Below are 72,089 nucleotides of genomic sequence, written 5' to 3' on the forward strand. Positions count from 1 at the left end.
TTTGCCATGCTTATTTTGCTAGTATATATGTTGCTGTTTGAAAACAGAAAGTCTACCGCTGTTGCAAAAATTCCTCAGAAAAGTCAGAGAGCGGTATAATGTTGAATCATTCTGCATATTGAGCTCTGATAAATTTATTACATTGGTAATTTTAGTTCATAATTTTTGGAGTCAGGGAAGTATTAATACTCTTGCATTCTTTACAGACTGTACTGTTTTGGCAGATTGCTGTTATGGTTGCATTGTTTGCATATGTTTGCTTGTTTAATGATTCTATTTGAGGATAGGAGTATTAACAGAGACATTTAGTATGCAATGTTGAATAATAATTTAAGTGATTTGTTACAGTAGAAAATGATAAGGTTTTGCATTGGTTTATACTAACCTATCTCACGAGTTCTTGTTGAGTTTGTTAATGAAGCTTTTGATAAAAAAAGAGAAACCATGATAAGAGAGGAATTAAGAGACACAAAAGCTCAAGCTTGGGGATGCCCAAGGCACCCCAAGATAATATTTCAAGAAGTCTCAAGCATCTAATCTTGGGGATGCCCCGGTAGGCATCCCACCTTTCTTCTTCGACAAACTATCGGTTAGTATCGGTTGAGCCTAAGTTTTTGCTTCTTCACATGAGTTGCGCTATCCTTGCAATGTAATTTTATTTTGTTTTGCATGCTGCTTGAATACAATACCAAGATCTGAAATTATTAAATGAGAGAGCCATACATGAATTGGAATTTGTTAGAATACTCTATGTGTTTCACTTATATCTTTTGAGCTTGATAGTTTTGCTCATAGTGCTTCACTTATATCTTTTTGAGCGTGATAATTTTTGCTCTAGTGCTTCACTTAGATCTTTTAGAGCACGGTGGTGGATTTGTTTTAAATAAACTTGATCTCTCATGCTTCACTTGGATTATTTTGAGAGTCGTTAATAGCATGGTAATTTGCTTAATGTTAATATACTTGGTATTCAAGATATGTGAAACTTTCTTTTGAGTGCGTTGAATACTAAGATAAGTTTGATGCTTGATAATTGTTTTGAGATATGGAGGTGATAATATCAAATTCATGCTAGTTGAGTGGTTGTGAATTTGAGAAATGCGTGTGTTGAAGTTAGCAAATCTCGTAGCATGCACGTATGGTTAAAGTTGTGTAACAAATTTGAAACATGAAGTGTACCTGGCTTGTGCATCCTTATGAGTGGCCGTCGGGGACGAGCGATGGTCTTTTCCTACCAATCTATCCCCCTAGGAGCATGCGCGTAGTACTTGATTTTTGATGACTTCTAAATTTTTGCAATAAGTATATGAGTTCTTTTGACTAATGTTGAGTCCATGGATTATACGCACTTTTACCTTTCCGCCTTTCCTAGCCTCTTCGGTACCGTGCATTGCCCTTTCTCACCTTGAGAGTTGGTGCAAACTTCGCCGGTGCATCCAAACCCCGTGATACGATACGCTCTATCACACATAAACCTCATTATATCTTCCTCAAAACAGCCACCATACCTACCTATTATGGCATTTCCATAGCCATTCCAAGATATATTGCCATGCAACTTTCCACCGTTCCGTTCGTCATCATCATGACATACCTTACTTTTGTCATATTGCCATTGCATGATCATGTAGTTGACATCGTATTTGTGGCAAAGCCCCCATGCATTATTTTTCATACATGTCACTCTTGATTCATTGCACCATCCTGGTACACCGCCGGAGGCATTCATATAGAGTCATATCTTGCTCTAGTTTCGAGTTGTAATCCTTGTGTTGTAATCAATAGAAGTGTGATGATCATCATTATTAGAGCATTGCCCAAAAAAAGGCCAAAAAAAGAAAAGAAAAAGAAAGGCCCAAAAAAATAAAAAAAATAAAACAAAAGGGGCAATGCTACTATCTCTTTTCCACACTTGTGCTTCAAAGTAGCACCTTGTTCTTCATGTAGTGAGTCTCATATATTGTGCTTCAAAGTAGCACCTCGTTCTTCATGTAGTGAGTCTCATATATTATGCTTCAAAGTAGCACCTCGTTCTTCATGTAGTGAGTCTCATAAGTTGTCCTTTTTATACTAGTGGGAATTTTTCATTATAGAACCTGGCTTGTATATTCCTACAATGGGCGTCCTCAAATGCCCTGGGTCTTCATGAGCAAGCAAGTTGGATGCACACCCACTAGTTTTATTTTGATGAGCATTCATAGCTCTAGTGCATCCGTTGCATGGCAATCCCTACTCCTCATGTTAACATCAATTGATGGGCATCTCCATAGCCCGTTGATTAGCCTCGTCAATGTGAGACTTTCTCCTTTTTTGTCTTCTCCACACAATCCCCATCATCATATTCTATTCCACCCATAGTGCTATATCCATGGCTCACGCTCATGTATTGCATGAAAGTTGAAAAAGTTTGAGATTATTTAAGTATGAAACAATTGCTTGGCTTGTCATCGGGGGTATAGAAGTTGGGAACATCTTTGTGTGACGAAAATGAAGCATAGCCTAACTATATGATTTTGTAGGGATGAACTTTCTTTCGCCATGTTATTTTGAGAAGACATGATTGCTTTGATTAGTATGCTTGAAGTATTATTATTTTTGTGTCAATATGAACTTTTGTCTTGAATCTTTCGGATCTGAATATTCATATCACAATTAAGAAGATTTACATTGAAATTATGCCAAAGTATCACTCCACATCAAAAATTCTTTTTTATCATTTACCTACTCAAGGATGAGCAGGAATTAAGCTTGGGGATGCTTGATACGTCTCCAACGTATCTATAATTTTTGATTGCTCCATGCTACTTTATCTACTGTTTTAGCCAATATTGGGCTTTATTATCCACTTTTATATTATTTTTGGGACTAACCTATTAACTGGAGGCCCAGCCCAGATTCGTTGTTTTATGCCTATTTCAGTGTTTCGAGGAAAAGGAATATCAGACGGAGTCAAAACGGAAGGAAATCAACTCGAGAAGTTATTTTTGGAAGGAAACCCACCTGATGGACTTGGACCCTACGTCAGAAGATACGGGAAGTGCTCACGAGGGTGGGGGCGCGCCCTCCCCCTGGGCGCGCCCCCTGCCTCGTGGGGCCCCCATAGCTCCACCGACGTACTCCTTTCACCCATATATACCTACGTACCCTAAAACTTCCAGAACAGAACCTAGTTCGGGAGTTCCGCCGCCGCAAGCCTCTGTAGCCACCAAAAACCAATCGGGACCCTGTTCCGGCACCCTGCCGGAGGGGGGCAACCCTCACCGGTGGCCATCTTCATCATCCCGGCGCTATCCATGACGAGGAGGGAGTAGTTCACCCTCGGGGCTGAGGGTACGTACCAGTAGCTATGTGTTTGATCTCTCTCTCTCGTGTTCTCGACTTCACACGATCTTGATGTATCGCGAGCTTTGCTATTATAGTTGGATCCTATGTTTCTTCTCCCCCTCTTCTCTCTTGTAATGAATTGAGTTTTCCCCTTGAAGTAATTTTATCGGATTGAGTCTTTAAAGATTTGAGAACACTTGATGTATGTCTTGCCATGATTATCTGTGGTGACACTGGGATATCATGTGCCACTTGATGTATGTTTTGGTGACCAACTTGTGGGTTCCGCCCATGAACCTATGCATAGGGGTTGGCACACATTTTCGTCGTGATTCTCCGGTAGAAACTTTGGGGCACTCCTTGAAGTACTTTTATGTTGGTTGGATGAATCTGAGATTGTGTGATGCATATCGTATAATCATGCCCACGGATACTTGAGGTGACAATGGAGTATCTAGGTGACATTAGGGTTTTGGTTGATTTCTGTCTTAAGGTGTTATTCTAGTACGAACTCTTTTATAGATTGATCCGAAAGAATAACTTTGAGGTGGTTTCGTACCCTACCATAATCTCTACGTTTGTTCTCCGCTATTAGTGGCTTCAGAGTGACTCTTTGTTGCATGTTGAGGGCTTGTTATATGATCTATCTATGTCATTATTGTTGAGAGAACTTGCACTAGTGAAAGTATGAACACTAGGCCTTGTTTCCTATCATTGCAATACCCTTTACGCTCACTTTTACCATTAGTTACCTTGCTGTTTTTATTATTTCAGATTACAAAAACCTATATCTACTATCCATATTGCACTTGTATCACCATCTCTTCGCCGAACTAGTGCACCTATACAATTTGCCAATGTATTGGGTGTGTTGGGGACACAAGAGACTTTTTGTTATATGGTTGCAGGGTTGTTTGAGAGAGACCATCTTCATCCTACGCCTCCCACGGATTGATAAACCTTAGGTCATCCACTTGAGGGAAATTTGCTACTGTCCTACAAACATGTGCACTTGCAGGCCCAACAACGTCTACAAGAAGAAGGTTGTGTAGTAGACATCAGGTGACCCCACCCAGTGGACCCCGGGACCCTTCCGGTGGTCCCGGTACAATACCGGTGACCCCCGAAACTTTCCCGATGGCCGAAACCTGACTTCCTATATATAATTCTTCACCTCCGGACCATTCCGGAACTCCTCGTGACGTCCGGGATCTCATCCGGGACTCCGAACAACTTTCGGGTTACTGCATACTAATATCTCTACAACCCTAGCGTCACCGAACTTCAGTGTGTAGACCCTACGGGTTCGGGAGACATGCAGACATGACCGAGACGCCTCTCCGGTCAATAACCAACAGAGGGATCTGGATACCCATGTTGGCTCCCACATGCTCCTCGATGATCTCATCGGATGAACCATGACGTCGAGGATTTACTCAATCCTGTATACAATTCCCTTCGTCAATCGGTACGTTACTTGCCCAAGACTCGATCGTCGGTATCCCAATACCTCGTTTAATCTCGTTACCGGCAAGTCACTTTACTCGTACCGTAATGCATGATCCTGTGACCAGACACTTGGTCACCTTGAGCTCATTATGATGATGCATTACCGAGTGGGCCCAGAGATACCTCTTCGTCATACGGAGTGACAAATCCCAGTCTCGATTCGTGCCAACCCAACAGACACTTTCGAAGATACCCGTAGTGCACCTTTATAGTCACCCAGTTACGTTGTGATGTTTGGCACACCCAAAGCACTCCTACGGTATCCGGGAATTGCACAATCTCATGGTCTAAGGAAATGATACTTGACATTTGGAAAAGCTCTAGCTAAACGAACTACATGATCTTTGAGCTATGCTTAGGTTTGGGTCTTGTTCATCACATCATTCTCCTAATGATGTGATCCCGTTATCAATGACATCCAATGCCCATAGTCAGGAAACCATGACTATCTGTTGATCAACGAGCTACTCAACTAGAGGCTCGCTAGGGACATGTTGTGGTCTATGTATTCACACGTGTATTACGATTTCCGGATAACACAATTATAGCATGAATAGTAGAAAATTATCATGAACAAAGGAATATAATAATAACCATTTTATTATTGCCTCTAGGGAATATTTCCAACACTGGGGTCCTACTTCTATGACAAAAAATCATGACAGAAAATGGGCTTTTCGTCCTCGGCGGGCCAGATACGCAGCTGCATGCTATTCTTTGGGCCGTCCATGACAAAAAAAACCGTGGTAGAAGCGAGGGCGAGGAAAATATCGGGGAGTTCCCGGTTACGGTGGGTGGTCGGGGCCGAGCGATGTGCATTTCTCTCGTACGTACACGCGTGTGTGCGAGGCGTTGGGCTCTAACTGAACCCGAGTGGTTGCACTGCAGGCTCTAACTGAACTCGAGCGATTGCACTGTAGGCTACGCGTTACTGAACCCGAGCGGTCGATCGATCCCTTGTTGTTAACTGAACCCGAGTGATCCCTTCGCTGCTGCTGCTAACTGAAGCTGATCGAACACTGCTGCATCCTTCCCTGGATGAACAGTGAGCGTTGTTGAGGGGGTTTGGATGAACAGTTCCCGGTGGGGGGTTGGATGAACAGGACCCCGTGGTAGTAGAGGTCATTGCCGCTGGATGAACAGTACCCCGATCGATCGAGCTGGTGGATGAACAGGACCCCGTGGAGGGCTGGATGAACAGGACCCCGTGGAGGCCTGTTTGAACAATAGCCGGTGGAGGGCTGGTTGAACAGTAGCCAATGGAGGGCTGGATGAATAGTAGCTGGTGGAGGGGTGGTTGAACAGGACCCCATGGAGGGGGCTGGTTGAACAGTAGCTGGTGGAGGAGCGCGCAGTGGAGGCTGGATGAACAGGAGCCCGTGGATGAACAGTCGTAGGTGGAGGCTAGAGGAGGTCAACGGTGGATGAACAGGAGCCCATGGAGGCTGCAGGAGGTCAATGGTGGAGATGAACAGTATCCCATGGAGTCCTGTTTTGCGGTACGCCACACCCCTCCCGGTGAACAGGACTCCCGTTTCGACCGTAGCGCTCCAACACAAGTCTGTTTCCTCCGTTTTGCGGTACGCCACACCCCTCCTGATCAACAGGACCCTGTTTCCACCGTAGGAGGTCTGTCTCCTCCGTTTTGCGGTACGCCAGACCCCTCCCAATGAACAGGATCCCGTTTCGACCATGGCTGGTCAAACACAAGGTCGTTTCCTCCGTTATGCGGTACTCTAGGCCTTATTTCCATCGGTTGTTCCGTCCAAGCCGGTTGGCTCCCGATGAACAGCACGCGTTCCATTGCCTCCCGATGAACACGACGCATTCCGTTGCCTCCCCATGAACACGACGACGGCGCAGTTTCTTTGTTCTGACCCAGCCATAGCCATGTACACGAGCCCTGGCCATACGTATGCGCGAGTAGGCGTTCGAGACCCCGCCCGTATGTACGTACGTGGCTGTATTTACTTTCTTGCACCCTGGCCACTATACGTACGTGTACATGCTACGTGCGCGCCTCTACTACCACACATGCCCTTCCTTACACGATCACGGTTCATCAATGCAGCCTGCAGATAGACCGATCGACCAGTATGTACATACACGTTCGCGACCAGAATGACAATGCTACGTATGCTTCGACTAGGTGGGTCCCGACTATCAGGCACTTCCTTGCGTGCGAAGATGTAGCTGGTGGGTCCCAGCAGTCAGGGGGGCGAATCATTATTTTCTAATATGGACGCACTTCCTTGCATGCGAAGATCTAGCTGGTGGGTCCCAGCAGTCAGGGGAAACATTTTTTTCACGAAATACGGTGGCCTGTCCGGTGGGTCCCTGCTGTCAGGTGGAGGAATCATTATTTTACGCGTAATAAGGAGGCACCTCCTTGCTGCGGCCGTGGACCCAGCTGTCAGCCTCTCCATGTATAGTACTCTTCCGATGGAAGTCGTTCCTTGACCACGTTAACCACGACGCGCCGAGAGCACCAGGGCGGTGGACGACGGCGAGACCTAGGAAGGGGACGACGCAGAGCCGGGGAAGACGCGGCAGTGGAAGCCCACGCGGAGAGGAGTACGAGGGTTCACTGGTTCGACTACGGTGTGAGGCTACCGTCGCTGCAGGGCCTGGCCAGCGGTGGGAGTAGTAGGGGGTAGTGAGGCCTCCACGGCAGCACAGCCGGCCATGGGAGGCAGGAGCAGGCGGCAAGACCAGTGCTTCTTTGGGCGGCTCGAGCAAGAAGACCAGAGGTTGATGAAGCACTACGTTCGTTGGATGGACATCGTACGGTCACTGGAGCTAGAATCGTTCATATTGACTAAGTTGACAAAGCCCTCCGTCCCCGTCAACTTAGTAGGCCCACAAGTCAGCCTCACACTATGGTGGGTCCCAGCTAGCAGGGGGAATATTCATTTTTTTGTGCATAATAAGGAGGCACTTCCTTGCGTGCGAAGATATAGCTTGCGGGTTTGAGCTGTCAGCGGGGGGAACGTTTTTTTTTGCGAAATACAGAGGCCCTTCCGGTGGGTCCCAGCTGTCAGGTGGAGGAATCATTATTTTGCGTGTAATAAGGAGGCATTTCCCTGTGTGGGCCCCTACTGTCAGCCTCTTCCAATGGCCGTTGTATGTTGACCATGTTGACCTCGCCGCGTCGAGAGCACAAACGCGGTGGACGAGGGTGAGGCCCAGGAAGGGAACGACCCTGAGCCGGTGGAGCCACCGCAGTGGATGCCCACGCTGAGGGGAGTATGAGTGCTGACTGGTCGGCTGCGGGGTGAGGCTGATGTCGCGGGAAAATAACAGGATGTGCGGGTGGGTAGAGGGATGGCCTGGCGGCAGTAGAACTAGCCACTAGAGGAGGGAGTAGGCAGTCCTGCCGGCGCTGGTTTGGGCGGCTGGAGCAGGAAGATCAGAGATTGAAGAAGCACGGCGGCTGTTGGATGGACATCCAACAATCACTGCTCTGTGTTGACTAAGTTGACAAAGCCTTGCATACGCGTCAAAAAAAATTAGGACAGTGTCATCGTCAACCTAGTAGGCCCAGAAGTTAGCCTCCAAATATGTGGAAAATAGCAGACAGCCCATTTACCATTATTTTCAATAATTTATAGCCCATTTGCTAATTCTTAAGGATATTTGAAGCCCATATTCTTTTTATTAGCATTACAGACCATATATTTTGTGAACTGTTAAAAAATTCAACGAAATTTTGCATATTTCGGTGGGGTCCAAACTCTTTTAATCACGAAATTTTGAATCACGTTAAAAATAATTTTTAAAAAACATTCTCCACAGAAAAAATGAATGAAATTTAAAATCTTAACTAGCAAGATGCCTGTGCGTTGCATGGAACATGAAGATGCATTTGTATGAGTAGTTTATCTTGTGGGAGAAAAGACGGTATTTTAATGTAATTGCCAGTTGGCTTTGGTTTTTATAAGAGTAGAGAGTAGAGAAATCCAGAAAAAATGATATTTTAATGTAATTGCCGGTTGGCTTTGGTTTAAAATTTTGCAGCCCATTTCTTACAACTTATAGCCCATTTTCTGGGGAAGCCCATTTCTTACTACTTACATCCCTCCTCGTCTTGAAAGATTTGCAGCCCAGCAGGGCTCGGACAAGCAAGTAGGCCTCGGTTTTGGTATTCTCCAAAAAAAAGAACTGGGCTAGCCATTTTCAGAAAGAAAAAGGATATCAACTGGGCTCGTCATGTGCTTAAATAAAAGCATAAGCGTGGGCTAGACGGGCCACAGCCCCCGCATAGCGCGCAGTTGAGCTCTGTCTCTGAAACTAAAAAACAACTGGGCGAGCTGCTGGGTCCCAGGTGTTATCCGCTCGTTGTGTAATTTTCTCGTTTATTGACTACATTGACAATGGCGTGGTACCTAGTTGTCAAACAATTAGGAGGAATTTTTTTTTGGCTTGTAATAATGAGGCACCTGCTTGCGTAATGCAATGACCCTGGTGGGTCCCTACTGCCAGCCTCTCCATGTACAGTCATCTCCTGATTCCTCTTTGTTGTTGACCATGTTGACAACGCCAGACGGCGGCGGGCACAGCGAGCAAACCAAGGTGGAGAACGACGGTGAGGCCTCGGACAGGAACGAATAGCAGCCGTAGAAGATGTGGCAGTGTACTGGCAGGTGGAGGGGAGTACGAGGGCAACAACATGCAGCTTAAGCTTACAAACGGTACAAAAAGCCCAAGGATTAATTGTTCATCAAATTTTTAGACAAAACCCAGATTGAACATGGCAGTAACATCTAACTCAACCACTCTTTTTCGCTGATGGATCAATCTGATCAATAAAGTCAACATCATGTGCAAAAAAATTTATTTCAGGATGACTACAACTTGTTGTAAATAGAAGGTGAGCACGTTTAGAAGCCCATTTGTCCACTTGAAACTTATTTTTTTGCTGTTCAATGTGTCCGCCCGTGAGATATCTCTTGCTATAAAACTTAAGCCTCATGGAAAATAGTAACCTCACATTCAACAGGAAGAATGTGACAAAGCTTCTATTTGCCTCGTTGGATGCATATCTTTCCATCGTTATTGTCCTCAAACGAATTTCATGAGAACTGAGAAAATCCTGGTGCTTATTTTGCCATCGATTGATTATACGTTTTTCTCCATGTGGTTGCAGTACCTAAGTAGACATGAAGATTTGAAAACAGTTAAGGTCTGGAAAAAGAGTATGTTGAAAGAGCAACAGCTGAACGATTAATTCTAGTACAATATATACGGTCTTTCAATGTGCATGAAATCATCACATTTATATATAAATTCTCCAGAGGCTGAAAGCATCGCAGCAAGCCAATAATTATGTTCAGATCAAAACTAAACATTCCGATATATAACATCTTGACAGAATCCAGCAGCATTAATAGGCTATCCATGGATGAACTCTTCATTGATCATATAACATAATATTAGTACCCAAAGTTTACTCCAAGATGATATAAAACGTATGCGCACAAATGAAAAATGCATCTTATGATTACAAATGTGTAGATGATAATATATGGTACCTGAAGAAGTGTGGAGCCAAACACCAACTTGTTGTGATCATCAAACGGATCACGAATTACACCCAAGGTCTCTAGTTTGGGCGCAGAGACAACAGTTATTTGCAAAGGTCTATAATAATTATGAAGGAGCAACCTTTGAAGTGAAGGGGCGTCTTCGATGATGAGCTGCTGTCCTTCAAAACAAGTTCCATTGCTTTTAAGGTGAGGCGACTTTATTTTGAGACAACTAATAGGGATTTCTATTCCCAAAACAATCAGCAAGCGCTCCAAGGCAGGGCAACTGGAATGGATGATGCTGTGCAGTGAGGCCTCCGACAGATAAACCACCACATGCGAAAGTTTTTTTTAGCAGTGGGAGTCGAAGCATTTGTACCAGATCGTCTGGTAGATGGCACTGGGCGAAGGTTGTGGTGTGGAGAGAGGAGGAAAACCGCGAGATGGACAACGGTGGTGTGGGCACGAATTCTTGGCGTGTTCGTGATATGAAACTTTCGTGGTAATGGTAGAACTCAAACTGCTGGAGTTTTCCGAATTCAGGGGATGTCAGCCAAGCGTCCACCGTGCCGGGTATGGACAGCAGGTAGCATGTCGGGATGCAGAGGCGTTGAACGGGGACCTGCTGGCAAGAGGAGACGATAGCTTTGAGGAGATCAAATTCAGGAAGGATAGATATTTGACGACAATCGAGATTGAGGGGCGCGGTGCGCCATAGAGGGTGCCACCGAGTTGAGAGGACTTGTGTGCGGCAGCAATCCTTGGTGGGGAGAAGCGAGATTATCTCCTCAAGGATGACGTCCAGTAGATCATTGATGTGGTCCACCAGATATTCTACCGATTCCTCAGATCCGGGTAGGGGGGCTCACCGCTTCTCCCCCCACTACCGGGTGCGGGATCTACAACCGGCGTCGCCGCTGGCGGGAGCCTCATCTTCTTGGCACTGGGGCTAGACGACTCCATTTTCCTTGTGGGCATCACGCCGAGCTCATGGGTTTGAGCAGAGTAGCCAGAGATGAGCCTAGTGGCAGTGCGAGTGGGGAAGAAGGAGGGCTGGGGTTTTCTGTAGGAGTGGAAGAAGAGGAGTAGGAGTTTTCTATACTAGTGAGGAAGAAGGTGAGCGGGGGTTTTCTGGACGAGTGAGGAAGATGGGGAGCGGGGGGAATTGGGGGGCTACGGAAGCGGGAGAGTCCAGCGAGCTGTAGTATAAGTGGAAGCGAGGAAGGATGGTTTTTCTGGGATCGCCCCCTCTTCAAGAAATATGGGCTTCTCCTTGCAAAAAACAAAAACAAATGGGCTTTAAGATGGATAGGCTTTTGTATCGGTCTAGTCGACTGCCCGTGTTTCGTACAGGAGGGCCTTAACACTAGAGGCAGCCCGAGACACTCTCCAGCTTATTGCCCATTCGAAAGAAAAAAAGAGACGCCTCCAGCTTATGGCTCCTCATTGGTAACCTTTTTCAACTTGGCATCCACCAAATTAGAGGATGCGGTACTGGATGCAGACACTCACACTGGTCGCGTAGCATGGCAAAGTGAGGTGTCAAATAACAGTCCTACAATATACTTACTAGATTGTGAAGATTCACAGGCTAGTCAACATTTACATTAAACTAAGCTTCAGAAGATACGGTATGCATACTAACATTCAGAAGAACAAAAGTTCAACATGTTTATGCATCTCAATGATTCACCATACTATAACCAATACAGAGCTGTGAGAAGGTGTAGAAATAAAGAAAATCGCTCGATGCTTCTCTGAGCAAAGGGCCTCCCTGCGCACGCATTAATTTCCTTAATTTCCTGGGCATGCTTGTTTCTTCTCAATGTTGCGAGCACTTTGAGCATGTTGGAAACTCCACAGCTAGCTAGCTGACTCATCTTGCAATTGATGCTGACACATTTGCAGCAAACACATGAGGCAATAGAGATGACTCAACATGAGTCCATATTGTGCAGTTCCCCTGAAATCATCTTCATTGTCCTGAATCTGAAAAGATAGGAAAACAATAGCTATACTTAAATGGTGTTGCAAAACAGTAGCACATATCAATAGCTCGGCATGACAAAACATGATCATCTGGACGAAGGGGATATTCACCTGCCTGAGGAAGATTATATATAATTTCATAAGTCCTTGGTTGATTTCCACCTTCGGCTGCACTGCTTGTTTGCTACTCCACACATGACGGGATCGTTCCGCACTGCAATCAGCAAGTCAACGTACGAATAAGCTTATTTCATCTTGCGGTGGTGATTGTACCTAGTTACGAATGTAGGAATACCTGGAGCACCATGAGGTTAGCTGACAACAGGTAGATGCAGCCATATAAGTTTTGTGCGGTGCTACCAAAATTGAGTTTTGTATCCCTTCCCGTTATGAGAATTCTTCTTGAAGTTGGTAGAATGTGACGGCTTGTTATTTGCATCAAACTTGCCTTTCCCCTGAGATTTGTTCTTGTTGTTTTGGGGCTAGTTGGGCTGGAAGTTCTTCTCGTGTACCATGTGGGCCCTAGAAGCTCCCTTAGCAACCCAAGCACGTGTGTATTTTGCTCTCGCCTACTCTTCAAAATGAAGAGTGCTAATGAGATCCGAAACGGAAAACTCATGTCTCTTGTTTTTCAGAGAAGTACCAAAATTGTTCCACGAAGGTGGAAGCTTGGCAATGATGGTCCCAGCAACAAATTTGTCCGGCAACACACACTTGAAGTACTCAAGTTTCTTAGTGAGTGATTGTATCTCATGAGTCTGCTGAACAACAGAGCGCTCATCAGTCATCTTGTAGTCATGGAATTGCTCCATGACGTACAACTCATTGCCAGCACCCGAGGCCCCAAACGTGGCCTCGAGCGCAGCCGACATGTCTTTACCACTGTCAAACGACACATATGAATCCATAATGGAATCATCAAGAACACTCAGCAGGGTGTCTTTGAAGAGGGTATCCATGTTCTCAAAAGCTTCCCGCTGTGTAGGATTAAGATCGCCCTCAGGCTTACCCTTAGTGGCGTCATAGCAGTACATAATCTGAAACCAATATACTACTCTTGTGCGCCACCTTTCATATTGCACCCCCTTAAAAGTAGGCGGCTTCAAAAGCGCAGCAAAACCCCTCGGAGTAAATTGCCTATAATCAGGTTTTTGGATTGGATTGTTGAATATATGAGCAATTTACTATGAGATGCAGTCCGGATCAATAGTAAATAGATCATGATGACAATTCCAAAGCGGGAGCAGAACCGCTGTGGTTGATGTTGTCACTCATGTCGTTGATGAAGAGGTTACCCAGGTCGGGGAAGAAGGCTGTCGTTGAGGAAGTCGTCGCTGGCAGCAGTCACATGAGTGTGCTCCCCAAAAACCTGATCGCCCCTCTCCCGTACAGGATCACGAAAGGCGAGGTTCGGTGGATTGATGTCCCTTCTCACGGTGCACACTGGAAGGAGGGATGGAGAAGAATTACGTGGCGGCGCTAAGATCTGGAATGGTGCGAAACCATATGATACAGCGGCGGCTAGGGTAGAGCCTATCAGGTCGGTCATGCGAGTAAGACCAAGTAGTATAATAGTAGGCCTTTGGCCCAAACCCCACGTCCAAGTCAATAATAGCCCCACTATCCAAAAGAATCAGAAATGGCTGAGTAATTAAGGCGTCTGTTAATTATTAATTAATGACTTAGTAAATTTTCCGACTCACACCATACTTAGAGCATGGTTAATAGTATAGGAAACATCCGGCTATATGAAGTTGACACATCATCTAGAACCAACCTAATACTGAGCCTGCTTACAATAGTTAGTCCCTTTAGTATAATACTATATCATTAATAATGGCCCCACCTTTTGTCTCACAAAGTATGTGTAGTCTGAAATGCCGGGCGTGTAGTGGGCAGTGCCCTCGGTCGGCGCGCCGCTTCAACGGCGGAAGCAGTGAGAGGTCGCGTCGCCCTGACTTGCCATCAATGTGGAGCGGCAGGCTTAGCTGGCGCCAGGCGGGAAGGTTTTGATTTTTGATTTAGTTGATGTGCTGCTACCGTCCAATATTCGCGTGTGGTTGTTTCTAGAATAAAAAAAGGAGGTACTCCTACTTATGTTACTCCCACTAAGGCTAGCCTTGCGCTTGGCTCTTTGCCTCTTCCAGAAGTCGAACAATAATGGTGGTACTACAGTAGTACTTCTTGCAATCTGACACCAAATAAACTGCTGCACGTCCACCACTTGTAAGCAAAAGTTTCTCCTCATGCTGAGAGACACCATGCACACATTGGCAAGGGAGAAGGCGTAGTAAGCAAGCTTCTCATCGTTCTGCGAGTTGACGGGACACATCAAAGTTATTTAGTACATACTCTCTCCAAAAAAGGGTTGACCATGTCATGGCTACCATCCCGAGCTTGCAAGTACATTTAATGTACTGACCTGGCGTGTCATGCCAGCTTTCAGGAAAGACTCGTTGGAACGTGGTGTTGTCCGAGTCTAGATCGTGTCCACATTGGTGTCCCTGTGCTATGGAGTTCCGCTACGCCGTTGTTCCGCTGCCGAGTAGTTGTGATCGAGGCCCCTTTGTGTTCATTAAATAATGTACATATTGTTCAGCCGTACCGTGTGTGCCGCTTGGCCTCGCAACTTGTTATAATATGAACTATGTTCCTCTAGCATCAATAAAGCAGTTGTCTTTTGTACCAAGATGGTGCGTTTTGCCAGAAGACAAGATCTCTGGGCTGGCAATGCAAGATAAACCGGTTGCTCTGAGCCGGGATGCCACATCGCATAAATTTTTTCTATAAAATTATAGCTGAGTCTCAATTAAAGAATGCATCTTCACAATCACATAGTTCAAAACACGCACCAGATGTTTCACAATTTTCCTGCCACATTTGCTATAATTAAAATAAAGTAGGAAAGTAAATTATTTAAAGCTTTTTCCATGATAACGCAGAAACCTGAAAAAGGCAACCACATAGATACAATCAATGAAGCAGACACTCAGAGTGTTCTGCACAAACATGGGTATGATATTTCGGAGAAAGAATCACACACTATCCAAGAAAACCCTACACCGTCATACGACGGCGATTCTCCTGGCAAAGAGGTTGCTGCCAACCAGGACGAGACTGAAAAAAAGATGGAAAAGACCACCAGCAAGACACGACGCTTGACAAGCAAAAACATCACGCTAAGAAAAGCACAGACGACTCAAACGAGGATGTAGCAGAAACTGGACAAAAGGGTACTGATGAATCCAGCTTCGAATGTACAACGCAAAAAGGACAACATCACATGCAGCCAGAAGCAAAAGGAGAACAAGAAAGGAATAACACTGGACAAGGCATATCTTCTAGCAGCAAAACGGGCAAGAAAAAAGAAACTTAGTTGCTATCTTCCGACTTGAAATTATTTACATTAAAATCAAAATCATCCCAGGCACAAAGGAGAAAGGGGGCAAACATAGTGATGCCGTAAACAGAGTCATCGAAGAGCTGTACAACGATGTATGCAAGCCATGGACAAAGAAAGAAAGGTAAGTTCATGTAACTAACATAGAACATGTTCTTACATACAATGATTTTACCTGTATTCTATGTAAACTAAGATATTTTTCTAAATATACTATGTGAGATCAGCTTTTCATTGCAGCAAACAGGTTAGACGTCAATCTAGGTCATGTCGCTGAAAGCTTCAAAATCAGTAACCTAGTGAGCAGCGAAGCCATCGAGCCCATGCTAACGATCATGAGAAATGAACTCAATGGCACAGGGAGAAAGATTCTATCATTAAGCAACACTATAAGTAAATATCATGACAAAGGATCACGTTTAAAATGATGAATATCAGTTTATAAATAGATAAACTTTGCCTATAAGTGAACTGATAAATTCCCTTTGTGTATGTATGACAAAACAAGCAGCACTCAATAAAGGCAGCTGACGAAGATCCAATGTGCTACAAAAATAATGATCAAGCACATATCATAAAAAACTACTACTACTTGCTAGGCTTAGAATAGTTTTCAACGTAGAAGAAGAAGAAAAACTTCAAGATTATGACATAGTAAGCAGATCACCTATTACAAAAACAAAATCCAATTATGTATGATATGTAAAGTTCTCTTTTATGACCTACAAATCATGTCTAAATCTAAGAAGATTTCTGAATGTTTTCTTTTTATTTTGTGTTTTGCAGTTCCCTCTACCATGTTCGATACGCGGGTTTAGAAGGATGAAACTATCAGTCACTACTTCACCATTACAATTAACATGGAAAAACAATGCTTTGAACTCCTTGACTCTTCAACTGCATATCTAGGCACAATAGAATTCTTCAACACTGTAACCAGCAAATTAATGAAAATCTGGAAGCACATATGCATAGAGCTCCAGCTTTCACAAAGAAGTATCAACCATTTCAAAAAGGTCAAACTGCAGGTGCCACTTCAGGGAGGAGACACGTAAAAACTTCCAACATTTCTCTTCTTTCTTTTTTTCAGCAACATTTACTACTACCATTCCTCCAACAATTCTCTTGTTTCTTTTTTTTCAATGCAACATTTACTACTACCATTCCTCTATGATAGAAGGTATTTTCAACGCAGAGGCCGTCGATAATAACAAATCATTCCTCTACATGTAGAATGGACTACGCATTCTATATGTACATGAACGTGAAACACTACTCTCAAGATGGAACAACAGTGGCCTTAGATGAAGTACAAATACCAGAGTTGAGGAAAAAATTCTATATCAACTAATCAGTCAACACAGAGGCAACCGCACTATCATAAATCAAGTGTACAACAGGTTAGTCTTTCTAGAAAAAATTAAGTAAAAAATTTGGAGAAATTTTCAGAAACAAAGCCTCACAATTTTGTCAGCCTACCAGGTACTACTAATTATTTTTCGATTCTAATAGATATGCTGAAATATGAAGTCAATATGGGAGACAAAGAAATGCAACGGACAGAATGTAACGTACTAGAAGAGTTTCCGACAAATCCCCAGCCAAAGGAAAATCTTATGCACGTGAGAACCTGCCAAGAGCAAGAAGTTATTGATACGTAGTGAACACAAGGAGCTTATGCATGTGAGCCGCCACGCCGTCATCAAAGAAACTTGCACAGACCACAAACAAAAGGATCCACAAATAGAACCAGATCGACCACCCCCAGACGACAAGATAGCACACCAAGTTGAAGAGGTAACGGTCACCACTAACGAGCAAAATATCAATAGCAGTATCCCCAGCACAGAACAACTAGATCAAAAAGGCACTGCATTAAAAGAGAATAACAGAAGCAACGACGTACTGACTAGACAAGGACAGCTTTCCGAGCAGAACAAACAGCATGTTCTTCGTCAAAAAGAAATAGGCTTAATAAACGATCAGCAAGGCACCTCGAGCACCGTCTCTTTAGACCTCTTATCCCCCAAAACTACGAAGAAGCATGAAGAAGTTGATGAATTTCTTTTAAGCCTTGACCCGGACCAACTAAAGCAATACAAGGTACTTATAGAGTGGGGACATACATTCGATGAAATCAAAACAGCACGCATTCGGCACGAAGAGCGTGAATTCAACAAAAAAGGCACACCGTACTTGGCAAGCTTGCAGCAAGAATCAGCAGAACCTTCAACGGCTCAATCATCTGAGAACAGCTCAGTAAACAAAATCTCGATCAAGAAGAGGTCGGTGAAGCCATCAACCAGGCTCCATGGAAAAATCAAGATTCCTACATTTGTGCTAGGAGAATTCAATTGTATGGACAAGGCCATGGCACTTTATGATTATCTATTCAGCAAAGAAGAACAGGAAGAATGCGCACGGTAAGTAGTTTCTGCTTTAGAAACAAAAAACAAAGAATGTTGCTCCTTTTTAAACCCACCAGACCAGTGTATAAACCTTTTGTGCTTGCAGTCTAAACGTATAAAAGAGCTCAAAGAGACCCGATTGGATTCCAGGAGAAAACATAATGCAACAGCTAAGAAAAGGAGATGTACAGATGGAGGGCTCCATGACAAATGCATTGTTCGAAGAATGTACGGAGCAACGACAATACAACACAAGTGATAAAGCCATACTCTCCACAGAATTTGCAAACATATGAAGTCCACTTGGACAAAAACACTTGCATCATTTTAGTGATTATATGTTTTAACTAAAAGTACACAAATGTTTTATCGCAGTTTGTGCTCGGTCTTAATCCTGGAGAAGGAGGACTACGAGAATCAATATGGAAGAAGCATTGAAAGAGTTTGAACCCCTTGTAAGAGGGAAAGAACTTTTAAAGAAAAAGCTGGTAAGTTAAGAATTAAGACTTCATAGAAATATACAAACATAATTCATTCTTCCTAAGATTGCACATTTACATGTGATTTAATTCTCCTGACAACAATGATCTTTAACTCTCTCTATCTCCAAACACTGCAAATTATGATACCTCACAACACAGCTCATCACTTCACAGTGTACGTGCTGAACAAGTACACGAGCTCCATCGACATACTTGATTCATTGAATTACATATACACAAACGGTAATGCATGAAAAAACACCTTAAAAATCACACAAAACTGGTACTTCCTTTCAACCTTGTTTTTTTAATTCTTGCATTACCTTTCTTAACGTCAACATCCAACAACAAAACCAAATCGTAATCACATATTAAAAGGATGTATGCACTTATGAAGAAGCATTACAGAGAAGCGAAACTAGAAGCCAACAGTGGACCGAACTGGTCAAGAATAGCAGAAAGACCTAATAGAGTTTGCGTGCCAAAATAGTGTTGTACGCAATGCGGACACTTCATGGTCCAATTTGTAAAATACTGAAATGGCATTGATCTAACAAAGGACGATGGGGATTTCCATGTAAGTTAATATTACAAACAAAGTTTATTTTAGAAGCAGCATTCCTTGGATTCTTCAATTTTTTCCACAAAGAAAAATGAAAAATATCCAATGACCTTAATGCAGCATAGCAAGGTAGATGCCGAGTGGAAACCGTAGTTCCTATTTACAGCCATATTTGGTGAAATCAACCAAGTAAAGTGCGAGCAACTACTTGAAAGAATCAAAGAATTCAAACCAAAAACTTCGAAGTTCTTTTCCACCAGCAAAGGTAACAAAATTATTTTCTGGTTGCCTTTTTGGTAATGACCTACCCATGGTTGACCAATGTCTTTAGTATCACAAAAGCTTACATATTACATATCTAGAATGGAAATATGATTTGATTTTTAGTTACCCATCTAGCATGAAAATAACAGCCATCAATATCGGCTTCCTCTCACAGAAACAGATGCGGTAAAAAGGAATAAAGGACGAAGCACCAACCCATACCCAAAACATGAATACTCCTTCCAACACACAAACGAGGCCTCCGAGCTCTTCCAAATAGTCATGAGCCATAGCTCGCAGGAGGAATTCAAAAAGTGAGTTGTTTTCAATTGCACCTCAAAATAGTTGGACCGAGGACAAAAAGATTATCAAGTCCAGTTTCTCACTGACTCTCACCTCGGAAATTATTTTATTTTTCTATCGCAGCAAAACTGTATTTAAGCGCATACGTAGAGAAAGAGAAAGCACACATCTTACTAGAGCCCGCCTGAAGGAAGTATTTGGTCCAAGACCAGCACAGATGAACAGACCACAACATATTGAAAAGAGAGTGCTCGATGATATAGCAGATATCTGGGAAAGCAGACTAGATGCAAAAGAGAGTGATAAACTAATATTAGGCTCAAACTTTGTAGAGGTAATTTTTTAAAAAGCACAAATTTTTCTATATTGCAATGCATGTTATTTATATTGATACCAAGTTGTTTCTTCTGACAACTTTTTTAACGTAATTATTATTTGCAGCACATACCAGATTTAAACAATCACAAAACTACTCCTAGCAAATTTAGAACTGCGTTGCAAAAAAGAAAGAGTCCACTGGTTCCCATGTATCTCAAAGAACATCAACAGAATAAGCTCTCAACGGCAAACATGATAACATGCCTTTACTCCACAACAAAAACAAAAATACGTGTTTTATCATGTTCCTTTATATTAAATTGTCATCTAAGCACCAATATTTTGTACGCAGATATTCATACCACTCAAGAAGGATCACCGCTACGTCCTATATATGTTGGAAAAATATAAAAAGAAAGTTCATATAGTTGGAATATTTTTTTACTTACGATGCATATATACACCTTTATGCACCAACTCTTAAGAATATATTTTTCTTCTCGGCCAAATTTCACAGGATGAAGTGCAAGACTAGAGGGAAGAGGCACTGTACATTCTTTGACTTGGCGAGAAGAATGAAATCAAACCTAATGAAATGGGTGATGAGATTAGCAAGATCTCAGCAAGAATGAAGACTAAATTTTTTGATTTAACTAGCAAGGCTAATTCCATCCAAATGTAACAAAACAGTTTAACAATAACTCATATTTATATGTAATCTCGTTGCAAATTGGGTGAACATCATCAGAGTACCACTACACTATGAACAACAGTGCCTCTTTTAACAGTGACTCCCACTACTAGGGAAAAACCTTACCAGTAACACTGGTTTTTGAGCTACCAGTAGCGCGGGCGTCAGCGCTACTACTACAGCACTACATCTATTTTGTAACAGTAGCGCTTGTTTAGGCCAGTGCTACTGGTAAGTTCAGATACTAGTAGCGCGACACTGGAAAGCGCTACTGGTAAATGAGCGCTGCTGGTAATATTTTGGTCCGCGCCACTGCTAAAATTTATGGTTTTTTCGCATTTTGGCGCTGTACATATTTAAACAGATATATCTTTTATACAATAACAACTTATCATGAACTAGTCAGTTTAAATAGCATATTCATTACCACTTGTCATCACCACCAAACAATGTTCGTCAATGAGACATCATATAACAAGTTGGTCACTAGTCATAATCACAGTTCCTCCTCCTCATCATCAACTCTAACACATTGTAGCACATAATAACACATTCCATCTACGACCTACTCCTTTCATAGGACCTACTCTACCCTCTCTTAGGTAAAATATCATAAAACAAGATAGGCATTGACTCTCCATTAAGGAAAATTGACTCTCCATAATAAAGAACGGAGATCATCCTGTCTCCAAGTCTTGGCCTACGCACAATGTTGCTTCCAAGTAGCTCTCTACGATGGCCGAAACATTTTTTGAAATCATTTATTATCATGGCTTCCTCGCTTTTAGAAATCTGGTATGGACAGGAGTGATGTGGATACTGCGGCTGACCTGGCCGTGATGGCGTAAGCTCATAACATCAACGCGACCTCTAGGCAACATCAGATGAGGCACACAATCCATCGGGATTTTCTGTTCAAAAACATAGTAATAACTTTGTAGTTAGCAATGTAGTTTAGTTTTTGAAGAATTTATGCAAAAGATGCATGGATGTCGTAATAGTAGAAAATCTTACCATCCTATCTCCATTGATATTACCATAGTTCAACATGTGCACTAGTGGCACGTATTGACCATAATGTGGAGAAGTTTGATAATAACTATTGTAATTCTCAAGATTAGTAAAAAAATGCGATAAGACCATCTTTCTCCTTATAAGTTAATTGTGCTTCATCATTATAGTAGTAGGTTCTGTCTACCATTTTCCGTACATTTTTTGAAGAATGAAAATAAGTTGTCAATGGAAATAAGCTGTCAAATATTTTGAAATAAATAATATAAATTACTTAATAAATATGTTTGAGAAACTCACACATCGGTACAACTGGAAACGTGTCAACAAGGACCCAAATGGTCATATTCTTTTCGTCGATGTCAGGATCACCAAGATCGAAGGTGAGAAGCATACCCTCATGAAAATCATACGCCTTGCAAAGGGCTTCCCAATTCAAGCAACCAAAATTCGATGAGTTCACATAATTGTATAGATTTACAGCAAAATCATAACCATGATGGGTCCTTAGTTGAATTATCTTTGTCTCCATGCTTTCATGATCTTCAAAACCCATCTTCTCCGAGACATAGCGTCTTGCATGGCATGGGATAAGCTAGTCGAATTATAAAAGACGAAAATTACACGTTAAAGAAGCAGAGAAGTCGTGCAAAAAATAACAAAAAACTCTTGTCATCGTTGCGTACCGTTTCAACATCGAAGGTCTCTTGGAGCTTGATGCTGAAGCGCCGACCTTCTACCAAGTGAGGCCTGTCTCATCTTCGCAGTACTCACACATAGCGAATTCCCTTTCGTCGTCAGACATTTCCTAATAGGTAATTAATAATTCATCATCAAATACATATATAGTAGTTTGTAGCAAAGATCATCATATAACAACTAAAACACCTAAAATTTGTAGTTTGTAGTAGTTTGTAGCTAAGATCATCATCGAACCTAGTTTGTAGCAAAGGTCATCATATAATCCATCATCGAATACATATATAGTAGTCTATAGCACAAACCGCGCTCGTCTTTAGCATTCAATAAGCAAATAACTAATAGATAATTAATAATCCATCATTGAATATATATATAGTAGTTTGTAGCAAAGATCATCATATAATATCACTAATACATCTCGAATAATAGCTCCTCTAGGTTCAGTAGGCCGCGGTGAACACCCAAAGAGAAGGAACCATCACAGGATCATAGCTCCGATGAGATCCCCAAAGAATCTACCAGGTATTGGAGAACGTGTCGTCCGCCAACGCAACCATATAGCGCTAGACGTGCGCGTCCTCCTCCGTGACACGGTGTTGTACCACCTGCGCGGGGGACTCAAGCCTCTGCACCGATGCAGGCCCACGTGACCGCCACCAAAGAAGCTCCAAGTCAACAACGGGTTGGCTCCTCACTAAGCTGCGCTCACCAGAAGGTAGCACAACACAGTACCAGCCCGGCAGAGCCCAGTCCCGGACATGGCCCCTCGGCTCAAGCAGGAGTCCTCCGCCGAGTCGACGACGAGGATGCAGGATAGGCATCATCGACGTCGAGAACAAAATGCTTAATTATGAAAACAAAATTAATAAAGACTTAGCAAAATTCGGCATGACCTTTGCTAAAAGCAGGACATATCGAGCGCCTGAAATTTGCCAGAACGTAAACGAATCGACATTTCTGGCAAAACATAGGCCACTCGAAAAAATATGACATGTCCAAAATGTGACATGTTCAAAATATGACATGTCCACTGCAAATTTGCATATAACAGGAAAAATTGCTTTAACTAAAAAAATAACAACAATTGCTTTAACTAGAAAAATACCTAGAATTCTGTTAACTACACCTAAAACAACTAAAACACCTAAAATTCAGTTAACTGCACGTAAAACAACTAAAACACCTAAAATTCTGTTAACTACACCTAAAACACCTAAATTATATTAACTACACCTATTAAAAACCTAGCTAAATTTCTGTCCTAACTTTAAAACCTAGCTAAATTTAAAAACCTAGGGTTCATACGAATTAACTAAGGTTCATACCTAATCTGTCCTAGCTAGGGTTCGATCATAACCTACATTATTCTAAGAACCTACATTTTTTTCAACTATATAGGATTCAAAATAACTACTCTCTAATAACTATAACTAGGGAGAGAGGGAGGAGGAAGGAGGGAGGAGTACCTCTCGGTGGAGGAGGGCCGGCGCGAGGGGAGGGGGCGACCGACGGGGGAGGATGGCCGATGCGGGGGGCGGGCGGCAAGGAGGAGGGACGGTGCGGGGAAGGGCGGCCGACGGGGGAAGAGGGCCCGCGCGGGGAAGGGCGGCCGGAGTAGGACACGGGGGCGGCGGCCGGATTGGGGATTGAGGGATTCGATCTGTGAGTGTCAGCGTGTGAGTGTGAGTGAGTGAGAGGGAAGGGGCGCACGGGCCGGCGCGGGAGAAAGCAGAGGTGGGCTGAGTGGCAGCGGGGGGGGAAGAGGCCCAACATTATAGCTAAATCGGCAACTAGGGGCCAAGAGCGTGGCCCATCAACAACAGCAATGGCCGGGAAATCCCGCGCTACTGCTAACGTACGCTTGCAGCGCTGATGTTGTCCAGCGCTACTGCTAAATAGCAGTAGCGTGGGGTCTCTAACCAACGCTACTGCTAAATGTCTAGCTATAAGCATTTTCCTAGTAGTGTCCCAAGACGAATTCCTATCCATGCCTTTGGAGACAACTCGCCCATGCCTCTGAAAGACAACATGCCTGTGCCTCTTGAGAATTCAAACCTCACATGCCTCAACCGTGGCTAGGTGTTGTGCACATGTGACAGTAAATGTTTCACACCCATGCCTTTCCAGGCGAAGTAGCTTGGCTGTAACGCCCGTGCCTTCTACAGGACTTGCATAAAGAATTACTCCTGAGGTGTCAACTTCTTATAGCATCTCATGAACTTCAGCAACCAACCAAACGCGCTGCCCCGACTAACACACACTCCGACCTATGTGCCCCCCCCCCCCGCCCCTCAAGATGTTTATGAGATATTAACGAGCCGAAGGTGAGCAGGAGAGTCCCTGTGTCGTGTGCCACCACGACGGAGAACGCGTTGCACAACCAACACACATTCCGACCTATGTCCCCCTTCAAGATGTTTATGAAAATTAACGAGCCCAAGACGAGTAGGAGGGTCCCTGCGCCGGAGGCGCCGCGTGCCACCACAACGGAGAACACGTTGCACGACCAACACGCTGCCCGTCGAAGCTGATACAGAAAGCTACACCACTGTGACTCTGCTCTATGCTCCAAGTCAGTAAAGTGATAGAGCCCATGCCTCTCCTACTATACGCCCGTGACTATAGAGAATTCACACATTGGCATTGACAAGATTCACACATGCCTCTGCACTCTTCACGACCGTGCGTTAACATGTTTTCTCATCCAAGCATGTGTATGATAAAGTTTCTGTTTTTGCTTACTCGAAAGGTCAGATTTGATAGTGTTGGAAGCCCCGCCCGTAACTACCTCATAAAACTTCATTTCCCAGAAATATAATGGGAACAAAAAGGAAAACAAAAAGGAAACAGGGAACCGCCGACGCGGTTGGCCGCTATTTTCTGTCTGTTATCACACAGAAAGGAAAAACAATAAATTCAAGTAGTTGAAGGGTTAAACTGCAAAATGCATGAAACCTCAAACCGGAAAGGAAAAACCGAAACCAACGGCATTGGCTGGTTTTCCCTCACGGGAGCGCTCCGGGCGCGATACGTGCGAAGCGCTCCCGAACCGCTCGTTTGGAGCACTCCTTCCTTCGGAGCGCTCGTTAACTAATTGCTCTCCACAATTAGGGGTGTGCTTTTTGCTGCTGCAGGCCAACTAAGAGATGTTTCCGATGCCCTGCATGCGGAGACTATGGCGTTCGTACATGCTATTCATCTTGCTGAAAATTTTGGTATGGGCCGTGTCATTTTTTCCACTGGCTGTCAAACAGTTAAGATAGCCATGGAGACGTCAGAGTGGAATCGCGCGCCGATCGGTGCTCTCTTCAGAGAAGCAAAGTTCCAGCTTAGTATATGTTTCATCGAGCAGGCACTAGCTAATGGAATGCATGGTGTTTCAGATATTAAAAGAAAAAGCAATAACTAGTTTATGAAGGCTTTTTACTGCAATAATCCTACACCTAGGAAAGTTGATACCTGCCTAACAAAGTCTCTCGCGATGGTGGAGTGGCACTGCACTAACCAAGATGATATATGTACTATCTAGGTTGTCAGACCTTGATCTGGCCGAGGTCACCAGCCCCGCATTATGGAGTGATAGCCACACGTAATGGGATCACCATCAGAACCGACAAGGTCTCATCTGTGCACGCCACCTAGGCACAATGCTATCACCCAATGGTGCAATGGCACTGCAGTCCTGGCGAGGATAGCCAGAGCACAGCGAGGGGGAGCACGAGAGACGTGGCAATCTATGCAAACAGAAACAGGGCCAAAGCTAAGGGTGTGCTGCCAGGAGATTGGGTTTCGTCTCGATGCTTGAACAGCTTGTGGTGGTATGCAAATAAGCTACTATTCCAGACAGGGTAAATAAAGAACACAAAAGAAATTGGACAAGCCTTCCAGCCTTGTTCACATATGACATTACACACAAACGTCATAATAGCTAAGATTAAGTCGGGTGTTTAACTTGGTAACAAGTTCAAATACTCGAAAGCTCCACGGAGTTCAATCTACTGATAAATGAAAACAGGTGATAATAGGCAGGGACATCTTCACTCTTCATCTGAATCAGAGGCAAATTCTTCATCCGACTTTAAAAAAGCAGCAATGAAAGAACTAGTCAAAAACACAAAATTTGAATACAAGATGAGTTCACGGCCATGTCGCATACAGGCAGTGCCTCCAAAAGACAACAGAGCTAGAGAACTGCAGACGACTGACATTCAAAAAGGTGGCTGGTGGCGAAATATATAGTACTATGGACCGTGATTGCACAGTAGTTCAATTTTCAAAATCACATCAGCAACACTACTTTCCTCAGCAGTCAACGACTATATGGAGTCATCTAAACAAAAACATGCAACGGCACAACTAAAAGAGCAAAAAAAAACAGATAGCAGACCAGTTTCAAACACCAATAATGGACACCAAACAGATTTAGTGACCTCAGAACAATCAAGTTTCAGGGTGGATACAAACCCAAGCAAACTACTAAGCAGTTCAGAGGCAAGTGCCCTATTCTTCTCACAAGCAGGTCGCCACAAAACAGGCTCGGAACTAAAAGAACAGTTTGGTAACACTACCAACATCCAGGAGCTTTCAGGATTCTTCCTCTAAACATCTAAAAATTCACGTGGGAATGGGACAAAAAACTTGACAGACACACAACTACTAACACATAGAAGGAGATTGGGACTCAAACCTGGAGATTTATTTGATATTCATGTCGATAATTAAGATGTTTGCGGCGCAGATGTTCAGCATTTTCAAGGAACTTCAGAAGATGATAAACACAAAAGAAATAATTAGTCCAGTGGTTCAAAATCAAGTTGCCACAAAATGGTTATTTACCACACAATTATGAAATTACCTCAAAATGGTCTCTTATCCTTTTCTCCTTTTTTTTAGCATTTCTTTAAACTGAGCTTCCTGCAACCGAGGATAAAACACATAGTTAACATTGGCGCAGCACATTGAAGATATTAAAACGCTAGCCAGTACATAAATCACCATACACTGTGACGGGAGTCGGCCCACTGCTTCTCATTACAGGGACCAAAACCAAGTGGGAAACGGATGTTCATGTGGCCGCCTTTGAATGAAGCAGCACGCGGGTGCTTCATACCATCACTTTCATTGTTTATACAGCCATTGCAGGTAGCTCCACGATCTAAAGACAGGTATGGAATTTGTCATTTAAGTGTCAGATGACTAGCCTGGCTCAGATACAACGAGAATAGTTGAATAAGTGCCAAAAATGCATGATTGCAGCACCTACAAATGGCTGTGCATGAACCAGTTGGATTGTGATATTACAGACATAAAGCTATGTATGGTATAAGATGGCACAATGGGCAGGCAAACAGGTCAACAGTAAAGGCTCCACAATAAACCAGAAACACATTTGCAATTATATTATATATATATATATATATATATATATATATAGGGAAAATCCATCCTACCACCCGGTGGTAGTTACCCCACATATCTCATATACTACCATGTGGTACTATATATACAATTTTATTATTTTAAATATGTTCATATAATATATCTAAGATATTTCAAAGCAAGTTACATGAAAAAATTGCATATGAACCCATAGTTTTTGTTATATTTGTGAAATACGTACATATTTATACGTAAAAAAGAGCATACTCAAAACAAGGTATATACTACCTAAAAATTAGTATATATACTACCTAATCATTGTTATATACTACATACTACACGTACATACTCTCGGTTTCGTTAGATACTACATACAACATACAAAACGCAAGTGGTGGTAACTACCACTGCTTGTAGGAAACATTTGTCCTATATTATATATATATATATATATATATATATATATATATATATATATATATATATATATATATATAAGCTAACTTCAAACACTGTACCAAAATGTTTAATTTGAGATACGGGTGTAAATTATCCTTGCCGTCAGCGTTAACACCACAGAAAATGCAGAGAAAACATCCTAGTGTATCGTTGTGATCTATATCTAACAGATAATTTCAAACAGTATTCCAAAAATGCATAATTTGAGATAAGAGTGTAAACTACCCTGGCCGTCAGTGTCAACCCTGGAGAAAGTGTTGATATAATATCCTGAGATATCATTCGAATCACGTGCGACTTCAACGAAGAATAGACTGGTGCTGCCCGCATCATTGGCAGCTTCTTTGGTCTTCACAGTGATATTGAGATGATAGTACCATTCGACACCTTCGCAGATTGATTGCCAATGAACAATTTTTTCGAGTTCATACACACGATCCTAGAATAAGCATTGATTGGATCATTAATGTTGCATGCACAAAGCAGTAACAATAAAATACAACACAAGCCTGGTAGTGGGACAGAGTGAAGGCGAGCAGAGAATGAACCTCATCGTCATTCCGCTTGTCCAGTAAAGCTTCAACCAGTCTCCGAAGTTTGTCACGTTCCCTCTCCACTACTTTAGCCCTTGTGTAGACCTTCGGGGTGCCATCTGGAAAGTAAAGACGTTCACGTACAGCACGGTCCTTCTCTGAAAGCTCCTTATCAGACCTAATTTCAGATCAGAGCATATGATTAATAGATGTTCGTTCTTCAGAGAAGGTAAACGATTTTGTTTTGAGAGAGATCAGAACATTACATGGCATTGCTATTGGGACGAGCATAGGAATCAACAGCACTTGCAACTTCTTCAAGACTCTGCAATGGCTTATCACCCAGAGTAGGATATGTGTAAAAAACTCCTGAACTATCCATTCTGACATAAACTGGTGTAGGCAAACCGGGATCTCTCCAGGCCAAAACATGGTCTGTGTCATAAGTCTCTGAACCCCTGCAGTGGGTAGGCTCGGTCAATGAGTAGAAGAACGATGACACGCTATGCTAGAAGATATAAACACGCTATGGATTTCAACCAGATGGAGAAACAGAAAACGAAAGAGCAAAAGCTTTTTTTCATACTCATCGGAAGATGACTTTTCCTCATCAGGCAAATCCCTGAAACGGAGAAACAAGCTAGATGAGTACATAAGAACTATTTGTGTATATCTCAGGAGATTGAACATGGTGGCACGGCCAAGTTGAACGGCGATTTGCAATCCAGGGAGGCGTAAAGCCAACTGAAATGCATTTCTATATCTGCGTACGTTTAGATTACAAGTAAGAACAGGTGACCAAAGAGAGGTAGGGCATACACAAGTGCAGAGAATCTGCCTCCGACCTGATCCACCGGCTGAGACCTGAAGCGAAACAAGCAAGCCTGATGAGTGGTATAACAATTTTTAAAACCTTAGGAGACGAATAACCAAAGATATATCATGGCGTGATGTGGCCTGAAACCTTGCCGCGAGAAATCAGACAGAAATTTAGTTACAAATCACCGTCCACGGAGAAAACAATTCGATTTCGACTAACCAGAAACAGGAAGTGATGAGGGACTGAGAGCGAGATCTTACAGGGAGAGTGCCATCCTCTGCTTTGTATTAGAAGATCTGATCTTTACCGGCAGGGATGACCTCCTCTCTTGTGGCTGCTGCCTGCCCTCAACAGATCCCGGCGGGAACATGACGGCGGTGGGAGTGTCTCTTCTATTTCGTCGACCCTTCCTCCTCGGTCTTTCCGTCAAAACCGACGTATTTTCTTTAGTGGCGACTAACTTGACCGGCGGGGAGGAAGACGATTCGCCGACCAGCGTGGAGGTAGAAGGCGAGGTGGCCGTGCGACTGAACGGCGGGGACGAGGAAAAAGGTGATCCGCCGACCGGCGTGGAGGAAGAAGGCGAGGTGGCCATAGGACTGACCAGCGGGAAGGAAGACGGAGATTTAGGGCATCTCCTGTCGTTGGCCCGTAGGAGGGGCAAAAATCGCCTCCTAGGGTGCACCCGCGCTAAACCGCACACTGGGAACGTGATGCTCCCAGTCGCAGTCCCTTACGAGTTTTTAAAATATTTAAATTTAGCGCAAACACAATGCAAATATGTTTGAGTTCGTTTAAATTTAAATATATTTTACAGAAAAAGGAAAAACTACCGCGGACTACCTCCACCGTCTTCCTCGCCGCCCGCCTCACCGCCCGCCCACGCGGTTCTACATGCCGAGGAGGCTATAGAACCGCGTGTAGTCACTGCCGCCGCCGCCGCCGCTGTCGTCGTCGTCGTCGTCGCCCCCGCCGACGCCTCCGCCGTCCCTGCTGCATCCCTCCCCCGGTTGGCGCGGCGGGTTGGACGGTCCGGGGGCGTCGTCGTCGTCGCTGTCGAGGACCACGACGCCGTGCTCGTCCTCGCGCCCACACTTGCGGGCGGCGATCTCCTCCAGGGCCCGGCGCTGCCGGACCATCTCGTCGCAGAGGTAGTCGTCCCGCGCCCACCGCAGGGCGTCCTCGTCGGAGAAGCCACGCCGGGCTATCTCCTCGTACTCCGCGGGGAGGCCGGGCTCCGGCTTGGGCTCGACGAGGACGAAGCGGCCGGTGGGGGAGGCGTTGTCGTCGATGCGGATGCCGGAGCTGCGGGTCCGCGCGCTGACAGGCGTGCCCTAGGGCTCCGGCTTGACGGGCCGGAGGTGGAGGTAGGGGGAGCCGCCGAACGAGGAGGAGGACCCCCCGGTCTCCATGCGCCTCTGGGTCCAGGAGCTTCCCCGGCGGCGTGGGAAGGACGGGGGAGCGGGGTACGCGAGGCGCGGCGTGTTGCCGCCCTCGATGTACTCGAGGACGGCCTCCAACGTGTGCCCGGGCACGCCCCACCACTGACGCCGGCCGACGGCGTTGAGCCTGCCGGAGGGCTCGACGCCGTTGGTGGCCTCGAGCTGCTCGGCTTGACGGCGGCGGAAATAAGGCTCCCAGAGCGGGCTATTGGGGACGTACCGTGTTGACGCGGCAGGGACGAGCGGATGTGTGCAATCTCCGCACGCCGCACCGTGCCGGTGGGTACCGGGGGCACCGGCACGCCGCCGGCGCTGATCCTCCACGCCCCGGGCACTCGCATGTCCGGCGGGACCGGGTACTCGGCCTCGAAAAGGAGGCGAGCCTCGTTCTCGTGAAGATGGCGGCGGCCGAAGCCGTTCGCCGCCGCGTCGTCGCCTGGGAAGCGCTCGGCCATGGGTGTGATGAACTGGAGACGGCGAGAGAGGAGAGGGAGGAACGACAACGGCGAGAGAGTGCGAGTCGCCGAGTGCGCTGGGGCGTGTCTTATATAGGCCGAGGCGCCGCCCGTGCGCGAGACGCCGTGAGTACGCGTGACGGGTGAGGGAGGTCGAGGGACGCGCGTCATCCGGTCTTCACTGCGCCGCCCATAAGGCATCAATGGCGCAGGCTGACCGGCGCGGCAGCGCGGCAGCTTTGGCATTGATTCGCCGCAGGAAACAAGGCGATGAGGACAACGAAGGGGCGAGAAGAGAGCCGTGTCCCTGACGCGGCGGGCCCGCGGCTGTTTCGCGCCAAAACAGTTCGCCCCGGCGCCCCCGGGCGCCCCCAGCGCGCCGGGTTCGGCCTGGGTCCGCCGGCGCTGTTTTCGGCCCAAGCCGGCAAAAATCGGGCTCCTGGGGGCGCGACTGGGCCGATTTTTCGGCGCCGACGCAAAAGAAACGCCTGGGAAGGCCTTCCTGAGGCGCGGCTGGAGATGCCCTTAGGGTTCGGGCGATTTGCTTTCTCGTGGGGTGGGTGGGGAAAGGGCAGAAGAGAAACACTGTGTGTGGTGGGTGAGGAGGCAACGCTCGCTCGGCGGAACTAAGACCTGGCCAAATGGGCCGGCCCGGCCTCTGTTAAATGGGCCAGACACGGCACGGCCCGACCAGGCACGTGAAGTACTCAGGCCGTGCCGGACCGGCACGCGTGCTGGCCTCCGAGACCCAAGCACGGACCCTGGTTAAACGGGCTGGCCTATAGACATGTCTGGCACGAGAAGGCACGTTCGCCCGATTTTTCAAAAAAAAAACAAATGCACGACAGGCCTACCGGCGTGGGTGGTGTGAGTTGTCTCTGCTCGTCGCTTGATGAGGACATCAATACCATTGTTACACCCACAGCCCCTACTGTTACATATACTGGACCAATTACTAGAGCTCGCGCACGCCAATTAAATTACCAGGTACTTTCGTTTCTTGGTAATGATTCTAATGTTCATGAGATTATGATGCTGCCTAAATTGGATACATTTGTTTTGCTTACAAATGAAGGGCCTAGCTTGGAGAAGGATGAACATTGGAGCAAGAACACGCATGGAGTTGATGGCATGCGCAAGGGGATCAAGAACAGAGTTACAAGTGATGATTTCAGGACTTTGAAGCCGCCATAAGGAGTGCATGAAGCCTTGGACGAAATATACAAGATGCCACTTCATAATATTCGTCCATAGGCTATTCTAGGTGCTGCGCCACCTTATTAATGGGCCAGGCCCATGTAATTTCAAAATACTTAAGTATAGGCTATTTTTAGAGTCCGTATGTGTGGGGAAACAAGAGTTAGGGTTGGTTTCGGACCCCACCCTCAAGGGCCACGAAATTCCCCTCTCTTCCTCCATATATACAGCCCTTAGGGCGTCGTTTAGACTTGGGTTTTGTTTAGATTAAAAGTTCGCCATAGCTGCAACTTCGCGTACTTCGTTTGTGTCCAACGACCAGACCAAGACGTCACAGAACCCCACCTTGATCAATAAAGCTTTCATCTTATATTCGCAATATCCAGATTGCAATCTCAGTTTCTTGCTTGTTCTTCGTTTGCTCGCAGGAAACAGGCCCTCGTGGTCAGGTTGATCGTGCTCCGGCGTGGTCAATAACCCCTCGGAAGTTGGTTTAGCGATTGCTAAGGCGCGACGTCTCGCACGTTCATAGTCGGATCGTCAAGGTCGACTCCCACAGAAAACGATAGCCACCATCTCATCGAAACATCGGGACACCTTTGCCTCTATCATCGCTTGTGCCGAATGCAGCCGGAGCTAGATCCTCTAACCTAGAGAAGCAAAGTCACAATGTTACAGTGTAATCCTAGTTTAAAATGAAAAAGCAATGTTAGAGACAATTTAGCAGATTACTTACTATTGATATTTACTGTAGATATAAATAATCCATAATTAATTTTATTTCACTATCAAAATGTTTATATGTAATGATTATGAATATACACATTAAATCTGTTATTTGCATATTAATTTAAATCATTTTAGCCTCAATCATATGGATTGCAAGAAGGGAAATTAGGGGATTGTAGCTTCTCTAACTTTCCTTTTTAATGTTAGAGGATCCAGTTCCAATGCAGCCATGCAAGGCTGCATGCATGCATGCACAACACACGCTATCTTTTTTGGGATCAATGTTGCCGTTTTTATTTTTTTGGAGGAAAGCCCTCAGCTCTATTCATCAGCAAACAACATAATAAACCCCTAGAAAGATAAAAATTAGAACACATACCCTGGAGGCCCATCCATCCCCTTCCGTCGGAGCGTCCCGATGGCGCGCCGCTGCCGCCCCTCCGTCGCCAGAGCCGGGCTAACCATTGTTGATCACGCAGCTAGGAAGTCATCAATGCATAGGCCCAGAATGACCATCACCCAAAGGAAGGAGACGCCAGAAAAGTCGATGTCGAAGAACACCAAGACTCGATAGTTTGCCAGATCTACGAGCAAGCACCACTGGAAGCTCGTCGGTGTCGCCCCAAAGGACCTTGTCGAGGTGGGGGAGAACTCCGGTACTGTTATTACACACCGACGTCGTCTCCACCACCTCGCCAGAGCCATCGGGAGACACTACCCTACTATATACCACACCTCATGCATGAATCTGAGGTCTCCCCACTCTCCAGCCACCGGAAAAGCAGACGGGGAGGGGAGAGACCGCCGATCCAGCCGTCGGCGGAACAATGGACATGGTGAACTCCTTTTCCGCCTCTCCACGAGGGTTACTAGATGCGATTCGCGTGCAACTGTTCAATGTTGCCGCTTTATTTAATCATAAAAGTTCGGGAACCTCATCCGAGATTACATCTAGCACACAGTCTGGGGTAACCCCCAACCAGACCTTACAAAGTTCATCACCGACACCGACTCTAGGTAATTTATGCGTGGTAACATTAGCAGAATGATGAACCCACGACACTTTAAACCCAGAACACAAAGCAAGCATCACCTTGATCTCCTGTATCCATGGCCCTCCACTGGACATCTCCTTGTGTGGTTGGTTCAGCATATGCATCACACTTTGAGAATCAAGCTCCACATGGACCCTCACAACGTTGATTTCCTGCGCCACTTGTAGCGCTCGTGTGCTGGCCAAAATCTCCACTATTTCATGATCCACTATGCCAGGAAAATGATGACAAAGCCCATCCATAAACGCTCCCCCGTGGTCCCTAATCACAGCTCTAGCTCTAGCTCCAGCTCCTCCCTTGTCACCGGCGTAGAGGAAGAAGGCGAGGTGGGCATGGGACTGAACGACGAGGAGGAAGAAGATTCTCCAAACAACATGCAGGAAGAAGACGAGGTGGCCATGGGATTGACCGGCAGGGAGGAATACGGTGATTCAGGGTTCGTCGATTTGCTTTCTCAGGTGGTGGGTGGGAACGCAACGCCTGCTCAGCGAAACTAATACAAACCTAGCCAAATGAGCCAGCCCGGCCCGGGTTAAACGGGCCACACAGCGTCGAGGAAGGCAAGAACGCCGCAGGCGAGGCGGGCGGCCGATAGTGCCGCAGAAGGCAGCAGCAGCGCGGACAAGGCCGGCGGCCGGCAGCCGCGGAAGGCAACAACTGCGTGGACGAGGCCGACGGCCGGCAGCCACAGAGGAAGACAAACGGCCGGCAACGATCTTGGAGGAAGACAAGCGGCCAGCCGCTCGATCGATCGGGATGCAATCCGATAGGATCCAACACAGCGATGGATCAGCTAGCTAGCATGGATGTGAAGCGCCTGGAGCTGGAGATGGACATAGGCAAAAGCAAAATCACGGTCCGGCAAGAAAGAGAGCAACGGCGGCCGTGCAGGAGATTGGATCGAGAGCAGTACGAGTTGCGCGTGCGGAAAAAAACCTAAAACTCTAATACCATGTTATGAAAGCAACATAATATTATTACGAGGCCAAAGATAGCATATATATATATATATATACATGAGAATGTCAAGAGACTAGAATGCAAAAGACCAAAAGACATAACTAATATAACTCTAACAAACAGTACTACCATTGTTGAGTATGTATTTTGTACTTCACGTGTATTGAAATTGTGGCCCACCTCCTAGTCTTATATAGTTGAGGTAGAGGCCTTTCCTTATATTATATATGCGTGCACCAGCACCTAATCAATATAACGATTATTGTATTGCAAAACATCTCTCCACATGGTATCGGTTTTTAGGTTTTAATCCTTGTCTTCCGCTCCCGTGGCCGCCGCCGCGCGCTCCTCCCGCGCTGCCGTGACCCCAGCACCGTCGCCGCCGCGCCAATCCTCCCACGCCGCCGCCATCGTGCGACTCCTCCCATGCCGCCGCCGCCACCCCGCCGCCGCCGCACGACTCCTCCGCTCTGCCGCCGCGCGACTCCTCCGCGCCGCCGCCGCTACCCAGTCGCCGCCGCGCGACTACTCCCGCGCCGCCGCCGCTACCCAACCGCCGCCGTCGGACCCGCGATGGCGTCCACCGGCCCGTCCGCCGTCGCCTTTGCCGTCCCGCCGCCGGCGCCCTCTGGTGCAGCCTCGCCGCCGTACAGCGCGGCCGCCGCCTACGACGTGCCCGACGTCACCCACATGCAGCTGGCGCCCTCTGGCACGGCCCCATCACCGTATGGCACGGCCGCCGCCTATGGCGCGCCCGGTGTCACCCATATGCAGCCGGCCCCGCCAATGGCCGGCGGCCATTGATACGTCTGCAATGTATCTACAATTTTTGATTGTTCCATGCTATTATATTACCTCTTTTGGATGTTTATGGGCTTTATTTTACACATTTATATTATTTTTGGGACTAACCTACTAACTGGAGGCCCAGCCCATATTGCTGTTTTTTTGCCTATTTCAGTATTCCGAAGAAAAGGAATATCAAACGGAGTCCAAACGGAATGAAACCTTCGGAAGCGTGATTTTTGGAACGAACGTGATCCGGAGAGCTTGGAGTGCAAGTCAAGAAGTTGCCGAGGAAGCCACGAGATAGGAGGCCGCCCCCCCCTTAGGGCGCGCCCCTGTCTCGTGGGCCCCTTGGGCGGCCACCGACGTACTTCTTCCTCCTATATATACCTACGTACCCCGAAAACATTTAGGAGCACCACGAAACACAATTTCCACCGCCGTAACCTTCTGTATCCGTGAGATCTCATCTTGGAGCCTTCGCCGGCAGTCTGCCGGAGGGGGAATTGACCACGGAGGGCTTCTACATCAACATCCTTGCCCCTCCGATGAGTTGTGAGTAGTTTACCACAAACCTACGGGTCCATAGTTATTAGCTAGATGGCTTCTTCTCTCTTTTTGGATCTCAATACAATGTTCTACCCCTCTCTTGTGGAGATCTATTCGATGTAAACTCTTTTTGCGGTGTGTTTGTCGAGATCCGATGAATTGTGGGTTTATGATCAAGTTTATCTATGAATAATATTTGAATTTTCTCTGAATTCTTTTATGTATGATTGAGTTATCTTTGCAAGTCTCTTCGAATTATCAGTTTGGTTTGGCCTACTAGATTGATCTTTCTTGCCATGGGAGAAGTGCTTAGCTTTGGGTTCAATCTTGCGGTGTCCTTACCCAGTGACAGAAAGGGTTGCAAGGCACGTATTGTATTGTTGCCATCGAGGATAACAAGATGGGTTTTATATCATATTACTTGAGTTTATCCCTCTACACCATGTCATCTTGCTTAATGCATTACTCTGTTCTTATGAACTTAATACTCTAGATGCAGGCAGGAGTCGGTCGATGTGTGGAGTAATAGTAGTAGATGCAGGCAGGAGTCGGTCTACCTGTTATGGACGTGATGCCTATATACATGATCATGCCTAGATAATCTCGTAACTATGCGCTTTTCTATCAATTGCTCGACAGTAATTTGTTCACCCACCGTAATACTTATGCTATCTTGAGAGAAGCCTCTAGTGAAACCTATGGCCCCCGGGTCTATCTTTTATCATATTTGCCCTGAATCTACTTTTATTTGCATCTTTACTTTTTGCATCTATATTATAAAATACCAAAAGTTTATTTATCTTATCATATTATCTTTATTAGATCTCACTTTCGCAAGTGGCCGTGAAAGGATTGACAACCCCTTTATTGCGTTGGTTGCGAGTTCTCAGCTTGTTTGTGTAGGTGCGTGGGACTTTTGAGGAGCCTCCTACTAGATTGATACCTTGGTTCTCAAAAATGAGGGAAATACTTACGCTACACTTGCTGCATCACCCTCTCCTCTTCGAGGAAAACCAACGCAAGCTCAAGACGTAGCAGCCATGCTTCGCCCGACCCGTCGATGGCCTCTCCGGGCTGGTGTTACCCGTTGTCGCCTTACCAGCCGAATGGCGCCGGCTACGGCGCCCTCCTTGCGCCGCCGCCCGTCGGCGGTTATGGTCCACCCGTCCTCCCGGCGCCCTATGGGGGCCTCCCGCTACCGCCCTCCCTCGGTGGTTATGGCCGGCCCGCCCTGGCGCCGCCCTACGCGGGCCTCCCGCCACCACCAGTACCTGTGTCATGGGACCCCACCCTCCTCGCCGCCCAGCACTCCGCGTCTTCGCCGAGTAGCTCTGTCGGTCGAGGCGACTGGTACATGGACTCAGGTGCTACTGCGCACATGACAGCTCGTCCCGATAACCTAACCTCCTCCACTCCTGTTCGCACACCCACTCGTATCATCATCGGCAATGGCTCCTCCTTACCTATCACTCACATCGGTAGCACTAGTTTTCCCTCCACTTCCACACTCATCACTATGTCTAATGTTCTTGTTTCCCCTGAATTAGTCACAAACCTAGTTTCCGTTCGTCGTCTTACTAGTGAGAACCCACTTACTGTTGAATTCGACGGTGTTGGTTTTTCTATGGAAGACGCCCGTACCCGGATGATCCTTCACCGATGTGATAGTCCCGATCAGCTCTACCCAGTGCACGCCGGCGCCTCCACCTCCACACCAGTCGCCCTTGCCGCCGATGTTGACCTCTGGCATGCTCGCTTGGGCCACCCCAACCCCACAGTATTACGTCAAATTCTTAGGAGTTTCTCTTTCTCATGTAACAAGCTCGACGAGCACTCTTGTGAGGCCTGCCGCTTAGGCAAGCACGTTAGTCTTCCCTTTAGTGCGTCTACCTCAGTTTCCACTTTTCCGTTTCAATTGCTTCATAGTGATGTTTGGACGTCTTCCGTTGCGAGTAACACGGGCTATCTATACTACTTGATGATCCTAGATGATTATTCTCACTATGTGTGGACTTTTCCTCTTCGTCGTAAATCCGATGCTTTAGCCACACTCACCGCCTTTTATTCCTATGTCACCATCCAGTTCGGTCGCCCCATACTCGCACTCCAAACTGATAACGGAAAAGAGTTTGACAACGTTGCTCTTCGCACACTTCTCGCCTCTCACGGCACCACCTTTTGTCTGACTTGCCCCTACACTTCTCAGCAGAACAGCCGCACCGAGCGCATTCTCCGCACTCTGAATGACTGCGTTCGCACGTTACTCTTTCACTCTAACGTGCCCGCTCGGTTTTGGCCTGATACCCTCGCTACTGCCACTGTCTTAGTTAACATTCGTCTGTGTCGCCCTCGGTGGAACTACGCCCCACACCACCTTCTCTTCGGCACACCACCGTCCTATGATGGTTTCGACATCTTCGGGTGTCTCTGTTATCCTAGCACCACGTCCACCACGCCACACAAGCTCGCACCATGATCCGTCCCATGCGTCTTCCTTGGCTACCCTCCTAACACAAAAGGTTACCGGTCCTATGATCCTGTCACTCATCGTGTGTACACCTCGAGGCATGTGTACTTTCTCGAGACAGTGTTTCCTTTTTTTCGGGTTCCTCCGGCTTCGGCCCCTTCGGTGCCGGCCCCCGCGCCTCCCTCGTGGAGCGATGCACGATGGCAGCCCCCGGCGACCCCCCGGCACGGCGCCCTCTGCCGCTACCACCTGTCTTCGTGACTCCCTCCCCTGAGGTCGAGTCCGAGCGGGCACCCGGGTCCCCGTCTCCCTCATACGAGGTTGAGCACGGCACCCCGCCCGCCCACCCGGCGACGGGCTCGACGTCACCCTCGCCCGTCGCCTCCTCTGCCGCCGGCTCCGCCGCCGCCACGGCCTCCGCTGTTGCCGTCGTGGCCTCCGCCGCCGCCGTGGCCCCTGCCGCCGCACCGGATGCCCCCGCGGTCGCCTCCACCACCGCCACCACGACACCCGCCGACCCTACTGCTCCGCCACTTGGCGTGACTACCCGTGCCCGAGCAGGAGTGCTTCGGCCCAGCACGCGCTACTCTGCCGACGAGTATGTGTGCGCCGCCTCGACGTCGACGCCATCACCCGTCCCCACCTCCGCTCGCGCTGCCCTTCGGGATCCCCACTGGCTAGCTGCGATGCAGGAGGAGTTCGACGCCTTACAGTGCAACCGCATGTGGCAACTTGTTTCGTGCCCCCACTGTGCCAACATCATCTCTGGCAAGTGGGTGTTTCGCCACAAGACTCGCCCGGACGGTTCTCTCGAGCGCTACAAGGCTCGATGGGTGGTTCGTGGTTTTCGGCAGCGCGCGGGCGTGGACTTCACCGACACCTTTGCCCCGGTTGTGAAACCGGGCACGATCCGCGCAGTCCTTCAGCTGGCCGTCTCGCGCGCCCGGCTTGTGCATCAGTTGGACGTTTCCAACGCCTTCTTGCACGGTCATCTTGCCGAGCAGGTGTTCTGTGAGCAGCCTACTGGTTTCGTCAACGCCGAGCATCCAAACTTCGTATGCTTGCTCTCCCGCTCTCTATACGGGTTGAAGCAGGCGCCTCGGGCTTGGTACCAGCGTATCGCAGCCTTCCTGCAGTCTCTGGGCTTTCAGTCCACTTGCTCTGATGCCTCACTCTTTGTGTATCATTAGGGAGCTGACACTGCATATTTGCTGCTCTACATCGACGACATCATCCTCACGGCGTCCACCCCCGATCTCCTTCAGCGGCTGACTGCTCGTCTTCGTGATGAGTTCTCCCTCAAGGACTTGGGGCCCCTACACTACTTTCTCGGCATCGAGGTGATCCGCCGGGCTAACCGCTTCTTTCTGCATCAGCAGAAGTACGCCCACGAGCTCCTTGAGCGTGCCGGTATGCTTAACTACGAGCCGGCACCCACCCCCGTCGACACGAAGGCGAAGGTCTCTACTCTGGAGGGGTCTCTCGCGTCCGATGGAGCATTTTATCGCTCTATTGTCGGTGCTTTACAGTACTTGACGCTGACTCGCCCCGACCTGCAGTACGCTGTTCAGCAGGTGTGCCTCCATATGCACGCCCCACGTGACTCTCACTGGACTCTGGTGAAGCGTATTCTCCGTTACATACGCGGCACCATGTCCTTGGGACTCACCCTGACGGCCTCCGCCTCCACCGACCTCGTGGCCTACTCGGATGCTGACTGGGCTGGCTGCCCCGACACGCGATGCTCTACGTTAGGCTACTGCGTCTACCTTGGGCCCTCGTTGATCTCTTGGTCATCGAAGCGGCAGCCCACAGTCTCCCGCTCCAGCGCCGAGGCAGAGTATCGCGCCGTGGCCAACGCAGTGGCCGAGTGCTCTTGGATACGTCAGCTGCTCCAGGAGTTGCTTTGTGATGTTCACAAGGCCACTCTTGTCACTGCGATAACGTCAGCGCGGTCTACCTCTCCGCCAACCCGGTGCACCATCGACGGATGAAGCATATTGAGCTCGATATTCACTTCGTGCGCGAGCAGGTTGCCCTTGGTTGTGTTTGGGTTCTCCACGTGCCGACGACGCAACAGTTTGCTGATGTGATAACTAAGGGATTGCCTACTCCCGTCTTCGAGGAGTTTCGGTCCAGTCTCTGTGTCTCCAGCGACGCTTCGACTGCGCGGGGGGGGGGGGGGGGGGGGGGGGGGGGGGGGGGGGGGGGGGGGGGGGGGGGGGGGGGGGGGGGGTGTTGAGTATGTATTTTGTACTGCATGTGTATTGGAATTGTGGCCCACCTCCTAGTCTTGTATAGTTGAGGTAGAGGCTTTCCCTTGTATTATATATGCGTGCACCAGCACCCTAATCAATACAACGATTATTGTATTGCAAAACATCTCTCCACAAGCATAAATAAACAACTCCAAAATTCTGCTCGTTTTGAGAGGTTACATTTCGCAAGCTCACATGTCTTGCAGCCACTCTATAATTATGCTTGTATAATTATCAATTATCAGAGCAAGGCAAGTCCAATGCTGAGTGCTAACATGAAACTCATTCAGTGTGTAACATTCAGTTTTATCTAAAAGTAAACGGAACATTCCATTCCAGTGCCAAGTGCTGCGTTAGAAACTTTAGCTGAATGCATAAGGCTGTAATTATTAGCTATGAATGCGCTCATTCAGAATTTATGTGTACGACAGCTTGAACCTTAGCATACAACTTTGGACTAGCAGTAGTTCAACCAGTTACCGTTAGGATTTTAAGAAAGAGTAATTGCCTGTGCCAAAATTTTGTTGCTGCTAGCTTTGGTTAATGTGCGCTTGCCCATTTCGGTAGGAAACTCAACGAGGATTGTGTGTACAAAATGAATACACAGGATCATCTAATAATTATATTTTGCTTTGAAATTATCTGAGTATTAGCACATAACCTGATTCCCACGTACAACCTTCAGTAACTTGAAATAATGCTAATTTAGAATTAGAAGCGTGTGCATTTCCCGTTTCCGATCAATGTACTGAACTGACATGCCATTCTATAAAATAGAAACTGAATCTACATGGCATTAACTTTAGAAGCACATAATCTGATTATTAGCACATGTGTATGCATGACAGGGCTGTATTACTGTTACGACCGTAGAGGCCCACCGCACAATCTTAGCCTACAAGTTATCTTAGGTTAATTCTTATGCAAGTTATTTTAGGTTAATTCTTATGAAAGTTATCTAGGTTAATTATAAATATAGGCTGTAAGACTTTTTTTGGAATTAAGTAATAAGAAGATTATCTCTATTGCCCGGCTCTCAGAGGAGCCGGAACCCTAGCAGCCCCCTGCCTCTTGCGCTGCCGCCGCCATCTTCCTCTCCCGCGACGGCGCCCAGGCACCGGCGCGGCCGCTCTTTGCCACGCCCAGCCCCCTCTGTCAGGACCCCGATCCTAAGTCACACCGATCTAGCATGTAACACTTCATATCACTTTGCGGCCTCACGCACGGTATTCCCACGGGTGCCACCTTACCTGGCCCGGGACCGTTTGCACCTTTTGGCTCACGTGTATGATAGTGTCGCTAGCATCCATATGACAAAGAACCCAGGCCGACATGACTAGTCGTGAACCCAAAGTATTACTAACTTACAGGAACAGGCATACATGAATCAACCTCGAGCATGTCGGTCAACAACGTATGAATCCGGGCTGTAGCACTGGGCTAACAGGACTCCGGGAATCCGGGCTGTAGCAGGCTAGGCAAGACTCCGGATGTCACCGCGTGACATTTCCCAAAGGGACAGACACAGGAACGAAGTGATTCACATGCCGGCCAGTCAAGTGTTCCGGAGCAGTAGTGCTGGGCTAGCAGGACTCCGGTGAACCGGGCTGTAGCGGACTACTATGGCTCCTGGAAGCACAAGACTACATTTCCCCATAAGAGAGGCTACCAGAGGTAAACAACTAGGTTGTCGGATCCCACACATAGCAATACACGTTACACGTACGCATGACATGCAGGTATGTGCGGTACAACATGGCATCACAACATAACTCAAACTCATATAGATAAAGGCCCAGCAGAGCCACATAGCATTCAATACAAACAGGGGTCTCATGACCCATCATTCAAAGCATACAAGCAACGGAAGCATTACATGTCTGAGTACAGACAACTACAAAAGGAAAATACTAGGAAGCCTGACTATACACGACCCTCCCAAGGGTGCAAGATCGTAGCTGGGATACAAGCTACTCGTCGAAGTCACTAGTGTAACCAACTGCAAAACATAAATAAGCAAACGTGAGTACAAAGGTACTCAGCAAGTCTTACATCAGAACTATCTACATATGCAACATTATCAACAAAAAGGGGGGGGTGGAGTTTTAACAGCAGCAAGCCAGCTTTGACTCAGTGGCTAACCTATACTACGAGTATCAGAAACTTCTTTGAGGTAAGAAGACGCACACGAGTCCACATGTTCACCATGTCAATACTCCACTATGGATCCATTCCCGTCTTCCTACGAGAAGGCCATCCATAGCACTCACGCTTATCTTGCGTATTTTAGAGTATCCACTTCAAGTTCTCTATGTACTACATAAGTCCTCCAAGTTTCCATATCCGAGGAAAACGGCAATTCGAATAGATAATGTTGACCCTGCAGGGGTGTACTTCGTCACACACGCTCTCGCCACTTATAGCCCTGTACACGTCATGTACCTCGGCAACCTTCAAGCGGATGCCGGGCGAGGGTGTCGGCCACGACCTAACTAACCACACAAGTCTCTCGTCCAGGTTTATCGCCTATTCGTGTTCCATCCGCAAGGAGATCCGGCCGTTCTGTCGCTCACGGCCCCAAACGATGTGTGCAGGGTTCCCAAGCCCACCATCTGGGTGCCACTTGGTACACCGTGCCACGGTGCCTAGTCTGTCCCAAGCCCGTCCCGTCGGACACCACTTGGTAGACAAGTAGCACTACCTACAAATGCCAGAAACTAGTTGCAACTCCTGGACAGAGATCAAGTGGATTAATAAGCCGAGAGGGGTCGGATAACCGGAACCCAATGTGTGGTAGTAACTGGACTTGGATAACATACACAGAACTCAGTTCTTAAGGACGGTTCCAATGAGACAACCCACCATGTACTCCTACATGGCCTCTCATCGCTACCTTTACCAAAACGTGTTCACACACTTAGCCTTTACCGGTAGGACATGTTCACCACTCCGATTCATTCCCGATGAATCAGACCTGACACAACTCTAAGCATAGCTGGCATAAAGAAAAACAAGCATGGATGAGCAGGCACATCAAGGCTCAAGCAACTCCTACTCATGCTAGTGGGTTTCAACTATTTATTGTGGCAATGACAGGTCATGCAGAGGAATGGGTTCAGCTACCGCAGCAGAAAGTAGCAGTTTTGAATCGTTGTTGTCCTAATGCAGTAAAAGGAGCAGGAGCGAGAGAGTGGGATTTATCGAGATGCTCAAGGGGGTTTGCTTGCCTGATAGATCCACGAAGAAGCACTGCTCCTCAGACAGGTACTCGGGACACCTTCCAGAGTAGAACCTATCGAGAGGGGACGGTGCCGGCAATCAATAAACAACCATATGCAACAATATGATGCATGAAGATGACATTTCAAAGATGCTATGATTTGCCCTAATGCATCTAGCATCAATTTGGTTGAAGTCCATATGTACCAAGGGTTCATATGCAAACCCCAAGTTAAATATATAACATGCCATTATTATGTTTTCACTTATACAGCAAGTAGAAGTTGGTTTTTCATGCATGAAACTAGCATAAATGGATTCCTTGCATTTTTCTGATGATTTTTCATATATAATTTATTTCATTCTGAGCTACGGTTTAATTTCTATGATTTTTAGAAGTTTTAACTATTTTCTGAAATTTCCTAATTTATTTTAAATCCAGAAAATAGTTTATTGCATCAGCGTGACGTCACAGAGGCGTCAGCAGGGCTGACCAGGTCAAACCTGACGTGTGGGGACCACACGTCAGTGACACTGGGGTTAACCCCGGGTCAAACCCGCACTGACCAGGGTTTGACTTGGCTCTGGGGCCCACTGTCAGTCTCAGGGGGGGGATTAGGCTGCGGGATTAGTCCTAATGACCAGGCCACGTCGGCAGTCGCCGGAGTTCGGCCGGCGACGACCAAACCGTGCGGCGGTGCTTCGCGGGAATGCGCTACAGGCGGCGGGTGGACGCGCGAAGGCCACCAGAAGATAGCCCGCACACGCCCGCATCTAGTTGGCTGCTCGGGAGGCCGCTGGGTCACCGGAAACGACGGCCACGACCATGGAGGCGGCGGCCGGAGTTCGGTGGTGCACAGGCACGGGGCTACGGAGCACGAGAAGCCCAACTGGGGTTGTCTACGGCTTCCTGGCGTAACCAGGAGCACGACCGTGCGCTCGGGTGCGACTACCGCGAACTAAAGCGACGGCGGTGAAGAGGACGCCGGCGGTGAGCTCACGGCATGGTGGGGACCGGAGCTAGCGAGCATAAACGAGAGAGAGAGGAGACGGGTTCGACGCGGAAGCTCACAGAGAGGCTATCGGAGGGGTCGGCGGGCGCGGGGACGGCCGGTGGGCAGCGAATCGACGCCGAGGATATCCGGGCACCGAGGTTGAAGAAGACGTCGGGGACGATGTTGTGGTGCTTCCCTGGTTGCTTGGCTCGGCGTGGATGAAGAAGACGATGGTGCGGAGCTTGAGGTCTCATCGGCGGGTAGTGGGGTGGCCGGTGGCCATGTCTACGGCGAGCGGCGGTGACGGGCTCCGTTCGGAACCGAGCAGAGAAGGGGGGAGGAATCCAGAGCGAGAGGGGAGGGACGCAGGGGTCGAAGGAGGTGCATGGCGATGCGAGGGAAGGTCCAGGCGACGGGAGGACAGCCAGGCAGGGTGGAGGTGGCGCGTGGTGGCCACGCGCGTGCGTCGTGCCTGGCTTCTCCTCTGCCTACTACCAAGAGGTAGAAGATGGGGCTGCCCCTGGTGGGCTGGGCCGCCAGGTGGGCTGGCCAGCTGGGCTGTAACAGTGCCAGGCCTCAGCTAAGCTTTTTTTTTTCTATTTCTGACATTTGTTTTTTTGGTTTAAAATAAATACTAGCACAAAAATAAAAATGTTGAGATTCCTTGTGACCACTAGTTATAATATACCAGAGGCCCTCACCAAATTCCAACATTTTTGGAGCCATTAAAATATTTATATAATTTAAACAGCTCCAAATCAAATATTTATGCATTGATTCAAAAATCCAAAATGAGTAGCAAAAATGTGCATCACCTCTTGTTGTTGTTCCCAACATTATCCAAAGAGCATGAACATTTTTGAATAGCATTTTGGGTTCATTGAGAATCCATTTTAAAGTTGAACCTATTGGGAAAAAACTTTGGTGCTAGGGTTTGCAACATCCCCATTTCAATTTCATTTGAAATTTAAACATGATGCACATAGCAAGCTTAGGATCATACCAGAACTAGGGATGTGACACCCTCCTCCCCCTACTGCCTACGGCCAAGACCAGGCAGAACCCTAGCTCCTAATACCTTGGTATCAGCTACCTGGGTTTCGACCATGTCATCGCCACCACCAATTCCGCCGCTGCCCACCAGCACCCTCACCGCCGCTGCCACCAACTCCATCACCGCCGCCGCCTTATCGCCGAGCGCCACGGCCTCGCTCACCCTCCCGTCGGCACCGATCGCCCCCGCCCCCGGCACAACGCCGAGCCAGGGCCAGCCACCGCCCCCCGTACACAATTCGCCGCCATCTCCTCCCCCATGCCGAACCAGTTTTCCCCGGAGGCCATGGCCGGCGTGCTCAATGACCTGGTGATCGCGGTCCAGGGCATCCGTCTCTATTTGGCTAGCCCGTACGGGCCGCCACCGCCGCTACCGCCAGCCGTACCCTCGGGCCAGCCGGCACTGCCGTGGTACTCCGTCCCTGCAGCGCCCATCGCCGGGGGCTACCCGACGCTACCATCGACGGCCTCTTCCATGCAGCCCTGGCCCCAGTGGCCGATGCCAGCGCTCGCGGCGCCACCCGCGCCGCCAGCAGCCGCCCAGGGCCCGCAGTGGCCGGCCTACTCCGTCCCCGCGGCCATCGCGCTACCATCGCCGGCCGATTCCACGCCGCCCTGGCCCAGTGGCCGACCCCAGCGCTCGCGGCGCCACCCGCGCCACCAGCAGCCGCCCAGGGCCCGTAGTGGCCGGCCTGGGCCGCGCCACCCACCGCCTCGCCGTCCCTCCCGGCAGCCACAGTGCAGGTTCCGCCGCCGCCACCGCCCAGCCCTAGCCTGGGCCGGTCCGCGCCAGGCGGTCTTCCGATCCAGGAGGTCCGGTTCCCATCGTCACCATCTCCGCTTCCAGGCTGGCTCCACGGGACATCGCCTCCGCTGGTTTACACGGAGGCCCGGGAGCCGTCGGGTTCCCATTTGCAGCCCGGGGCATCGGGCGCCATGGGGGCCTACGCCGGCCTTCCCACCATGGACCAAGCACCGTCATCAGCTCTTCGGACCGCCGAGGAAGTGGGCCATGGCGCGCCAAACCAGCAGCCGCCCCGGTTCACCAAGCTCGACTTCGCCACTTATGATGGCTCGGACGACCCGCTTAACTGGCTCAACCAGTGTGACCAGTTCTTCCGCGGGCAGCGCACACCCGCGTCGGAGCGCACTTGGCTGGCGTCCTACCATCTCCGCGGGGCCACCCAGACATGGTACTACGCCCTCGAGCAGGACGAGGGTGGCATGCCCCCGTGGGAGCGCTTCCGCGAGCTGTGCCTTCTTTGCTTCGGACCGCCATTACACGGGAGCTGATTGGCCGAGTTGGGCCGCCTACCTTTCATCTCCACGGTGTAGGATTTCGCCGACCGCTTCTAGGCCCTGGCGTGTCACGCGCCAGGTGTGAAGGCCCTGCAGTGGGCTGAGCTCTTCGTCGGCGGCCTTCCGGATCACATTCGCGTCGACGTGGAGCTTCACGGACCCCAGGATCTCCAGTCGGCCATGTACTATACGCCCGTGCGTTTGAGCGCCACGCGGTGGCCATCCAGCAGGAATCACCGTCCCGGACCGCTGGGTCGCTACCAGGGCCGGATTCCGCGCAGGGTCGGCCTGCGCAGGCTTTTGCGGCACCCCTCGCCGCGACCTCGGGACGCCCGTTCCGCCGGCTCACCTCAGCTGAGCTCCTCGAGCGTCACCGCCAAGGATTGTGCTTCAACTGCGACGAGCCCTACACGCCCGGCCATGCCTGCCCGCGACTCTTCTACCTAGAGGTTGCAGACTACATTCCGGAGGACGCCGTCGCCGCCGACCTGGCCGCCCCAGCCGTCGAGAAGGTGTTTGACGCTGGTTGATCGCCTTGAGGAGTTCCGCCAGCGCTTCCCCACCTTACAGCTCGAGGATCAGCTGTTTGTGCAGGCGGGGAGAAGTGTTACGACCGTAGAGGCCCACCGGGCAATCTTAGCCCACAAGTTATCTTAGGTTAATTCTTATGCAAGTTATCTTATGTTAATTCTTATGAAAGTTATTTAGGTTATAAATATAGGATGTAAGACTCTTTTTGGAATTAAGCAATAAGAAGATTATCTCTATTGCCCGGCTCCCAGAGGAGCCGAAACCCTAGCCACCCCCTGCCTCTTGCGCTGCCGCCGCCATCTTCCTCTCCCGCGACGGCGCCCAGCCGCCGGCGTGGCTGCTCTTCGCCACGCTCAGCCCCCTCCTTCCCCTACTGCCTACGGCCAAGACTGGGCAGAACCCTAGCTCCTAACAATTACACAGTTGTAAGTCAATCATTGGGGGGCAGTGGAAGGAACAGAGCAGATGGAGAAGCTATAATTTAGAACTATCAAGTGGGTAGTAGAGTGGTAGATGAGAGCTTAGTGTAACCGTTGATTTACATTGATATCTCATATGCTTTTGGTTTATTATTCAAGATGGTTTTCTTGCTGACGATGTTCTCGAAATCATAGGTCAAGTTATTAGGAAATATTGAATTTCAGGATTGATACTTCAAAGGTTTTTACTACCACTAGGCTCCGTATGGTTAAAGATAATCTCCATTGCTTCTGTAGTCAGTCTTTAATTTCGTTATTCACATTACAAACTTGAGTTTAGTTGTTTTTGTTGGCATTTGACGCTACCCTAGATAATTAAATTTTAATCTTACGTGTTCTTCTGTGATGTGGTCTTGTAGCACTATAACCTTCTATGGACTGTTCTGGTCGCAATACCCAGATCTACATTTGTTTAACTCCCGCTCCGCCACGCTCCGCCGTAGAAGGTTCCCCGTAGATCCCTCGGCCAGCACGGCCTGCCTCATGGCCGCCCCTCCCTGGCGCAGCACCGTCCGCGGCATCGCTGCGTCCACGTCGCCAGCGACTTAGACGGGATGATGGGGCCAGGGAAGTGGAGCAGTCTCAGGGGAGGTGCGCGTCCGTCACCGTGCGCGCGCTCCCAGGACCACCTATCGACGCACGATGCGCCGCTCGCCTGATTCCCACCGGCCGCGGCGGCGGTCGTGTTTCGCCGGGGACGTCCGGGAGGGGCGCGAAGAATGCAAAACCACGCACAGAGCACGGCACACCGATTAGGCTTTCTGGCCCACGCTTTTTTTGGAGTAAAGGCCCACGCTTTCTTTGTCGGGCAATCCGCCGAGCCGGCACTAATGGGCTTTGGCTTGTCCCATACGCGATTTGTGTACAGAAGAGTCGAGGGTGCGTCTAAGCTTGACTATTCCTTCAAAAGAAAAGAAAAAACTATACCCTCTTCTTCTTCTTCTTAAAAAAGAAAAAGGAAAAATGCTTTACCCTTGTCTGTTTCTCAATAAAAAAACGCGACTAACGTCTGACTGGCCGCTCGATTCAAACATATCCGAACGATTCTACCTCACCTCCCTCCTGTGAAACAACCAAAGGCTACGAGGCTCACCAACGCTACCCTGCCTCCCTTTGCGACGCCAAGCGCGCGCAACGCGCGAGGCCGATGCATCTCGAGGCTCAAGTTACAAGGCCATGATAGCGCCCCTAGCCCACCTTACATCACAGACGACCTACCACCCAAACCCTACCTTGACAGGCATGTAGCTTTTGTCAAATCTTAGGCAGGCGTAGTCTTAACATGCGTGTAGCTGTCGGAGTCCACCTTGATGAGAATGAGGGCCCACAGGCCCAGCCCGATGACTATGGGCCGACTAGGTTAGCACCCCCTAGTCCAGAACTCCGTCACTTTTGTTTTTAGTCTTTCTTCCATTTCTTTCTCTTTTATGGTAACACCAATGCCCTAGTTCGTTAGAATTACTTTTGTTTTATTTTTATTCATATTCTTTGTTTGTTTAAGGTACACCAATGTCCCTAATTCATTCTGCCTTAAAATAACTTTTTTTGCTTATGATTATGTCTAATGGGAATAAAGGTGATTGTGAGTGTTGTTCATCCACTTTAAAGCTTGTAGTTGTAACCAAGTGCATGACCACTTGGTTTAATTAACACAACTTCTACACATGTATATATAGTTGTTTTTGCATATTATGGAACAGTGCAATTTCTACATAATCTATGTGATTTTTTTTTGTTTTTTTCCTTTTCCTTTGTTTTTAGGGTTGCACCAATGCCCCTAATTCAGTTTTACCTTAGAATAACATTTTGTTTTTGTTTTTTGTGTGTTTATGATTGCATGTAGTTTGAATAAAAAGTGATTATATGGTATCGTACATCTGCTTTGCAGTCCATAGTTTTAATCAAGTGTGCGGCCACAGATGTGAATTAACACTTGACATCATACATACATACTATTTTTGGAAAAATTTGTGCAAGTCTACACGTGTCGTCAAAGAAAATCTAGTAACATGTATAGCAAAGAAAAAGTGGGTTACACCAAAAAAAATCATTCGACTTACCAATTGTGGCTCCCATCTATTTATCCTTAGAATACATTTTATTTATTATTCTGTTCTCAGTTATGTTTTTATTTTGAGTAACATCATTTTAACGATTCTTTCTTCTTCAATGGATTTTTATACTTTGAATATTTTTTTGAGTAATTTTTTAACCAACATCACTACTAGATTTTTTTCTTTCTTAAATAGTTTCTTCTACTTTCATTTTTAACATTCTTCTTTTGGGTAACACCACTCCCATGCCTTTTTTCTTACTTAGATTGAAAATTATTCTTTCCTTACCATTTCTAGGTTAAAATTAATTGTTTTTTAAGTTTTTTCTATTTGATAGGCGCTTGGAAAAATATTAGTTCAGTCCATTTCCTTATGCATGTTTGCTTCTGTTTGTTTTCCTTTTTCCAGCCGGCTTTTATTTTCCTTTATGTGTACATTTTGTTGTTGTGTTTGTGTAAGTGTATGCATGCAAATACAATAAAATATGGGTGTAAATTATACCGGAAAGCAAATTTTCCATATTATATGTTTATTCTTGCATATTATAGAAAAATGCATTTTTGTGTAAATTATGTGCAATTTTTTGTCATCATTTGTTTTAAGTTATGTTTTTCATTCCTTTTCTTACAGGCTAATAGCAACGCACTAATGCATTTTGTCTTAGAAAGTTTTATTATATTTTCATTTTGTGTGTGTTGATATACACACAAGTAGTATATGGTATGCATATTAATTATACTCGATGCAAATATTGCACTATCATATGCATACTTCTATGCATAATATAAAAGTGTAATTTATGTGCAAATTGTGTGCAAGTTTTTTCATTCTTATTTTAAGTTTTTTTTTTACTTTTTCTTTAAGGTTAATACCCATGCCAATAATCCATTCATCCTTAGAATTTATTGTATTTTGCTTTAGTTTTGACAGAAAAATATAAGAATGGATGAACAAGATGAATATTGGACATTAGTTTTCAATCTAATGTTCTCAGCGAATTTGACTCAATGTCAAAAAATAACTGAGACGCCTATAGATAGTTGACCATTCTTTTTTTGTTTGTTCTTGTCCATTTGTAGATTGTTTTTGTTCAGTTCACTAATGTGAATAGATTTTTTATTATTATTTAAATGACTATATGGTACTTTAATTTGCATGTAGTATTTTGATCTGCAACAATTTTGTTTAACCAACTCATTGGGTTGAGCTCAAACCCACATCTTAAAGCAATTTGATGTGACCAATGCAATTTATTGTTGATTCTAATTAAAAGATTTAGCATGATTGCACGATGGTTGCTAAATATAATACACCAGAATTTGGGTCTTAATTCCCCCTTTTCCCTCTATTATTATTTTTAGATTTATGATGTATGACGTTCCCTTTCCAAATTAGAATGGAGGTACCAACACGCATGTACGTGCCCATGATTTCCCGCAAAAAAGAAAAATTATACGTGTCCATGATGTCAGTCAGTCCAAGTGCATCTACTCCTACATGTCAATCCGCCCACCCTTGGGGTCGCAGTCAATAGCCTGACCTGATTCTGATCCATCCCTATTGTTATTATCTACTAGCTAAATGCCCGTGCGTTGCTACGAGCAACATATATATATATATATATATATATATATATATGAATTAAAAAATCCCATTTAGGACTGAGATGAAAAATAAAAACTGAATAGCATTATGGGACGTTATCATTGTAATACCATGCACATAAGAAAGATCCCCTAAGCGAACCCTGTTGACTATTCGTAAAATCAATTAGAATGGAAAAATACATGCAACATGTGCCCCCACCCCCACCCCCGGGTGAAGAAGGAAAGACAAACAACAATGCTAATGGGGAGCCACTAGTAGAAAACAGGGTTATGGTCCAGGCCGGCTCAGCCCATTAGTCCCGGTTCAGTCTATAACCGGGACCAATGTGGGCATTGGTCCCGGTTCATGAGCCCAGGGGGCCGGCCGGGCCACGTGGGCCATTGGTCCCGGTTTGTCTGGACCTTTTGGTCCCGGTTGGTGGGACGAACCGGGACCAATGGGCCTCGCTCCTGGCCCACCACCATTGGTCCCGGTTGGTGGCTTGAACCGGGACCAAAGGCTTCCCTTTAGTCCCGGTTCATGTCATCAACCGGGACCAATGAGGTGCCTATATATACCCCCTCGCGCAAGAGCAGAGCACAGTTGCCGCCCCGACGCCGACGCTGCCAGGCTGCCCCGCTGTCGCCGTCGCCTCGCCCGTGCCCGTCGTCGCCCGCGCCCTCGCCGTCGCCCGGGCCCCTGCCCCGGCCCGCCCCTGCCCCGACGCGCGCCGCCCCGGCCCGCCCCCGTCGCCGTCGCCCGCGCGCCGCCCCGGCCCGCCCTCGCCGTCGCCCGCACCCCTGCCCCGACGACATCCTTGCCGCCGACCTCTCTTTAGCTTGGACCGGCCGCCGGCGCCCTCCCTTTGCAAATTTTTTTTAGGTTATTTTCATTTGTAGAAATTTTTTATGTATCTTGGAATATTTTTGTTCATAGATGATAGATGATCAAATGATGATTTTTTTGTTCATAGATGATAGATGATCAAATGATGTTTTTTTTGTTCATAGATGATCATATGATTTTTTTAGGTTATTTTCATTTGTAGAAATTTTTTTATGTATCTAGGAATATTTTTGTTCATAGATGATAGATGATCAAATGATGAATTTTTTGTTCATAGATGATAGATGATCAAATGATGTTTTTTTTGTTCATAGATGATCATATGATTTTTTTAGGTTATTTTCATTTGTGGAAATTTTTTATGTATCTAGGAATATTTTTGTTCATAGATGATAGATGATCAAATGATGAATTTTTTGTTCATAGATGATAGATGATCAAATGATGTTTCTTTTGTTCATAGATGATCATATGATTTTTTTAGGTTATTTTCATTTGTAGAAATTTTGTTCATATATGGATATTTAGGGGGTCGAGGGTCGAGAACTAGTTTAGGGGGTCGAGGGTCGAGAACTAGTTTAGGGGGTCGAGGGTCAAGAACGTCGGACATTCATGAGAGAGGCGGGGAAGAAGGGGAAGAAGAGGGAGAAGAAGAGGAGAGGAAGAAGAGGATAAAAAAGATCCCCTCTATTCTTTCTTCTCTTCTTTTTTCTTCTTCTTCCTCTTATTTTTTTATCGGGAACGAGGGTCGTCGAGGGTTCGAGGGGGGGGGACGGCGAACATTCATGAGAGAGGCGGGGAAGAGGGAGAAGAAGAGGAGAGGAAGAAGAGGAAAAAAGAAGAGGAAGAAGAAGAATAAAAAGAGGAGAAGAAAGAATAGAGGAGAAGAAGTTCTTCTCCTCTATTCTTTCTTCTCTTCTTTTTTCTTCTTCTTCTTTTTTTATCGGGAATGAGGGCATGTCGAGAGTGTCGTCGAGCGGTCGGGAAACTAGGGCTTACCCGAAGAAGGAGAAGAAGAGAAGAGGAAGAAGAGGAGAAAAAAAGAAAAGGAAAAAAAGAGGAAGAAGAAGAAAAAAAAGAGGAGAAGAAGAAGGAATAGAGGAGAAGACTTTGTCAGTTCTTCTTCTCCTCTAGCTATTCCTTTCTTCTTCTCCTCTTTTTTTCTTCTTCTTCTTCTTCTTCTTCTTCTTCTTCTTCTTCTTCTTCTTCTTCTTCTTCTTCTTCTTCTTCTTCTTCTTCTTCTTCTTCTTCTTCTTCTTCTTCTTCTTCTTCTTCTTCTTAATTTTTATCAGGGGTTCGAGGGTTCGAGGGGTCGAGGATCGCCGAGGGGTCGAGAGAGGTTTCCTAGTGTCAAAGTATTAAAGAAATCCATGCCTTCATCATCAGCCGGAAGTAACCAGGGCATGTTGGTACGAAGTTCTACAAAGTTGTTCTGGAATGGAGTCCCGGATAGAATAATCCACCTTTTGTTATGAATTCAGCAAAGGCCTTCCAAATAGCGATATTCAGAAGGCTCTTGCTGAACTTTGTACCAAAAAGCGAATTATCCTATCTGGGACTCCGTTCCAGAACAACTTTGAAGAGCTTCGTACCATCATGCACATGTTACTTTCGCCTAATGATGAAGACATGGTTTTGTTGAATCCTTTGACACTACGCAACCTCCCGACCCCTCGGCGATCCTCTCAAACATGAGAGGAAGAAGAGGGTCGTCTAGGGGTCGAGGGTTCCAGGGTCGTCGAGGGTTCGAGGGGTCGAGGATCGCTGAGGGGTCGAGAGAGGTTTCCTAGTGTCAAAGTATTGAAGAAATCCATGCCTTCATCATTAGCCGGAAGTAACCAGGGCATGTTGGTACGAAGTTCTGCAAAGTTGTTCTGGAATGGAGTCCCGGATAGAATAATCCGCCTTTTGGTACGAATTCAGCAAAGGCCTTCCAAATAGCGATATTCGGAAGGCTCTTTCTGAACTTTGTATCAAAAAGCGAATTATCCTATCTGGGACTCCGTTCCAGAACAACTTTGAAGAGCTTCGTACCATCATGCACATGTTACTTTCGCCTAATGATGAAGACATGGTTTTGTTGAATCCTTTGACACTAGGCAACCTCCCGACCCCTCGGCGATCCTCTCGAACATGAGAGGAAGAAGAGGATAAAAAAAGAAGAGGAAGAAGAAAAAAAGAGGAGAAGAAAGAATAGAGGAGTTCTTCTCCTCTATTCTTTCTTCTCCTCTTTTTTTTCTTCTTCTTCCTCTTTTTTTTATCGGGAACGAGGGTCGTCGAGGGACATAGATGTAGTGTCGTTGTTGTCGATATATACCCCCTCCCGATAGCTTACTATGATTAGGTAGCTAGTTCTACGTTTGGCACTAATATATCCATATGTCATGTTTCAATAATAATTGCCATGTTGTAAATATTTGTAGAAACTATGGACACCGCCCTAGACGAAGCAACAAAAGAAGCATTGTTGAGGGACATAATCGCAGAAGGAAGTGATGCCATCTCGTTGTTTCTCAACGAAACCGATGGTCTGGAAGGAGAGGGTGAACAAGCTGGCTACGGTGACCTAATGCCGGTGCAAGAAGAAGAACATGAGGACGGCTCCGGTGACCCAATGCCGGTGCAAGAAGGAGACCGTGATGACGGCTCCGGTGACCGAACCGAGTCCGGCCAGGTATATATATTAGTTAAGCCTATGCTGACTAGCTGATTGATGCATTCATTGTTTTGGTATGTACACATATTAATTAAGTCTTTGTTCTTTTTTCTAGCCCTCCGGATCGAGCACAACTTCGGTAAAGAGACGAGGCCCGAAGAAAAAGTTGAGCTCGTATGAAAAGTTTGAGATCATAGCAATCGCGCCCGACGGCCAACCTATTGAACCCCTCCGGACAAAGAGCGCATTTGTTGCTCAGTGCGGGGTTCTGGTTAGGGACAAGATCCCGATAAGCATCCAGCAATGGTTTAAGCCGGCTACAGAAGACCCTGAGGTGTCTTATGTCAATGATATGCAGAAAAATGATCTTTGGACTGAGCTGAAGTCAAATTTCACCCTACCGCCTGAGGATAATCCAGAGAACCCAGTTAAAGAGAAATTAATCAAGTCTTTTGCTCTGAAGAGGATGGCAGAACTATTCTGGAGGTGGAAGAAAGAGCTGAATAAGTTTGTCGAAAATAATGAGACACCAGAATTCAAGGCAGATATGAGAAGATCAGAGATCACTGGCCCGCATTTGTGGCCCACAAGACATCAGAAAAGAGTCAGAAGATGTCGGCGACAAACAAGCAAAATGCTGCGAAGAAGAAGCTTCACCATCGCACGGGGTCAGGTGGCTACCTCGTAGCCCGGCCTAAGTGGTCCAAGACTGAGAATGATCTGGTTCATAAAGGGATCGAACCAGAGACAATTAACTAGCCAGACCATTGCCGGACTTGGTTCTTCGGGGCTGGCGGAACCCTGGACCCTGTAACAGGGAAGCGCATTTGGACGAACGATCAAATGGACATACCAGTCAGTAAGCTTAAGCAGTATATCGAAGCAGCGCAAGAAGGGACGTTCTTTCCAGACAGAGAGAACGACGAGCTCACAATGGCCCTCGGGAATCCTGAGCACCCTGGACGGACACAAGGCACGCCAGGCTCCATTCCGTGGAAGGTTGGGTTTCCGGACGCAGGCGGTTACAAATCCCATGAGAGGAGGAAAAAAGTGTAGTAGACCCAAATACAGGCGCTGCAAGCAAGGGTAGACGCGATAAAGGAACGAGAAGCAAATCGCAGCAAACGTACTGCCGAAGCCTCCCCCGAAGCTACCCCGCCATCTCAGCGCAGAAGCAGCATGGCTTCCACCGAGCTGCTTCAGCCGGAGCATGCCTTGACGGCTCCTGCCAGCTATCCCGTGGATGCTATAATGGAGTCTCAAAATTGCCACCTTATGACGCAATGGATGAATTTGAAGGTCAAGGCGGCTGTTGGCTCTGTTTATCCTACTGAACCCGGCGCAACTTTTCACTGCCGGCCGATTCCAGAAGGATATGCTAGGGTGATGGTGGATGATATAACAGAGGGATTTGAGGACCTCCAGCTTGACCACCCTACCGGTGAAGGGGAGACTCGGCTGGGGTCTGCTCTGAAGACTCCATGCCTATGGCGGAAGGAGCTCATCAACCTTCCGAACTGGACGCCACCGCCTCCTCCTCCTCCTCCGGCGAGTCAGGGCACTCCGCCTCCACCGCCTCCTCCTCCGGCGAGTGACGATCAGGGCCCTCGGCCGGCTCCTTCTCCGGCGCGTGGCGGCACTCCGCCTCCTTCTCCGCCTGCGCCGACGCGCCCGAGCAGCCAGCCTCCTCCTTCTCCGCCTCGTCAGCAAGGGCGGAAGAGACCTGCCGCCGCTCCAGCTGCTCCGGCGCGTCATAGTCCTTCTCCTCCGCCTCTTAAGCAAGTAAAGAAGACAACCGCTCCGTCTGCTCGGTCGGCGTCTAGCAGTACAACCAGAGGCGGGAGGACATACAGATTCGGTCCTTCTCTGAAGACTCCAGAGAAGTTACCATATGAGAGGACCCTGGAGGAGAACGCCGAGATCGCGCGAGAAGAAGTGAGGAACTTCTTTGAAGGGGTGAAAGCAAAGAAACATCCACCTCCGGAGGAGAAGGTAGATCGGGTGAAAGTGAAGCGCACTCTGGCTGCCCTGACAAAACCACCGAAGTCTGATCCGCCGAAAGGAAACTATGACCGCATTATTGGAAAGGAATTTGCCGAAGCGGAGCGGTCGGGAAGTACTGTCAGTGATCAAAGGCTGAAAGAACGACGAGCTGGGAAACAAATTGCCCAGCTCGGCGAACAAGCGAAGCAATCGTGCCCCCCGCTCAAGGTGCCTAGCCACAACGTCGCTAATGATCCGAGGATGGTGCCCGGTTATAGCAATCTTGCAGATTACCTGCCCGACGAAGTACATTATGAACCCATGGACGTGCAGATACAAAGATACGAGTACGGGAAGCCTCTCGTCAAAGATGAAAGATCTCTATCAACGATGATGCGAAGATTGCATGATTGATACTTGAAAATCTGCAGAGACTCTGGGGGGAGGAGTACTTTGTATGTGAAAATTAAAAAGGAGCATGACCTCGTTGGAATTGATCTGTTGCCTGTTCCATTTGAGGAGTTCTATCAGTTTTTCAATCAATTGGCCCTCGATAAAACAACGGTCGCCTGCTAGTGTCTGTAAGTAGTACTACTTCTGTCATTAAGTTTCTCTATATAGCTTAGCTCTTTCATTGCATGTATTTATAATCATCCTCACTATATTATGCAGATTGAAGATCGCCGAATTGAAGAAAAGACAAGTCGGTGATATTGGGTTCATTAACACATATCTCATAGATGCAACTCAGGTTAAACTTCATGCCGCAGCTACCGAGGCCAACTTGCTACGATCGTTCGTAATAAATGAAAACAAAGATATAATACTCTTTCCTTACAACTTCAGGTGAGTGTTACTGTCTTGTGCGTATTCGGTTTCCCTTATATATTAGTCAAGGTTATAGTAATGTAATTCATGAGTTATGCATGTGTGTGCAGTTTCCACTATATTCTCCTAGAGATTAAGCTTGAGCAGGGACTAGTAACCGTCTTAGACTCAAAACGAAAAGATCCCCAGGACTATGCAGACATGACTCAAATACTCCAGAAGTAAGTTAAATCGATCATTATCCACCATATCAGCAACTTTGTTCATTTCCTGATATCAAGTAATTGTTTTCTTTGTCCGGCAGGGTTTGGAGAAAATTCACCAAAACAGTTCCGGGACTGCCAAAGGAGCTGGAATTTAGACACCCGAAAGTAAGTACTATAGTAGCATGTTCCGCGCATCTCCTAGTGATTCAAGCGCTTGTTTCATCAATACCATTTAGCATTCTTGCTTATCAGTTTGATTGACCTCTATTTCTTGTAAAGTGGTTGTGGCAGGAACAAGGGAATGATTTCTGTGGATACTACGTCTGCGAGTCCATCCGCCACACGACCTGTCAGCGGGGCGGATACTCTGACGAACAATATGAAGTACGTAAATAACAACATTCACAATTTTATTTTATTACCATCATTTGTGTTGAGTTTCATTCATTCATATATATATATATGTATTGACCCCCTCCTTCAAATTAGATGTTTCGGAAGCGGGATGAACTCCTAGCACCAGCTTGCATGCGAGCAATTCAAGAGGAATTGGCGGCATTCTTTCTTGACCACGTGATCCCTGAAGACGGAGAATTCTATGTGGACCCTGAGTCCGTATGATTATATTTGTAAGAGATAATTATTGTATATATGTAGCCGGTAGTGTCAGATAGATATACGAGAACTTGTTGTTCGACCAATCTCTCGGAGAAGGAGAGGTGATCGATATCACTTCTCTCTGTATGCATATATGTTCATGACGATCTTCTATTTCCTTCGTTTTCTTACTAGCTAGCCAGCGTGTCTAGTCCTCTCTATACGTATGTATAGTACGTAGCGTCGACCAAGCACGGACATAAGAGAGAACACTTCTCTCTATTAATTATAGCTAGCTAACACAATATATGAAACACCTAAATTAACCCCCCAAAACCCCCAACCCCCCCCCCCTTTCAAAAAAAACAAAAACCCCAGCCACAAAAATGCTGACGCGTGGATGCCTATTGGTCCCGGTTGGTGCCACCAACCGGGACCAAAGGGTCTCCTGATTGGGCTCTGCGCACTGCCCACGTGGAGGCCCATCAATCCCGGTTCTGGATTGAACCGGGACTAAAGGGTCGGGGCATTAGTACCGACACTTTAGTCCCGGTTCAGGAACTGGGACTAAAGGCCCTTACGAACCGGGACTATAGGCCCTTTTTCTACCAGTGAGCATAAATTGTAGCCTATTAGTAGTGCATAGCCGGATGAAAAGCTTGAATGTATTGCAGGTGGTTATATGACATGTCCATGATTTAACACAAGTATATGATTTTAAGAACTAGTAAGACACTGCACCCATTATCGTGATGATCCAGGGTGTCTGATTTAACACATAGAGTCGAGTCAGAGTCAATCCTGACTACGCCTTATCTTTCCTCCTCCACAAGAAAATATCTTCCTTCTCCCATTGACGTTGTCGCTGGTCCACCACATTTTCGATGGCCTTTGGATCATGGAGGTGTGGAGGACCTCGGCCCCTCGCTAGCGGGAGGGGCCCATTCTCATTCTTGTTAGGTTCTGCATCTTGGTTGGTGTTGTATGGCGGCGGCGATGTCTCTCAGTAGGAATAATGTCTGTCACGTTCTATCCTCTTCCCAATGTTGCATCTAGTTTCGTCGGAGGGCATGTGGAGGTGTGTCTCCGTCGAACCTCGCAGGATTCGGTCGGTGCTAGTCGTCACTGAATCTGTTTGGATCAGGTCTTCGTTGGTCTTCGTTTGAGTTTTTACATGTTTGATCCTCCCAATCTACGGCTTTCTTCATCAGCGATAGTTGCTACTTTGGTGTGTTGGTCAAATGGGGCCTTAGTACGATGACTTTTTGACTGTGTACTGCAACAAGGTTTTCCTGGCTTCGACGAGTGATGGGTGATGAAGGCGCGTCTTCTGCCCACTCTAGTACTTGTAGTCGTTGCTAGGTGGTCCACAGATCTCATTATAATTTTATTACTTATGAAAGTTTCTTAAAAGAAAAGATATTGCAACCATTTAGAAAGAAAAAAATGTAGTGAAACGAACCTCGACTAATCAAGGTGAACTTTTTAGATTATCAGGAGGGCAAAATGCCCCCTGGTTCTATTTCATTGAAGCGAAACCAGAGAACCTCATACAAGCACATCAATGTGAACTTTGATTGTAAATTGTTGACTTCCTCCTCCGCATGTCTATACATGCAAATTACCTCAAGCAAATATCTGATTTATGCTCTTAAATAACTGTTTATTTAACACCCAAAGAACCATGAAAATTAACTGACGCCAATACCATACCGCAACAAAACAGATCCGATTAAAAAGAGCAAAGGTAGTCTGCTTCGCTTACTAGTGATAAGGGAGACTAAGGTGAGAGCCGATTTAAAGCCAGCATCCACCCATCCATTAAGCACATGCTTCTTTGATCGTCTGGAGGTCTAATCTCTACTACTAAAAGAAACATAGTGTTCCGTTTCTCCTCTTACGTTCGCCTCTCTTCGTCCAACCTCTGGTACGATCTCCTCCATCCCGTAGCGATTTTCTTCCCCCCTCCCACCGGTTTTCTCTCTCCCTGTTTTCTATCCACCACAATGTTTCGTCCGGATCCCCTCCACCTCGTACGTTTTGTCCGGATCCCCTCACTCCACTGCAACGTACTCTTCCTCCCCATCCTGTTTTCTATCGTCCCCATCCTATTTTCTATCATCCCCATCCAGTTTTCTATCGCTCCCAAAAGAAAAGAAAAACTTAAGCCCACCAGTCTCCCTCCCGCATCGTAGATTCTGACGAATTAGGTTAACCTGTATCACCATCGTTTTCCATCACGTTGCGGCCGCTGCCGTCGCCTCTACCCCTCTGATGGCCACCATCTCCCGCACTACCGGGCGTCACTGCAGGTCGCCGCCTTTGCTGCCCGCGGCCGCTGATGACGGGGAGAAGGAGGTGGGTAGGGAGGGGAGAACCAGGGCAAAACCAACGAGGAGCAGCAACACATCATTGATTACATCAGGTGAGAGAGACTTCTTGGTTCTCGTCGTGGGCTTCATGGCATGTTTTGAGTTTCACATATGTGCACTACAAAAAAAAGACACATTCATGACATTTTGGGTCGAACGATTTTTTTTGTTATGCTTATGACACTTCTATGACGATAATTGTGACAAAACCCGGTATCATCATAGATGTGGTGGGCTGCTACTTCTATGACAAAAAATCATGGCAGAAAACGGGCTTTTCGTCCTAGGTGGGCCGGAGATGCAGTTGCATGACATTCTTTGGGTCGTCCATGACGGAAAAAACCGTGGTAGAAGCGAGGGCGAGGAAAATATCAGGGAGTTCCCGGTTACGATGGGTGGCCGGGGCCGAGCGATGCGTGTTTCTCTCATACACGCACGTGCGTGTGTGCAAGGCGCTGCGCTCTAACTGAACCCGAGCGAGGCATTGGGCTCTAACTGAACCCGAGCAATTGCACTAGCTACCTTACTGAACCCCGATCGATCCCTTGCTATTAACTGAACCCAAGTGATTCCTTCGCTACTACTGCTAACTGAAGCTGATCGATGCTGCCTCTTGATGAACAGTGAGCATTGTTGGGGGGGGGGGGGGTGGATGAACAAGACCCCGTGGTAGTAGAGGCCGCTGCCGCTGGATGAACAGGACCCCGATCGATCGAGTCGGTTGGGGGTGGATGAACAGGACACCATGGAGGGCTGGATGAACAAGACGACCCCGTGGAGGGCTGGTTGAATAGTAACCCATTGAGGGCTGGATGAACAGTAGCCCATGGAGGGGTGGTTGAACAGGACCCTGTGGAGAGGGCTGGTTGAACAGTGGCTGGTGGAGGCGCGGTGGAGGCTAGATGAATAGGAGCCCGTGGATGAACAGTGGCTGGTGGAGGTAGGAGGGGAGACGCCGTGGATGAACAGTAGCCCGTGGAGGCAGTCGACGGTGGAGATGAACAATAGCCCGTGGAGTCCCGTTTTGCGGTACGCCACACCCCTCCCGATCAACAGGACCCCCGTTTCGACCGTAGCGCTCCAACACAGGTCCGTTTCCTCCGTTTTGTGGTTGTACGCCACACCACTCCCGATCAACAGGACCCCATTTCGACCGTAGGAGCTCCAAGAGAAGCCTGTTTCCTCCGTTTTGCGGTATGCCAGACCCCTCCCAATGAACATGATCCCGTTTCGACCATGGGTGGTCGAACACAAGGACGTTTCCTCCGTTCTGCGGTACGCCAGGCCTCGTTTCGATCGGTTGATCTGTCCAAGCCGGTTGGCTCCCGATGAACACGACGACGCGATTTCTCTGTTCCGATCCAGCCGGTTGGTTGACGATGAACACGACGCCATCGCTGCCTCTCCATGTACATGAGCCCTGGCCGTACGTATGCGTGAGTAGGTGTTCGAGACACCGCCCGTATGTACGTACGTGGCCGTATTTACTTTCTTGCACCTTGGCTGTACGTATGTGTACATGCTACGTGCACGCCTCTACTACGACACGTGCCCTTCCTTACTCGGCCACGGTTCATCGCTGCAGCCTGTAGACAGACCGATCGTATGTACGTGCACGTTCGCGACCAGAATGACAACACTACGTATGCTTCGACCAAGTGGGTCCCGACTGTCAGGGAGGATAAGGAGGCACTTCCTTGCGAGCGAAGATGTAGCTGGTGGGTCCCAGCAGTCGGGGAGGGGGAATGTTTTTTTCGCGAAATATGGTGGCCCATCCGGTGGGTCCCCGCTGTCAAGTGGAGGAATCATTATTTTGTGCATAATAAGGATGCACTTCCTTCCTGCGGCCGTGGACCCAGCTGTCAGCCTCTCCATGTACAGTACTCTTCCGGTGGAAGTCATTCCTTGACCACATTGACCACGCAACCAAGGCGATGGACGACAGTGAGGCCTAGGAAGGGGACGACGCGGAGACGGGGAAGATGCAGCAGTGGATGCCCACGCAGAAAGGAGTACGAGGGTTGACTGGTTTGGCTGCGGTGAGGCTGCCGTCGCCGCAGAATAACATGTGGTGTGGGTGAGTAGAGGGATGGCCTGGCCAGCGGTGGGAGTAGTAGGGGGCGGTGAGGCCTCCGTGGCAGCACAATCGGCCACGGGAGGCAGGAGCACGCGGCACGACCGGCGCTGGTTTGGGCGGCTGGAGCAAGAAGACCAGAGGTTGAGGAAGAACTACGACCGTTGGATGGGATGGACATCATACGGTCACTAGAGCTAGAATCGTTCATATGACTAAGTTGACAAAGCCCTCCATTCCCGTCAACATAGTAGGCCCACAAGTCAGCCTCCGACTACGGTGGATCCCAACTAGCAGGGGGAGTATTCATTTTTTTGCCTAATAAGGAGGCACTTCCTTGTGTGCGAAGATATAGCTGGTGGGTCCGAGATGACAGCGGGGGGAACGTTTTTTCCACGAAATACAGAGGCCCTTCCGGTGGGTCCCAGCTGTCAGGTGGAGGAATCATTATTTTGCAAGTAATAAGGAGGAATTTCCTTGCATGTGGTCGTGGACCCACCTGTCAGCCTCTCCACGTACAGTCCACTTCCGATGGATGTCCTTCATTGACCACGTTGACCATGCCGTACCGAGAGCACCAGGGAGGGAATGACATGGAGTCAGGGAAGACTCGACAGTTGTTTCCCAGGCGGAGGGGAGTATGAGGGTTTACTGGTTCATCTGCCATCGCCGGAGAATAACAGCAGGTGTGGGTGAGTAGAGGGATGGGTAGGCCAGCAATGGGAGTACGGTGGGGCGGTGAGGCCCGCGCGATAGCACAGCCGAGCGGGGGAGGAGGGAGCAAACAGTCCCGCCGGCGTTTGTTTGGGCGGCAGGAGCAGGAAGAGCAGAGACTGAAGAAGCACGACGGCCGTTGGATGGACATCCAACAGTCACTGCTCTCGTGTGTTGACTAAGTTGACACGGCATTGCGTGTGCGTCAACCTTTTTTTTAGGAAAGCATATGCGTCAACCTATAATAGGCACACAAGTCAGCCTCAAATGTGTGGAAAACAACATACAACCCATCTGTCATTATTTCTAATAATTTACAGCCAATTTGCTAATTCTTAAGGATTTTTTTGGAGCCCATCTTCTTTTTGTTAGCATTACGGCCCATATTGTGGCCACGGTTAAAAATTATATGAAATTTTGCATATTTCGGTGCGGTCAACTATTTTTAATCCCGACATTTCAAGTCACATTCAAACTAATTTGAAAAATAAATTCATATCAATATAAAATCCAAATAATTGTCTACGTATAAAAATCAATGGAATTTAAAATCTTGAAATGAAAGAAAAATGAAACTAATTGCCGATTTGATTTTTTTTAAAAATGTACATCCCATTTCTCATTACTGATAGCCCATTTTTTCGTCTTGAAAGATTTGCAGCTCAGCAAGGCTGACAAAGCAAGTAGGCCTCAGTTGGGTATTCTGCAAAAGAACAAAAAAATGGGCTAGCCATTTTTAGAAAGAAAAAAACTACTGGGCTGGTCTTGTGGTAAACATAAAAGAAAAGGCTGGCTAGACACGCTAGAGTGCCCCTCACAGCCCAGTTGACACCCTGCTTCCGTCTCAAAAACAAAGATAACTGGGCTAGCTACTTCCCTAAAAAAACTTGGCAAGCTACTAGGTCCCTCGTGTCAGCCGCTCGTTGTGCAATTCTCTTGTTTATTGACTACGTTGACAATGGCATGTCAGAAATCCATTAGGAGGATCCATTTTTCTGGCTTGAAATAAGGAGGCACTTGCTTACGTACTACCATGACCCTGGTGGGTCCCTGTTGTCATCCTCTCCACGTACAATCATCTCCTGATTGTGTACGCGTCAATCTAGTAGGCCCAGAAGTCGGCCTCTAAACCCATGGCAGACAAATACATCCCATTTAGAAAAATAACACCTCATTCCATAGGTTTACATGGAAAGTTAAACATACAGAGCAAAGTAACAGGTCTGACCAGATATAGAGTACTAAACTTCCATGTTGACAACCATCATAGCCAAGTTAACAATCTACTCCCACTAATACTCTAGTGTACAAGTGCTGACTTACTCCTAGCTAACTAGACGATGTCTACCGCCATCTGCGGTACATGCTAAATGCCGGCATCGACGTCCTCCTCCTTGCCTCGGACTTGCTGGAGGTGTGATTGGGCGCGTTGCTCGCGTGCGTTGGCCCTTTCGATGCGGGCGTGGTCCACCGAAGCTTCGGCTTCTAAGCGGGAACCCACTTGACGAGTGATACGTCCATTTTGCATCATGTTTTCTTACTGTTATTTATGATGTTTTTATCCATAATAAAGCTTTTTGGAGTAATTCTAATGCCTTTTCTCTCATAATATGCAATGTATACACCAAGAGGGAGAATTCCGGCAGCTGGAAATCTGGACCTGAAAAAGCTACGTTAGGCTACCTATTCTTCACAACTCCAAATGAGCTGAAACTTCACGAGGATTTTTTTATGGAATATATGAGGAATATTGGAGCCAATAACTACTAGAGGGGGCCCACCAGGTGGGCACAACCCACCTGGGCGCGCTAGGGAGACCAGGCGTGCCCTGGTGGGTTGTGCTCTCCTCGGCCCACCTCCGGTGCCCATCTTCTGGTATATAAGTCATTTTAACCTAGAAAAAAAATAAGGAAAGGACTTTCGGGACGGAGCACCGCCGCCTCGAGGCGGAACTTTAGCAGGAGCACTTTTGCCCTCCGGCGGAGTGATTCTCCCGGGGGAACTTCCCTCTCGGAGGGGGAAATCATCGTCATCATCATCACCAACAACTCTCCCATCTTGGGGAGGGAAATCTCCATCAACATCTTCAACAACACCATCTCATCTCAAACCCTAGTTCATCTCTTGTGTTCAATCGTGTTACCGGAACTATAGGTTGGTGCTTGTGGGTGACTAGTAGTGTTGATTACACCTTGTAGTTGATTGCTATATGGATTTTTGGTGGAAGATTATATGTTCAGATCCAATATGCTATTTAATACCCCTCTGATCTTGAGTATGTTTATCATTTGTCAGTAGTTACTGTTGTTCTTGAGGTCACGGGAGAAATCATGTTGCGAGTATGATGTAGGGTGGAACCCTAAACAGCCGATCTTTCACGAAAGGAGCAGATCCAGCGAAGAACACAAAGAACACAAGGGGAAAATCACAAAGGGAGACACAAGAGAAACACTCAAACCAACGAGATTAGGTCACACATGTGCTAGATCCTTGAGACACGAGAGGAGATACAAGATTCACGATCAACAAAGGACGATACAAAGGGTAACCGGTTCTTCTCCGTGAGGAGGTCTTGATGGGGCCACCCAAAAGGGGGTCTTGAACCCAAGGGGATCTTCTCTGTAGAGGGGCCGTGGTCTCTCCCGTGGATTAGATCCGTAATGGATGAGCAAAGCTATCCTCACATATGAGCTAAACCAATGCTAACCCTAACTAGGAGGAGGGAGAGGTCTATTTATAGTCTTAGTGCAAAAGAGGGGCGAAGTGGAGGGGTACATGGGCTTCGGCCCGAAACTGGACGCAGCAAGGGTCCGGTTGTCCGTGAAGTACCGGTCGTCTGGGAGCTTGCGGAGGTTCGGACATCCGTAGATCTTCAGATCCGCAAATTATGTTCTGTTGCCACGGCATCAGACGCCCGTAGGTGCCCGATCATCCGGTCTTCCTCGGACTTCCGCTAATTTCATTCTGTTGGTGTAGCGTCGGTCATCTGGGGGGTTCGGTCGTCCGGAGCCTGGAAGGTGTCGGATGTCCGGGCTGGGCTGGTCATCCGGAGCCTGTAGCTTCCGTGACAGCTCTTCTTCCCGTCCTTCGCACTTGGTGTCCTCGGCTTCTTGTCCATTGGATGTAGATGTTCCATGTCTTTCCTCCAAGTACCTAAGCACACATAGTGTTTCCGTTTGAGGTAGTAGCCATGTCTCAAGTGTCAAAAGTGGTAGTTTGGAAAGGAGTGGGTTCACCTTATCTTCGATAGCCTTTGCTCGGGCTCTTGTCATAGGTCCAAGTGGTGTCATGGGAGACGTAGGTAGGTCCATGGGGATGACCTTGGGATGCTCCGCATCATCTCCCCTCCCTTGGGAAAGATCCGACCTCATATCGAAATCTTCATCACCATGGTAGGGCGAAAGATCCTTGACATTGAAGATGTCGCTCACGTTGTACTTGTCGCGCGAGAGGTCGATCTTGTAAGTGTTGTTGTTGTAGTGTGATAGCACCTTGAAGGGTCCATCAGCTCGTGGTAGAAGTTTGGACTTGCGTTCGTTGGGGAAGTGGTCCTTGCGAAGGTGTAGCCACACAAGATCTCCAATGTTGAATATCATGGGTTGCTTGTTGACGTTGAGCTTGGTCACGAGTCATTGTACTTGGTGCTCGATGGTGTGCCTTGTGTCTTCATGCATCTTCTTGAGGTAGTTCACTCGGGCACTCGTGTCCATGTTGATATGCTCTTGTAGTGGTAGCGGAAGAATGTCTAATGGAGACAATGGGTTGAATTCGTAGACGACCTCGATGGGGGACTTGCCGGTTGTTGAGTGTCTTGCGTGGTTGTAGGCGTACTCGGCGATCGGTAGGAACTCTTCCCACTCCTTGATGTTCTTCTTGACCAACACGCGTAGTAGAGTGGAGAGTGTACGGTTCGTCACCTCCGTTTGGCCGTCGGTTTGTGGATGGTATGTCGTGGAGAATAGTAGCTTGATTCCGAGCTTGGCACGTAGAGTTTTCCAAAAGTAACTCAAGAACTTGACGTCGCGGTCCGATACAATCGTCTTTGGCACTCCATGAAGTCGCAAGATTTCCCTACAAAAGAGATTGGCAACATGTGAAGCATTGTCTATCTTGTTGCGATGAATGAAATGAGCCATTTTGGAGAATCGGTCCACAACAACAAAAATGGAATCCTTGCCATTTCGAGTTCTAGGCAACCCAAGCACAAAATCCATGCTAATATCTTCCCATGGTTGGTAAGAAATTGGTAGAGGCACATAGAGTCCATGAGATTGAGCTTTAGACTTAGCTTTGCGACATGTAGAGCATTGGTTGGTGAAGCAGTTGACATCGTGAAACATCTTAGGCCAAAAGTAGTTCCTGGAGAGCGTAGCAAGGGTCTTGTCGCGTCCAAAATGTCCCATTAGTCCTCCTAAATGAGATTCTTGCAAAAGCAACAAACGAAGAGAAGACTCGGGGATGCAAAGTTTGTTAGCTCTCATAAGATAACCATCCTTGATGTAATAGCGTTCCCCAGATGTATGCGTCAAAGATTTGGCATACGGAATAGCAAAAGTAGGATCATGCGCATACAAGTCTTTTATGTGCTCAAAACCAATGACATTCAATTCAAGTTGAGTATACGAGAAAGCGCATCTGCCACAACATTTTCCTTACCTTTGATATACTTGATGACATAAGGAAAAGACTCAATGAACTTACTCCATTTAGCATGACGCTTGTTCAACTTAGTTTGACCCTTAAGATATTTAAGTGTTTCATGATCGGTATGGATGATGAATTCATGAGGGCGGAGGTAATGTTCCCATTCATGCAAAACTCGCACTAAAGCATATAGCTATTTGTCATAGATGGGGTAATTGAGTTGCGCTCCGGAAAGTTTCTCACTAAAGTATGCTATGGGGCGCTTCTCTTGCGTTAACACACCTCCTATGCCATTACCACTAGCATAGCAATGAATTTCAAAGGGTTTGTCAAAGTTTGGTAATGCAAGCATGGGAGCATGAGTAAGCAAATTCTTAAGCTCATTGAATGCGCTATCTTGCGATGGTCCCCAAACAAAGGGTGCATTCTTCTTGCTGAAAGCATGTAAAGGAGAAGCAATAGTGCTAAAGTCTTTCACAAATCTATGGTAGAAACCGGCTAAACCAAGAAAGCTATGCACTTGTTGCAAATTTGTTGATTGGGGCCAAGTTTTAATAGCATTGATCTTAGATTCATCAACATGAACACCCTTAGAAGATACTACAAAACCCAAGAAAACAAGCTTATCAACGCCAAAAAGGAATTTTTCCATATTAGCATAAAGTTGCTCTTTTCAAAGAGTTTGTAGCACGGTTTGAAGGTGGGTGACATGCTCCTTGAGAGATCTGCTAAAAACAAGGATATCGTCAAAGTAGACAACAATAAATTCACCAATATAAGGGCGAAACACATGATGCATAAGACGCATGAAAGTACCAGGTGCTTCAGATAAACCCATAGGCATGACTAACCACTCATACAAACCAAACTTTGTTTTGAAAGCTGTTTTCCATTCATCACCCTCTTGTATGCGAATTTGATAGTAACCACTTTTAAGATCAATTTTTGAGAAAATAGTGGCACCGCTAAGTTCATCAAGCATATCATCAAGGCATGGAATGGGGTACCTATAGCGAACGGTGATAGCATTGATGGGTCTACAATCGGAACACATGCAAAAGCTACCGTCTCTTTTTGGCACAAGAATGACCGGTACCGCACAAGGACTCAAACTTTCACGCACATGTCCATGGTCTATGAGATGCTTTACTTGCCTTTGGAATTATTTGGTTTCTTCGGTGTTGACTCGGTAGGGAGCCTTATTTGGAAGTGGCGCTCCGGGGATGAGGTCGATGCGGTGCTCGATGCCTCGTAGTGGAGGTAGACCCAGAGGTAGCTCGTCGGGGAAAACATCTTGGAATTCCTGCAATAAAGAAGATAACACTAAAGGTAGATCATGAGAGGTGTTAGCTTTTGGTGCACCGTCCTTGCACAAAATGGCATAGTGCATGACACTTGATGGGTTCTCACACACTTCTCTTATCTCACGTTTGGTGGCAAATAGGACTAAGTTCTTCTTGTTTCTCATCATGGAGGCACTCAATTTTGGCTTGGGGCGCTCACTCTCTTTTTGGTGGTTCGCTCTCTCACTATTATCTCCACGATGGGTGGCGTGCTTGTCGGCGATCACTTGACTTGGAGATATAGGTCGTAGCACATACTCCTTTCCTTTCATCTTAAAGCTATAGTGGTTTGTACGCCCGTTGTGGATGACACCACGGTCAAATTGCCATGACCGTCCAAGAAGGAGGTGGCAAACAGTCATCAGGAGGACATCACACTCCAAAGTGTCTTCGTAGGCTCCGATCTTGAAAGAAACTTGTACTCTATGCTCGACTTGAATAGTGCCAGTGTCGCTTAGCCATTGAACCTTGTAGCAGTGCGGGTGCTTCATCTTGACCAATTGGAGCTTGGAGCATAGCTCTTCACTTGCTACGTTATGGCAACTCCCTCCATCGATGATGACCTTGACGGACCTTCCATTGATGTCGGCTTTGGTGTGGAAGATATGGCATCTTTGGTCTTTGTCTTGTTGATGTTGAAGAGTCAAGACATTGGAGAAAACAAGAGCGGGGCTCGAATCTTCGTCACAAAATATTTGATCATCTTCATCTTCGTTGTTCACTTGTCGGTGCATGGCCACTTGCTCAAGGGCTTCCATTTCTCCTTCGCTCATTGAGTCATAGGTTCCGTCGTTGTTGAGAATCATGGTGCGCTTGTTTGTGCACTCGAATGACTTGTGGCCTCGGCCGCCGCATGTGAAGCATTTGAAGGAACTTGTCTTGATGGTCTCATCGGTTGGGGTAGATGATGATGAAGCTTTCGGCTTGAAGTTGCTTGTAGTAGGAGGACGACTTGAGCTTGTCAAAGTTTTCTTGTAACTTGACTTGTCACCGTTGCTCGTAGAAGGCTTTGTTGAGGTAGAAGGTGTTGGA

At 47.2% G+C, this 72,089-nt stretch overlaps 1 protein-coding gene and 1 long non-coding RNA gene across 2 annotated transcripts; both read right to left on the minus strand.

Moving 5' to 3' along the window:
• Window positions 1-27,030: 27,030 nt before the first annotated feature.
• LOC125556165 lies at window positions 27,031-28,761 on the minus strand. Its single transcript, XR_007305026.1, has 4 exons — window positions 28,552-28,761; window positions 27,489-27,643; window positions 27,344-27,402; window positions 27,031-27,247 (listed from the first exon to the last, which is right to left on the minus strand). It is a non-coding gene; the product is annotated as an uncharacterized LOC125556165 (long non-coding RNA).
• Window positions 28,762-29,469: 708 nt separating this feature from the next.
• On the minus strand, window positions 29,470-30,293 carry LOC125507097. The gene is made up of 3 exons (XM_048671790.1): window positions 29,940-30,293; window positions 29,642-29,723; window positions 29,470-29,481 (listed from the first exon to the last, which is right to left on the minus strand). Exons 1-3 carry the CDS (start codon window positions 30,272-30,274, stop codon window positions 29,470-29,472), a joined length of 429 nt encoding a protein of 142 aa, XP_048527747.1. The 5' UTR covers window positions 30,275-30,293.
• Window positions 30,294-72,089: the final 41,796 nt, after the last annotated feature.

Source organism: Triticum urartu, chromosome 5, assembly GCF_003073215.2.
Source record: "Triticum urartu cultivar G1812 chromosome 5, Tu2.1, whole genome shotgun sequence".
NCBI lineage: Eukaryota > Viridiplantae > Streptophyta > Magnoliopsida > Poales > Poaceae > Triticum > Triticum urartu.

Bases quoted from the DNA above. Each gene is read 5' to 3' on its own strand.
- LOC125507097 (XM_048671790.1), bottom strand. From the start codon at position 30,274: ATGGCCACCTCGCCTTCTTCCTCCACGCCGGTCGGCGGATCACCTTTT. The intron at 29,724-29,939 runs GTAAGATCTCGC...GTTTCGCTTCAG, and splicing joins CAGAGGATGGCACTCTCCCT to GTCTCAGCCGGTGGATCAGG.